This window comes from Quercus robur, chromosome 4, assembly GCF_932294415.1.
Source record: "Quercus robur chromosome 4, dhQueRobu3.1, whole genome shotgun sequence".
Taxonomy (NCBI): Eukaryota; Viridiplantae; Streptophyta; class Magnoliopsida; order Fagales; family Fagaceae; genus Quercus; species Quercus robur.
Window position 1 is genome coordinate 76,837,047 of NC_065537.1, and position 72,089 is coordinate 76,909,135.

The 72,089-nt window shown below is 37.5% G+C and overlaps 2 protein-coding genes, 1 long non-coding RNA gene and 1 other non-coding gene across 4 annotated transcripts; 1 reads left to right on the forward strand and 3 right to left on the reverse strand.

The window, feature by feature from the left end:
- Positions 1-19,089: 19,089 nt before the first annotated feature.
- LOC126723776 (uncharacterized) lies at positions 19,090-20,320 on the reverse strand. Its single transcript, XR_007654463.1, has 2 exons — positions 19,805-20,320; positions 19,090-19,665 (listed from the first exon to the last, which is right to left on the reverse strand). It is a non-coding gene; the product is annotated as an uncharacterized LOC126723776 (long non-coding RNA).
- Positions 20,321-20,371: 51 nt separating this feature from the next.
- Positions 20,372-25,301, reverse strand: LOC126722635 (putative disease resistance protein At3g14460). The gene is made up of 7 exons (XM_050425776.1): positions 25,212-25,301; positions 24,778-25,130; positions 22,708-23,623; positions 22,515-22,566; positions 21,765-22,389; positions 20,449-21,591; positions 20,372-20,384 (listed from the first exon to the last, which is right to left on the reverse strand). The coding sequence occupies exons 1-7, from the start codon at positions 25,299-25,301 to the stop codon at positions 20,372-20,374; spliced, it is 3,192 nt and encodes a 1,063-aa protein (XP_050281733.1).
- A 17,246-nt stretch (positions 25,302-42,547) lies between these two features.
- Positions 42,548-45,413, forward strand: LOC126722636 (uncharacterized). The gene is made up of 2 exons (XM_050425777.1): positions 42,548-45,188; positions 45,403-45,413. Exons 1-2 carry the CDS (start codon positions 42,548-42,550, stop codon positions 45,411-45,413), a joined length of 2,652 nt encoding a protein of 883 aa, XP_050281734.1.
- LOC126724633 (small nucleolar RNA R71) lies at positions 42,927-43,035 on the reverse strand. Its single transcript, XR_007655071.1, has one exon. It is a non-coding gene; the product is annotated as a small nucleolar RNA R71 (small nucleolar RNA).
- Positions 45,414-72,089: the final 26,676 nt, after the last annotated feature.

Here is a 72,089-nt window from a genome sequence, read left to right on the forward strand (position 1 = left end):
TTAAAAAGAGTGTGCATCAAGCTCAACTTTCTATTCTCACTCTCTTTCTCTGACTCTTTGTATTTCTCTTCGCTTTCTCATGCACCAATTAATCCACGCAGATAGGCAGAAATAGAAGTTGATCGCATATGGAAGAAGGTGTGAGATTATTTTAGTGTGTGTAATTATTCATAACGGCATTTTACAGGATTTTTCAAGAAGTACAGGCAAGAATTTGGATATTTTTTTCTCTCAAAACTTTTAATTTAACAATGAAAATTGATCTGACGTATGTAATTTACCAGTCAATCAAGATTGCTTATTTTATAAAATATATATATATATAGAGAGAGAGAGAGAGACAGAGAGAGAGAGCTCATCTTAGAAAATGTAAGAAGATAACTCATGCCATAGTGTGGAAGGAAAAAGACAAATAACTCTTAAAAAATAAATAAAATATTAAAAATTAGGTGGCTCACTTCCGGCTTCATTTCCTTGACTTTAGCAAGGTCGGTTTGATACTTTATGTATTTCTTGTCTCGACATCAAACTTCAATTAAAAAAACCTTCAATAAATATTAAAAATAGTTATTTGGAATAATTTTATATTAGCATAGTTGGTCGAGCAACTAGAATCAAAATCTTGGAATCTTTTTATTTTGGATTATCCCTTTCCAGGTTTTCACTAAAATAAGAGATCATTGACGATGACTTTTGCATGATTGGTTTGATATTATCTATATTTCTTGTCATCACATCAAGCTTCATTAAAAAATTAGCTTGAGCTGGCGAAGAAATTAGAATGAATATCAAATTCATATGATCGTGGATTTCTAAGTATGCCTTACAAGTTTGTTGGTAGCACTGTCCATTTCCCAATATTATATGTGGAATTGTGGAGAATGAAGAAATGAATAAAATGAGAGGAACAAACTATGAATGACATACCCATCGTGAGAGAGGGAGATGGTATATATTGGGCCATATGCTTGGGCCTAATGGCCTCCATGTGGGTAGCTTGGGCCATATACCATCTATCATCTACCTCTAGAGTAAAAAAGTATATGTATTTTGAGTTTATTACTTTGATTTATTTTGTGTTTTAGAAAATTTCAAAATTGTTAGTGGTTTTTTTATTTATTTTTTAATTTTTATTTATTTTAATTTTGGTATTTTGAGCTTTAATTTTAATGAAATTGGAATATCAATCCCAATTGTGGATATTGTAACCATATAACGAAAATGTACTTAAATAGTTGAATAGAAGCCCAATTTTATTATTAAGCCTTACAAAATAGCGTATTTAGTAGTGTGCGGGACGGAATATAAACATATGTAAAATGTATATGCTTGATTTGGTTCAAGATTTTTTTTAAAAAAAATGTAAAATATGGGTTAAGAAATGGAAATGGTAACGGAAAATACATAAATAAATGTATGTATGGATATATTATGAATTTGAATGAAATATTTGAGACTAAAAGAATAGTTATTACCGCATACCTTTGGTGCGATGGTCACTCCATAAGTATAAGTGCTTGTGGGGTGTGAGGGGAAAGGGCCGGGGTACAAGTCTCCAGGAGGGAGTTTCACACACATATACACTTAAATTAGGCTAGAATAGAAATTCTATCTTGTATAAAAAAAAAAAAAAAAAAGTTATTTTATTAGGAATGGCAACGGGTCGGGTTCGGGCCGGGTTTTTCATACCCGGACCCGGCCCGTTTATTAAACGGATTTTTTTTCGGGGCCTAGACTCGCCCCGCGGGCCCTGTTTAGGCCAACCAGATTTAGACCAATCCGTGGCCCAAATTGTGGCCCCACTGAAGAAAAAAGAAAAAAAAAAAAAAAAAAAACCCTAAACAGAGCCCTAACGAAAATCTAATCACAGTTTAGTAACCAAACTTATTCAAAAACCTCAAAATCAAACTAAAAACCAAAACAATACATGAGAATTGAACCAAAGCAACGAATAATTAAAACTCTAATGATTCCTCTTTTTTTCTCACACTTTCTTGGTAACCAAACAGAGCCAGAAAATCACGATTCACAAACCCAAAATCACAAACACAGAAATCCCAAAATCACAAACACAGAAATCGTTGAATATACATGTTTAAATAAAAATAATTACAACAAATATTCTTCAACGACAAGTTGTTTGGCGGTTTGGTGGCTTTGAATTCGCTGAGTACGAAATGTTGAGTACGAAATGTCCATCGGATGATGCTGCCCTCTCATCGCTTGTGTACGGGTTTTTTGGGCTTGGTTAGGGCTGTCATGGTGAGAAGAGAGGAGAGTGAGTGAGGCTCGGTTGTGGCTGTGGTGGTCAAAGGAGAGGAGAGTGAGTGAGTGAGTGAGAGTGGGAGAGGACTGAGGGAGGCGTGAGCTAAAATGAGGGAGTGAGGGTGAGGAAGGACTGAGGGAGGCGTGAGCTGCTGTTGAAAAAATAAGGGACTTAGGGTTAGTTATAGCTATATATATAGGGGATTTTTTTGTAATTTCAGGGTAACCGGGTTATATCCGAGCTGGGTTTCAGATTTTTTTATAAAACTAGGACCCGACTCGGACCCGCTTCGGGTTTTTTTTAAAAAAACCCATATTCGACCCTATTCTTAATCGGACTGAGTAAAACCCGGCCCATTAGAGTCGGGCTGGACCGGGTACCCGCAGGTTAGGCAAAAATTGCCATCCCTATATTTTATGTTAAGTTATTATTGTTTTTTTATTATATTCCAACTAGTCGCTAACCCGTGCGATGCACGGAAAAAACTATTGAAAGTATTTTGAAGAAAATAATATTATCTTTGAACTTAAATGGTTAGCATGCGTGCATAAATGCTTGTAAATATAGGAGTTAACAAATAATAAACTAACAAAATCATCTTTCCATTTAATAAAACATTTGAAAGATTCCCTCTAAATGTAGAATTTGTAAAATTGCCAATACATTTTTGTATCTTCTTTGTGTCAAAACATTTTTGTATATTTATTGTACTATAATTTTCCCACTAAATTTCAGTTTCTCTATTTATCAAAACAAAAATAAAATGCAATAAACATCTAATACTCATAAAAATTTTCAATTAATAATGATCTATTTGTCATGTACAGAATAAATTTTTACTAATGTCTAGTTGTAGTTTCTACATTATGGATTCATGACTTGGTATTCACTTTCTAATGATTTTGCGCCATAAGCTATTTACTATGATTATAATTCTACAAAATTTTTTAAGTAACTTTTATAAACTAATGTGACAATGAATATATTTACTTGTTTAATTGAAGATTAATTTATTTTTTTAGTGATAAATAATATAAAAGCAATGTAGTAAAAATTGTAAGTCATAATATTACTCTTTATACTAAATTATATTAAATGTTCAACTTCATAACCAACTACTAAAGAATCAATGACCAACTAATGAAATGTGAAATGTTGCTGTGAAAAAATAACTAGTAAAATTACAAAACAAAAGCATGTGTAGTTAAATAGGCTAACGTGTTGCTTAAAGGTGAGTTAAGCAGGGAATAGACTTTGACAAATAGACTCACATGGGGCTGTTGGGAGAAAGCAAGTAATAAGTAGTGATATGAAAATATCTTACAAAGATATTTAAAAGATGAGTAGTTCTGGGGCTTAGAAGAAAGAGAGAGAGAGATTGGGGCTTAGAAGTTCGGCCTAATCCACTCCATCAACCACTTTCAGACTGCCGGACTTAGAAAGTACTGTTTAGTTATTAATTTTTTTTTTTTTTTTTTTTTTTTTTTTTGATATTATTGAGACAAATTTGGAGTGGTTATTTTGAATGTGTTCTTCACTTCTTCACTTTGGTGAATTTTGTGGTTTGAAAAGGAAATTGGGGTAGCATTAGAAATTTGCGGGATGTGAAAGAGTACGGGAAAAAATCTAAATAACTTCTTAATATGTTAGTAAACTAATAATATTAATTATCAACTTCAATTCAAACGTAGTGCTTGTTTTGGGAAAAAAGTTCAGATACTTTAGGATTAGTTTTGTTTATGTGTTAATCATATGCATTAATCAAGCAATAGCAAATGAAGAAGACATTTGATTAAAAAATAAAAGGTAAACTACATATTTGATCTCTATTCTTTACACCATATTTCAATTTGGCCCCTAATTTTTCAATTGTGTCAATTTGGTCCCTAACTTTTCAATCTCGTGTTAATTTAGTCCCTATTGTTATATCTTGGATGAAAATTGATGATATGGAAAACGGTCAAAATAAAATTTTAATTAGTTTATTCTCACATCAACGGAAGCTAATTTTTTATTTTGGCCATTAGACATGTCATCAATTTTCATTCAAAAGATAACAACAAAGACTAAATTGACACGGTACTAAAAGGTTAAGGACCAAATTGACACAATTGAAAGGTTAGGGATCAAATTGAAATATGGTATATAAGATAGGGACCAAAAATGTAGTTTACCCCAAACAAAAATAAAACATGAGAGAAGGGAAACATTCGGGGTAACTGACCTTTGAACTTCTTTGGTGACTTCTCTTTTAGTAATCATAATATTTGCTTCTTGAATAATTCTTATTCCAAATAAGCCAAAACTTGTTTCTACAATTTTTTTTTGGAGTTTTTGCAGAAAGTAAGTTACGTAAAGAGTTTGATTAAAAAATAAAACATGAGAGAAGGGAAACATTCGGGGTAACTGACCTTTGAACTTCTTTGGTGACTTCTCTTGTAGTAATCGTAATATTTGCTTCTTGAATAATTCTTATTCCAAATAAACCAAAACTTGTTTCTACAATTTTTTTTGGAGTTTTTGTAGAAAGTAAGTTACAGAAAGAGGATTCCCTTTTATTAAAAAAAGGTTACAGAAAGAGGTAAAAGAATGAGAAGAAACGACAGTTTTTGTAACTGCCCATGTAAACACGAAAGGATGCAACTCAAGTTTGGCAAAATTTGTAGACTACCAGAAGGAAATGTTTGATTGATATTTCGTGACTACTATCCTAGAGACAGAATATTGTGTCTCTAATTTTCTACAGGAGACTGAACACAACAGTTCTGAAAAGTGAAACTATCAGTGAAATGTTTATCTTATTCCTCCAAACAAAAAGATATATAATGTTTTGGTGTTTTTAAATGTAAATGTGGCATTAATTTATGTAGTCACATGACGTAATGAGAAAATATCAACAAAAAGCCAAATGTTTCGGCTATTAGTTATTATATAGATTTGCTTGCATATTTATATTATCTTAAATAATTTTATAAGATAATTTAATTTAGTATATATATATATATATATATATATATTCAAATTTTAGTTGTGTTTTATAGGAAAATATATAACTAAGTGAATGAAGGAGATGATGACACAATGTTTAATATATTCTTAACATACACTTACTTAGGCCAAAAATTATTTTGTTTATTTTAATTCCAGTATATAGATTATATATGACAATAAGATCTAAAAATTCAAATTATAGAAAATATAATAAATGAAAAATTTTCAAGATTATAATAAAAGCATGAAAATGTTGATGTTTAATATAAAAAATAAAAATGGAAATAAAAATATTAATTTTGTTAATTTAATTTTTTTCATGTAATGAAATGTCTTAACAAAATAAACAATTATACTCGGTACAAGTATTATTGAAATTCAGTTAAGTTGATACTCCTATATTTTTGTACAACTATTGTGGGGTCAAAGAATTTGGCAACCCCGGCCCACTTTATACTAAGCCCAAGACCCACGCCAAGGAGAAAGAAATGCCCGAGGACGAACGAAGAAAGTCCAAATTGCCAAGAAACATCGCTGAGGACAATCTTGTTCTCGGCCAACCGAGATCATAGAAGGAAAGAGCGGCACGACATCAAAGGCAGCCTCCCAAGAAAAAGGACAAGTACAGTGGGTCAGCCATGGGAGCATGGTGGAGGAGCAATTCAAGGAGAAACTGTCACCTCCGCATTAAATGCCCACAACTAACGTTCTGGCCGCATTAATGAGGAAATGACCCCTGAACAGTGCTGTCTTGGTTGTTGCAACTCACAGAAGGCTTGGGAAGACGGCTGATGGGACAAGCACTCGAGTAGTGACCTGCATGATCAACAAATGGAAGGCGAAGATCAACTGAAAGGGGATATATAATGTAAGAAATCCTCCAGAAAAAGGGGGATGGGGAGTTAGAAATAGAGAATACTGTAGCAATTTGTATGATCTTTGAAACCTTTGTAACCAAGCATTGAAGAAATAATAAGAACAACAAGCTCCTTAGATGAGGGTTGAGGACAGAATTTCATACTTTAGTCCACGTCCTTATTATTCAATCCACTCATAACCATGCCTAGTTGTTGTAACCCTCACTAAAGCCTAATTCTTAAACCCATTCTCTATAAATTTATTGTATTGGGCTAGTTGGGCCTGCATCCACTTATCTAATAGAAGAAGTGCTCAAACCCAGTGCCTACAAGTATAATACATAAAACATTTGAATACATTTCATTATAGAGAACATGTATTTTTTGTAGTATTTTTTTCTTGTATAATAAACAAGACTTTTATTAAATAAATATTTACATATGTGTTATATATGGAATAATATGCATACTTCACTAATTATGCAAAATAGTTTCATCATGAGGATCCAACCAAACCCAACCCAATTCCTACATATTAGGTTGGGTTGGTTTTTATGGTTGCCATAGGTTCAATTGGGTTGAAGATTTATCAATTTGAGGAAGTTGAAATGAGTTCAAAACTATCCCAAACCTAACCCAATGCACCCATACACACTCCTACTTTCCCCATCTCTTTCTTCCTCTGTCACTCCACTAATTTCTATCTCCCTATCTCTCTCTCCACTCCTATTTATTTTTTCCAAGCACAATTACTAAAATCTCAAATACAATTTTGAAAACCCATGACATGGCTAGGCTTTCCGCTTCAGAATTTTTTAAGGACTAAAACGCATTTTCGTAAATCTTTTGATTACTTAATACTCATACACAACTTTCCAGCCATACAACTCTTTAGTGATAAAAAATAAAAAATGTAATTACATCCCCTATTACATCTCAAATTAAAAACAAAGCCTGGATAAATTTTTTTTTCCCCCAAACCATTTTTGATTCCCTCATCAAACCGGTACACCAGAATTCATCAAGATGTGCATAAAAAAAACCATCAACAAAAACAAAAAGTACTTTTGAGCCTTCACACTTTTTTAGCATAGGCAATAGATAGTTTCATAGAAATAAAATAGAAGAACCTGAGCTCGGCTAGATCTCACCTAGGCCAGACTTGGATCGTGCTTCTGGGCTGGCTAGATCTACGGCTTATGGGCCTATGTCTGGCTTTCTCCTATAACTTTGTGTGCACTAACTTTCGACCGGGCCAGATGGGTTTCAAATTTGTACATAAACTCTACATGTTCTTTCTTCTTTAATTGGGCTTGTGCACTGTCAATTTTTTAAACAAAATGCTTGTTTTGAGCTCACAGCCCAATTATACATTTAGCACCCTTAAACAGAATAATCGAGGCCCACTTAAAAAGCCCTTACTTAAACCCAGTAGGTGTGAATGGGGTCGAGCCCAGTTGAGTATCATCACAGCCCAGGCAACGTTGATGAGGCAAGTCTTAATTGTCAATTTCATGAGTTATGAATGGCAGCTGCTCCACGTTATACTCCACCAATAAAAACTTATCACGTGTTCACTTAATTAATTAAATACTATCATTATTGACTTATTAATACTACCGTTATTAATTAATAGTAGTATTTAATTATTTAGGTGAACATGTGGCAAGTTTTTATTGGTGGAGTATAAAGTGAAGCAGGAAAGTGGGACAAAAGATTTGGACTCGCTATAGAACTACAGAAATCTCAACCACATTTATCACTAAGTTCAACAAGGTTATTATCTATAAAAATGATTTTAATTAGGGTCTCAAATGTCAACTGTATTGCTAAGAAGCATGTTTGGGTTATTTTGAGTTTACCTTATAATTCTGAGTGTTCTAATATATGTTCTTTAATTGGTATTGTGATTATTCGTTGTTGTTGTATTTTATATGTTGGAAGTTGGATGAAATTTATATAAGAAGTGATATATGACATTTTGATTCGATCTTTTCCCCCCTCATTATATTGCGTAGGCAATAACCAACGTAGAAGAATCAGACTATTTTATCATAGAAATTACAGCGAGGTAGAGTAAATATATATGGTGCCAAAGGTAACAATGTAAATTGTTTCAAATAGACAATAATTTATTTTGATTTCTTTGCTGTTGTAAAAGGAGAAATTCTTGAAGAGAGTAGAAAATCTTATTGATTACCAAGACCTTCTGATATTGAAAAACAGTTACAAAATAATTAGCACCTATACTATATATACATTGAGAACAGAGGCCAAGTTTCCCGCCTAAATAACTAACAAACTTTCAACAATACAAACAATCAATGCTTGACACTTGTTTCCTTCAGTCAATGCTAGACAGCTGTCACTGATTTCTTCTTTCTTCTTTCTTCTTTCACTGGCATGTTCAATGCCTTTGCCACTTTCTGTTATTTTCTTCTTCACTTTACACGTGCTACTATTGTCCACTTCTTCAACTTTAAGACTCCCCCTCAAGTCCTAAGCTAAGCTGTGAGATCAGTGACTTGAAGTGAAGCATTTCCCTTCAATTGTCTTGGCACAAATATATCTTTCAATCCCAGCTTTCTTGATAGTCTTATGAAAGAACTAAAACCCAAAGCTTTAGTAAAAATGTTAGCTACTTGAGCATTTGTGGCCACATGAAAAGTCTTAATCATCCATTCCAAAATCTTGTCTCAAACCAGGTGGCAATCTACTTCAATATGTTTGGTCCTCTCATGGAAGACTGGATTAGCAGCTATATACAATGCTACTTGATTGTCATAGAATAACATAGCTGGTTTGGGATGTTCAATCTTCAAGTCTTTGAGCAATTGAAGCACCCAAGTTATCTCACATGCTACACTAGCCATTGCTCTATACTCACCTTCTGTTGAGGACCTTGAGATCACCACTTGCTTCTTTGATCTCCATGATATCAAGGATTCTCCCAAATAGACTACATAACTTGTTAATGATTTTCTTGTGGCAGGGCATCCAGCCCAATCTACATCACAAAATGATTTAATGTGCAAATCAGAGTTACTTGAGAAGAAAATTCCCTTTCCTGGTGACCCTTTTAATTACTAAAGCACTCTATGAGTTGCAAGCAAGTGAGGTTCTCTTGGCTGTGAAACAAACTGGCTTAACCTATGCACAGCATAGGTAATGTCAGGTCTTGTTAAAGTTAGGTATAGCAGCCTTCTAATTAACCTTTCGAACTGACTAGGGTCTACAAGTGGCTTCCCTTCATATATTTGAAAGCCTTAAATTCTGCTCCATAGGAAACTTTACTGGTTTAGAACCAATGAAACCAGTGTCCTTCAAAATTTCAAGGGCATACTTTCTCTGATTCAAGCTTATGCCTTCATCAGTTCTAGCTACCTCAAGACCTAAGAAATACCTTAATGAACCAAGATCTTTCAACCTAGACTTGTCATCAAGTAACTTCTTTAAACTGTCAACACATGCAAGGTTATTTCTAGTGAGCAATATGTCATCCATATACTTTAGTAGCATTGTAAAAGAAGACCCTTGAGTGTGAGTGGACAAAGAATAATCAGATTTAAATTGAACAAATCCCATATGTAGAATGGTGTTTGAAAATTTCTCAAACCATTGCCTTGAAGCCTACTTAAGACCATAAAGGCTCTTGTTCAATTTGCAAACCATGCTCTCCCCTTTGTTGTGAAAGCCAGGTGGTAAGCACATGTAGACATCCTCAACCAAATCACCATGTAAGAATGCGTTATTGACATCCATTTGGTGAAGAAACCACCCTTTCAAAGCAGCTAAAGAAAGCACAATTCTAACAGACACAGATTTAGCTACTGGGGAAAATGTCTTAGAATAATTTAAACCATGCTTTTGTGTGAAGCCCTTAGCAACTAAATGAGCCTTATACCTTTCAATGGTGCCATTAGGAAGGTATTTGATTTTGTATACCCATTTACAGCCAATTGGGGACTTACCAGGTGGTAATTGGGTTAAGTCCAAGTGTCATTAACTTCCAAGGCCTCAATTTCTTTGTTCATGGCAGCCTTTTATTCAGGATATTGAACTGCCTGATGAAAAGAGACAGGTTTTGATGGAGTAGTAGTGACTGCCATGACAAAGGAATGGAAGGTAGGACCAAAGTGAGAGTAATCTAAACAATCTGAAATGTCATAAGGCAAACTAGAAACAGGCTTGGTATTGACAGACTTGCAAGAATAGTAAAAAAGATAAGGTGGAGGATTATGTGGTCTAGTAGACCTTCTTAAGATGGGTAAAGGTGTAATAGGTGAGGAAGAATTAGATGGAATAGGATCAGAATTTGAAATGGAGGGAATTGAATCAGTGGAAGCAGTGGGTTCTGCAGAAAGTGCAGGGGAGGTACCTAGAAGGTCTGTACTAGGTTCAGTAGGTAAATGAGGTGAGGAAGGAGCAACCAAAGGAGGAATTGATGGTAAAGAGGATTATGAGGTAGGAACAGAAGTGGTGTTTGAGGTACAATGAGGAAAGACCAAATCATCTAGATAGAAAGCTGAAGGTTGGGATGAAAGAACATATGGAAAAATATGCTCATAGAAAATGATATTTCTTGACACATGAACAGAATTTGATTCAAGATCCAAAACTTTATAACCTTTTATGCCATAGGGATAGCCTAAGAACACACTTTCTAGCCCTAGGTGCAAATCTATTCCTATTATGAGGTAAGGTAGAAATGAAACACAAGCAACCAAAACATCTACGATGAGTATAAGAAGGTGGAGAATGAAAAAGAAGCTCATAAGGACTTTTATTTCCCAGAAGCTCATAAGGACTTTTGGAGGGAATTCTGTTGATTAAATGCACTAATGTTAAGATACAATCACCCCAAAAACATAAAGGAACTTTGGATTGAAACCTTAAAGCTCTTGCAATATTAGGAATGTGTTGATGCTTTCTCTCAACAACAGCATTTTGTTGAGGAGTATCAACACATGATAATTGATGCAAGATGCTATAAGAGTGAAAGAAATCTTATAAGTAAAATTCAGTATCATTATCACTTCTAATGGTTTTAATTTTTCTATTAAATTGAGTATTCACCATAGAAGCAAATTGAGGAAGAAAATATTGAGTTTCAGACTTGTGCTTAAAAAGGTAAACCCAAGTACATCTAGTAAAATCATCCACAGTTGTCGAGAAGTACTTAAAACCATCAACAGTACTAGTAGCAAAAGGACCCTAGAGGTCACAATGAATCAAATCAAAAGGTTTAGTTGATACATGAGTACTAGAAGCAAAAGGAAGCCACTTTTGCTTTGAAAAATGACAAACTTCACAACAAGGTGTTTTATTTGGAACATCAGAAGGTACAATTTGCTTCAACAAAAGAAGTTTTGAATAAGAGGGATGTCCTAATCTATTGTGCCATAAGTATGAAGGAGGCATGTGATTAACAGCAGTAGCAAGAGCAGATGCAGTGGTTCTAGGATCTAAATCTTGCAGCAGAAACAATCCATTCTTTTCTTTACCCAGACCAATCGTGCTCCATTGAGTAAGGTCTTGAATGAAACAGCAATCACCAAGAAAAATGAGGCAACAAGAAAGGCTCTTGGTGAGTTTGCTAACTGAGAAATTGCTCACATTGGGCTTGAGACAATGGAACTTGTGGAATAGCTTACAAATGAGAACCCCCAAAAGTATGACCAACAAAGTTCTGTGAGATAGGAACAATGTCTGGTTGAACACCAACATTGGGCAAAACACTAGTAGGCAAAGCAACAGTAGTCATTAAGCCAAGATTCACTGGTGAAGGAAAAACATCCACTCCAAAATTTCTTGAGGGCAACACTGCAGCAACTTGATTTGCCATAGCCTTGTTACCTCCTTTTGGTTTATAGCCTGGAGGACAACCATGAAGCCTATAGCATTTATCTGCTATATGACCAGTGAGACCACAGTAAGTACATACAAGCCTTTCTTTCTTAGAATTACCCCCTTTTCCACCATGATTATGATCTTGATTACCATGAAAACCTTTGCTATTATTCACATACATAGCAACAACATCTCCAGATTGAATCACATTGAAACCATGACCAATACTCCTTCTTTTCTCTTCTTGCAAAATCAAAGAACACACTTTGCTAAGAGGGCAAAGGCTCATGTAACAAAATCTAACCAACAATATTCCCATAACTATCATTCAATCCCATCGAAAAACGAAATACATGCTCCTTGTGCTAAGCATCTAGTTGAGAAGACTTAGATCCACAAGTACAGGCATAAGTAAAAACTGTGAAAGGTTGATAATTGGCAAATTCATCCCACAAGGTCTTAAATTTTGTGAAATAAGAACTCATCGAGAGTGATCCTTGTGAAAGATGAGAGATCTCCTTTTGAAGCTCAAAAAGCCTTAGAGTATTGCCTTGAGAAAGCCTGTCCTTGAGGTCAATCCATAAATCCTTCGCAGTATTGATGTACATAACACTTGCTTTCAAATCCATGCTAAGTGAATTTTTTAACCATGAAAGCACTGTAGTATTACACCTACTTCAAGAATTGAACAATGGAGAAGAGGGATCAAGCTCAGGAATTGATCCATTCACGAATCCAAACTTGTTTCTAGCACTCAAAACCAAGAACACAGATCTTGCCCAACTCATATAATTCTCAGGGCCAGTTAGAGGCTGTGATGTGAGAATAAGGCCAAGATTCTCATTTGCTAGAAGAAAGAAAGGATTATTCACAGATTCATTTGCCATTACTGCACTTGAAGAAGGCACTGAATGTGTAGTTTGGGATTGAGTGTTGTTTGTGGAATCAGAAGCCATGAACGAGAAAGAAAACGCAACAAGCTTTGTTTGGAAACTAAGAAAACGAAAGAAAATTCTCTGAAACAGAGAGAAAATGCTCTGATACCATGTAAAAGGAGAAATTCTTGAAGAGAGTAGAAAATCTTATTGATTACCAAGAGCTTCTGATATTGAAAAAAAGTTACAAAATAAGTAGCACCTATACTATATATACATTGAGAATAGAGGCCAAGTTTCCCGCCTAAATAACTAACTAACAAACTTTCAACAATACAACCAATCAATGCTTGACACTTGTTTCCTTCAGTCAATGCTAGATAGCTGTCACTGATTTCTACTTTCTTCTTTCACTGGCATGTGTAATGCCTTTGCCTATTTCTGTTATTTTCTTCTTCACTTTACATGTGCTGCTATTGTCCACTTTTTCAACTTTAACAGCTGTAATGTATATAGTTTGATTAAGAGGTTAATAGATTTTTAAAAAGGAAAGAAAGAAGAGGTTCATTTATTTGAAGTAAATTGCTCTCTACTCAAAAAGAAAAAAAAAAGGTTGCTCTCTTCTCCATTCCCACTTTTTAACTAAACTTTTTCACAACCTTCTCTCCATTTCCCTATCTTAAGTAGATTTATCGAACGAGTTAAGTTAGGTAAGGTCAGGTTAATTGGGTTTAGGTCTAAAAAAAATTATCCTAAACGTGTTACAAGGGGTTGGGTCAATTAATTTATGGATCTGATTAATTGAATTACAGTGGATTAGTATAAAAATCATATTATTATTATTATTATTATATTGTCTTTATCTTCCTTGCAATACAAATTAATAACAAAATTACTCAAAAATAATATTTAAATAATATAGGGTCAATATTATTCAACTGTTTGGTAGAGAAATTATGCCCAAACGACAACAGAATCAACCAATCAAGTTAAGTCTTAAAGCCTATGTTAGTTCCTTTTTAAGTTTCTTTAATTTCCTTAGGGCTATGTGCGTTGGTTGTATGTGTATGCAGGGTGAGCAGCTGCATGCATAAGTATGGTTCGACCGGAAAACCCGGCATAAGTATGTGTATGTGTATCAACCGTGTTTTGAAACCTGGACCGAACCGTACGGTCTGACCGGGAAAACCTCGAACCGCTCATTTTTGTGGTTCTTTTAACCTCAAGAACCGTTCTATGGGAAAAAAGCAAGGACCCATGTGAACCGTAGTCAGACATCACGGTTCTAAGAACCGTGACCAGACCGCTTCTCATGATTCCTTACTTCCCTTTGACTCTGAACCTAAAAAAAAAAAAAAAAAAAGGAATCGAAATGGACATTATAGACCATGCACGGGTTTTCCGGTCAGACCCGGACTTTTTGTTTGAAAATATTCACTGAAAACTTGCCGGAAGTTTTGAATCTTTCATCGTCGAAAGGGTCATCTTGTTCACTAGAAGCCGAAAGTAGCAAATCTTGTTCGCTAAATTGATGTTTTGTGGGAGATTTTGTTCGGATCTATTTTGAAGAAAGGGAGAGGAGTTTGCTCAGATCAGTTCTGGAAGAGAGAGGGGCGAGAGAGAAAGAAATCAAAAAGCATGTGAGGGAAAGAAAGAAAAGACTAGCGTAGTGTTAGTGTACTAGTGGGCAGGGGTATGATGGTTTTATGAGGATGGGGAATCCTGACGCATGGGGAAGAGAGTTTTTTTGGGGAAAGGGTAAATTAAATGCATGAGTGGACATTTTCTTTAATGCAATTATTTTTATATTTAATTTTAAATGTTAAACTTTTTAAACGTTAAACTTTTTAATTTAATATATTAAGATAAACTTTAAAGTAATATATTAAATTTGAAAGTGCTACATCTCTATATTTATTTGTACAATTTTAATAAAATATTCTATTTGTAATAATTTTATACATTTATTTATATTTAAATTAATTATGATGTCATCATGGTTCGATCCCGATTCGATCTCGGTTCGACCTCAAAAACCTTGAACCTCTCATTTTTACGGTTCAATGAATGGTCCGGGTCTAAAAACCTTGTGCATAACCACCTCTCATTTTGAATTTTTTCTATAAAATTATTATTAAAAAAAAAAACCCAAGTTTTTTAATATTTATAATTGCAATCCAGGTTAATAAAAAACAAATAAATAATGATTGTAGTAGAAATATGTTTCCTTTCTTTTTCATTTATAGTCTTGTATTACTTTCCTCGAAATAAATATTGCAAACCCTATAATTGCATCCATCTCCTGCTTTGTAACTTGTGTAGCTCATATGCATAATTTAAATTCAATTTCTTTCTTGTATGCATTTAGAAGGATTCAACTTAGTTAGATCCTTAGTTGAACGTGGCCTTAGTGATATACGTGAAGGTTGATCCTTGGATCAGGTGAGTTTGAGCATCTAACACATTCTCAAGCCTGCAACCTAACTTTGGACTCATTTATGGTTAAATTGGACCTCTATATAAGGATTAAAATTGGTTCTTGGACCTATAACCAAGTGCAGGCTACTTTTTTTCACCTTAAATATGAGTCAATTATGTATTGGCAAACTCTATTTTAGGATGAGCCTACACCAAGCAGCCTTAAGAGAGGCATTTAGTTGGCGGGTAGTAGGATTCATAATAAAGCCTTGAGTTGTTCACAAAAAACATAATACATGATTTATTTTTTATTGTTTGAGAGGGAGAGAGCATGTGCCCAAATATGCTTCATTTGAGTTTTTATATCTTTCCCAAAAAAATATAAAAAATAAAAGTTTATGTAAATTCCTAATCCTGCCTTTAAGATGTATATTTGCATAATATTATTTTTAGAATATCTTCCCATCAATTTATATAATACTTTTGATAATGTACTAAATTTAGAAAGTAAAGATTACTTATGAACGAAAATTTTCCCCAACTTTACATTTTGAATTCTTGAAAGAATAATTTAATTATTTTAAAATTTATATATATATATATATATATATATATGTTTTTGAGTGATGCATTTAGATGCTGAATTATAAGGCTATGCTAATATTGTTTGTTAATCTATTAACCATTTTGGCCGAACAAATTTGTCAGTAGTTTTTTTTTTGTTTTTTTTTTTTTTTTTTTTTTTTTTCACAAAATAGAAATTGTATTCTAACCTAATCTAAGTATGTATGCGTCTTTTTCAAAAAAAAAAAAAAAGTGTGTATGTGTATGAAGCTCCCTCTTGGAGACTTGAACTCTGACCCTTACTCCTCACACTCTACAAGCACTTATACTTGTGAAGTAATTATCGCGTCAAGGGTTCACAGTGGTACGAATTGTCAGTTTTGAAATCCCTTTGTAGTTGGGAATTTTGTTTTGTAACCAGGACCATTAATGACTTTGCTCATAATTTAGCTTGTTGGACTTCTTTTTGTAAATGAGATAGGCCTATAGTCATCTCTTCTCTTTCTAATTGGGTTCCTTACGCAGAATTTAGGCCCTCACCCTCTCTTTTCTCTTAATATAATCTTTATTTATCAGAAAAAAAATGTACTCTTAATAGTTTATCAAAAGTAAGTTGTTTTTTGAATTGTTCCCTATGAATGCTTTCTTAAGGCACTACCACACTAGAGGTATATAAGATTATATACTTTTCATTATTATTATAGAGTTTTAACATATGACGTCCGTTTCTTGATTTTTGCTCCTTATCATCAAACCAAGACACCAATTAATTTTTTGTGTAAGTGAGAATTGAACCTTGGATATTTTATTCAACTATCAAAGATTTTATAAGTAAAGTTTACTAGAACTCGGCCAAAACGGCCAAATACCACAAAATTTTGAAATATTTTGTAAAAAAACACCGTTTCGGAACTATATAGGGAAGTACCACTTTTTATGGAACTCGAGTTTCTTAAACTCGAGTTCCTAGGAGTTTTGCCACCGTGGCACTGCTGAGGTGGAAATTGGGCCATTAAAAAAAATTATGTGGTACTCGAGCATGGTAAACTCGAGTACCATGCAACACAATACTCGAGTATACCAGGCTCGAGTACCATTTTATAATAAAATGCTGTTTTTTTTTTTTTTTTTCTCAGGTACTCGAGCTCACCAAGCTCGAGTACTTTGTAAAATATAGAGATTATTCAAGTCGAGTCGGGTCGGGTCGTCAACATGAATCAAATGATACCCTTAAAAGTGTGGATGAAATGTTTTATAATGCTTAAATTTATCAAAGATACTAGTGAAAGTTCCATGCATTGCATGGCTTTAATCCTGAATTTTCTTTTTATATTTTTTTGAGAAATTATAACTAAATGAGTTATTATTACATAATTTTAGAATTATTTTCTAACTATATATAAGACAACTGATAATTATGTACATTCAACTTTTACAAATCTAAAGATTAACTGTTCATTAGTTTTGGCTAAGTTTATATGAAATCATTGTGTCATTTTTTTCCTGTTGTTCTTTGTTGCTACATATGATTCTTGTGCTTTGGTTGGACAGATTTTATCAATGCAGACATTGTTCTTTGTTGCTACATATGAAATCATTATTAATGTAGAAACAGATTTTATCAATGCAGAAAAATATATTCGATTATTGTGAAATTCAAACATGAAAAAGCATTCAGATTTGGCGTTTAAATTTAGAAAACACGATTTCACTTGGTGTTTTATGAGAAAACAGTGAACAATTTTTTAAATAGTGAACATAAAATAATTTATGCAAAAAAGAGAGTGAACAATTTCATAAATAATGCTGAACAGAAAATAATTTTATGCAAAATCGTAGAAATTGTTTATACGGAAAATAGTGAACAATTTTTATGAGAAAACAATGAACAATTTTAGTTAATGTAAAAATTAAATTCATATTTCAAAATTAAAATCTCTATATTTTACAATGCTTCTATTTAAATAAATAAAAAAATAAAAAAATGCTTATTTTTATCTTTAGGTTTATTTGTTGTTTATCCCTAAACAAAAAAACAAAACAAAACAAAAAAAAAAAAAAAAATTTATACTGTACTCGAGTTTACCAAACTCGTGTACTGTGTAATTTTTTTTTTTTTTTTTTGCATTTTATTTATAAAATGTACTCCAGCTTGGTATACTCGAGTTTACCAAGCTCGAGTACCTCATAATTTTTTTTAATCATACAAATCCAACTCAATAGTGCCATGGTGGCAGAACTAATGAGGAACTCGAGTTTCTGAAACTCGAGTTCTGGAAAAAGTGGTACTTTGCCATTTATTTCCAAAACAGTGTTTTGTTGCTAAAAATTTCCAAAAAAGGTGGTATATGGCCATTTTGGCCCTAGAACCCACATAAGATTATATACTTTAATTTATCCTTTGAATGCACAATTTGGATCTCCCTTGGATATTAAATTTGTTTTCTTACTCTTTGTATTTCACCTTTTCAATTCCCTTACAATTTTTATTATGGTTTAGATTTAGTTTTCTTTTCAAAAATTTACCTTGGGGCCAACTTTCTCTGCGTACAAGTATTTATGGCATTTGTGTAGAATACTCAAATACATTCGAAACCTTATGCAACAAATCTTTTTTTTAATTTTTTTTTTTTTAACTGAATATCAAATTTCTAAACAGGTCACTATCTATTTACCAAAGGGGATTTGAGTGTATGCGTTACAATTTGCAGAAAATACTTCGTTGTTGTTATTTAGGTAAATGGGTATCATGAATGAAATAATGGAATTAATGGGAAATATGAAAGTTGTAATGCAAATAGATATACAAAAACCCAATAAACAATTATACTTAATCCTATAATGTTTGGCAATTGAATGATCAAAGCATAAATTTTATAGGGACTATAATCAAATATAGAATTTTAGTCTTAAACATCAAGTTAAGGAATTCAAATTTCCCTAGATCATTTGTTCCTCATTTGTAAGACACACTTTCGAAATTTTCACCGTCTCTTTAAAAGTTCCTTATTCAGATGATCTAATTATTTGCAGAAGAGCAACTAAATAAGTAACTAAGCATTCAATTTTATAGAGCTAAAATAAGAGGAATATATCACCTACAATACTTTTTTCCATACAATTGTAACCAAGATCTAGACCACTCATACAAGTAAACACAACGATATCAAATGCATTTTTATGAGAAAATGATTGTCAATTTCTCCTTGCATCAATAAGACAACAAATTTTAACATGGTTCAACTAACTATACGCCTACATCCATGAATATTGCCAATCAAAATCCATTACCAACAATATGAATTACAAACATTCGACCAACTCCTATTAAACACACTAGCAAACCCTCACAAATTTAAATCAAGTTTTATCTTGTTTACACCCAACTCAGACTTCTTTCTAGCTGTTTCTTAAATCAATGTCAACTTACAATCCCAAGACTTCGAAACATATAATGACACACTTCACTTAAAAACATAAACAAACACTTTAACAACATCCAACTTAAATAACACGCATCTTTATACCCCATAATATACCAAACTAGTTCGGTGAAGAAATCTGCTCCACTTATTTTAGTGCCTTCTTCTAATGCTATAACTCCCCCATATAAGAAGACGCCTTTGAGCCACATAATGCTTCGAGCAATGGGAAATTCCTCAAACTTTTGCAGAGAGCTGGAGTTGGAAGCCCGAAAAAAGATTCACATGACACTTTTCTTTGATCACGAAACAGAGGCAGAAAAATACACAACAAAAACATGAAGTAGGAGACCCAATGTGAATAACTGCAGAAGAACCCATGTAGGAAATTAGCAATTACTGGTGATCCAATACGAAGAAGTCTTCAAAGTAGCCCCAGTTTAAGCGCAAGTTTGAAATAAAAGATTATTAGAAAGTGCGATAATTGTTTCACAATGTAAAGTAAATTGACTTGACAATAAGCAGGCCAAATTTTAATTCATCTACTTGTAGAAAAAGTACCTTGCTGAAATTTCATTTTCATTGCTTCAAACTAGGGCTCTTCCAGGAGATTTACATCCTCATCAGTTTCCTTGCAAGAGACATTAGCTACCTCGGACCAGTCTTTTATTACTTCCTCATCTATTTCTACGCAAGAGATATGAGCCAACTTGAACCATTCTTTTCCTTTATTATTTAAAAGTTTGATTTCAGCAAAGAGCACTCCGATGCAGAGAAGAGATAGGGAAGATGGAAGACACTCTTCAGGCAAGGACTGGAGTTCATCACAGCAGCTAATCTCAAGTGAATTCAGAGCAGTAAGGTGTTGAAGCCCCTTGTAGTCCAGATATTTGAGATTCGAAAGCCTGCGGATGCATAGAGAGTTGAGATTGCTGGGAAGCAACTTCTCCTCTGGAAATGACTCCACGTTTTTACATCCACCTTCAATCTCCAACTGACTAAGACGGTCAAGCCTATGCAAGCCCCACTCCATCCCGAGCATGATTTTATCACAGAAAGTGATACAGAGTAGACATAGGTTGGAAGGCAAATCCCCTTCTGAAAGTGATACAAGTTCTGCGCAATTATTTAAAAACATTGACTGGAGAGAAATCAGGGTGTAAAACTGATTAGGCAGTTCCTTGAGACTCTTGCAATTAGAGAACCAAATGGACGTCAAGTTGGGGGTTGGCAATCCTCCTTTTGGAAAAGATACTAGCTTCGGGCAATCTCTGATCTCCAAGGCCTCAAGAGATGTGAGATCTTTCTGAATTCCCTCTGGCATTGTAAAGGATTCCAGATTTGCACAATCCCAAATAGAAAGACTTCTAAGCTTTGGGAAGAAGCCCAATGGGAGGGATCTCAGAGGGTCGCAGCTACTCCCTATGCACAAATGTTCAAGAAGAGCATACTGGTTTGTCTTTGATGAAGGTGGGAGAAAATCTAATCTCTTGCAGTTCTGGATATAAAGAAGCTTTAAGGCAATGTTTGGATTTTTTTCAGGAAAGGACTTGAGAGAATAACAATCAAAGATATACAAATGTTGGAGAAAAGGCTTGTTGTCCATCATTCCTTCAGGTATGTCCTCCAGAGCATCACATCCTTCAATTTTGAGGCCATGTAGCCCCGTTGGCAATTCCATCAGTTGTGATATTTCTGAAACTTCCATGATTTCAAGAGAGGAGAGGTCTTCAAGTCCATCTTGGTCGGTCAGAACATGAGCATCATCAGTGTTTGGAGTCTGACTGGGCAATGAGGATTCTGCAGCTTCTTCATCACTTCTCAACAACATATTACCGTGATAATATAAATTGGTGTCCCTCACTCCTTCAGGTATGTCCTCCAGAGCATAACTTCCTTCAAGTTTGTGCCTATGTGGCCTTATTGGCAAGTCCGTCTCTTCTGAAATTTCCACGATTTCAGAAGAGGAGAGGTCGTGCCGTCCATATTGGTTGGACCAGGTGTTGGGCAATGAGGATTTTGTGACACCTTGAGTTATGGTCATTGAGGATTCTGCAGCACCTTCATGTGTAAAGACAGTCCTTTCCTTGATGAATGACACAGCTTTATCGTCACTTCTGAACAAAATCTTATCATGATAATGTAAACGCCATTTGAGTGACGATACCAGTGTCAAAAGTGTACTCACAAGCTCTTGAGAGTCAAAAATTTCAACTTTTTTTATAGAAGGAAATTGCTTGGGTAAGTTCCCCTTCAGCTTGGGGCATCTCCGTATGCAAAGCTCTTGCAGGCAAGGGAATTCTCCACCAGGACGTTCAAGTGAAATCCATTCTTCCCATTCCAACATCCTATCAAATGTTAAAGACTTCAAAGAGCGAAATTGCATATTTGGCCCACAGAAGTGAGGACCCACCTTCTTCATTTTATCCATCCCTTCAATAATGAGCACTTCAAGGGATGGCAGCCGCCAAAATGGTGGCATGGATAAGCATTTCTTGCAATTGCTAAGACATAGGAATACCATGTTGGGGAATTCTTTATTCCCCCGGACCCCAACCAACCTCGAAAGCTTGTACCTTGGTCAAATTTAACGCTGAGCTTCTTCAAATTTCTATGAGGCTCCAGCATTGTAAGCATCTCTCTATCATGTTCTCGGTCAGCAGTGTCATCACCCCATTCCAGCACTAGCTCATCAAATAGTTCCTTCTCTTTCAATATGGCCTCAGACGTATCTTCCGGAGAGACCATGTTCTGCAACTTTGAAATGCGTAGCGTTCCATGAAGATACAGAAGCCCCCCCAACTCTTTAATTGTTGAGCCGCTTTCTTTGCCGACAACAAAGTCAGAGAGTGTTTGAAGATTTTTAAATCTGCTCATTTCTTTTGGCATCTCATTTAAGTCAGTTCCACTGATATCAAGATGGCGTAAGTCAAAAAGCTTCCACATGTTTTCAGGCAATTCAGTAAGAGTACGACAATGTGACAATATCAATGTTTGTAATTTGCGAAGTGCACAAACTGATTCAGGTAATCTCCTAATTGCAGTGTGAGAGAGATCCATGTACCGTAAATGTTCCAAATCACCAATTGAATCATGTAGCTCAGTGATATCATAATGAGAAAAGAAAGCACTCGCAAGAATTTCAGCTTGGGCAACAGATCCCGCAGTTTGTTACTAGTTAATTGGCATGATTCATGACCGAGTGGCAAAAAGGTCCTTAAAAACTTGGCTTTATCAATGGCCTCAAATATCATTGAGGGATCGTATTTACCTGAGAGTAACAAGTACCGGGCCCTTTCGGAGATATGGGAAGAGGAATTATCCTCCAATTTGAAGCAAAATTCCCCAGAAACAGCAATAGCCAGGACGTTCATAAGATTATGGATCACAAAATGTGATTCATTGCCACTTGATCGTCAAATAAAAGATCTGTGAAATAATTCATGAAAGTAATAATCACCAACCTCTTCTGGTGTGAGATTGCCTTCAATCTGTGGCAGAAGACCCTCAGCCATCCATAAGAGGACTAACTTCTCCTTCTCAAATTCATAACCCTCGGGAAAAATTGAACAATATGCAAAGCATCGCTTTAGCCGTGGAGGAAGATTATCATAGCACAGTCTTAATACATACCAAAGGTCGGGAGAACGATAATCCCTTATAAACTGGTCTAGTTTAGTGCGCCACCCCTCAACTAGCTGGCCAAGTTTCTTATTTGCTTCCAGCCTATTAAACAAGAGGGCACCTAGTGTTCTTACAGCTAAAGGCACGCCGGAACACTTGCGCACAAATTGTCTGCAAATATATTCTAGTTCTGGATTTGAATTAAGGCGTTCGTCTCCAAAAGCATATTTTACAAATATCGACCAACATTCTTCATCTGATAATGGCTTCAAATAAGAAGCAGTGATACGAAAAGAATTGTAACCCTTGGTGCGCATGGTTGACTCATCCGCTTGATAGGGTGTAGTTACAATAATACGACTTCCCTTTGCAGCAGCATCTATAAAAGGATTTAGCAACTGACTCCACGAGTCATAATTCTCAACCAACACATCATCTAAAACAATTAGAAATTTCTTGTTCTTGAGAATCTCACACAGTCTATGTTGGAGTGAAGTTAGTTCCCCGAGATTACAAGACTGTGAAGTGAACGACTCAACGATTGCTTTTGTTGCCTGTAACAAGTCACCTTTTCCTGGAAACCAAGCCCAGGCCTTGAGGTCAAAATGTTCACTCACCCTGTGATTGTCATAAACACGGCGAGCAAGAGTGGTCTTTCCCATGCCACCCTCGGCCACTATAGGAATCACAGACAACCGTTTACCGCTTCCATCATCTGACAGCAATAGTTCAATAATTGCTTCTTCATCACGATCCCTATGGAATACTTCAGAGTCAGCTACAAAAAACGTGGAAAACCTTCTCGTAAGGTTGAGTTTTATCAACTATCTTGTTGGCTTTATTCCGTGCCAAATTTGCTTGTATTTTAGCAATTAGTAACCTTGTATCTAGGTGGGAATCATGTAAGAGTAGTGTGTGAGAGAGTGTGAAGAAATGCTCAAGATTGTGCAAAGAAGCAGGGACTCGCGACTGAATCTCGCGGGTGGCTCGCGGCTTGCAAGCCGCCAGAAGTTGCACACGTACCAAGCATGCTAGAAGCTGAAGAGTCACGCCAGCTGTTGCACTACAGGACAAAATTCCCAGGCTGGCCAGGCCGTTAGCTCGCGGCTTGAACTCGTGACTCAACTCAGTTGCGAGGCCAAGTCGCCAGAACACCCTGTTTGGGAAAAACTGACTTTTCACATTCCTTCTCACCCTACTATATATATACCCTTATACCCACGATATTTAGAGAGTTTCCAGAGAGAATTTTGAGAGAGAAACCCTAGAGAAAAACAAGATTGATTCATCCACAATCTTCACATAGAAACTCTTCAAATTCCTCTACTCTCTTCCTCTCTGTTGTCAAATCCTTGAGAGGTACATTACCAAAACCTTTTCTCACCATACCCATATCTGTGAGAAGACCATTTGGTGTTCGAGAAGCAGTTAAGAAGGGACCAATTTCATATTGGTTGATGCTATGGTCAAGTAGCGGATTCCGATAAGTTAAAGAAGAAATAGGTTCGGCGTAACCTCGTTGGAGTAGGAGTTTGGAGGGCTTAGGTACATTGGGTAGATTAGGCTTGGAGGGTCTTCTGTTGTTCATGTATCCTAACTATATTCTTTAGTGGATTGTTTACCGCTTGGAGGGCGGTGGAGAGGTTTTACGCCGAGAGCTTCGGTTTCCTCTTCGATAACATATCGAGTGTTGTCCTTGTGTTTGCATCTCTCTTTCCTTAATTTTTTCCATTTAATTTCTACTGTGTATGTGATTTTATTTGGTTTAGATTGTTTATCAATTTTGTATTAAGCTTATGATCATTTTCCACACATTAATTGTTTGATATTAAGCTTGAATTGGTAATTTGTAAATTGGGGTCTAAACGTTCAAGGTGTTTTATACACTTATTGAACTTTTACTTTTATACCGATCTATGTCATTCTGCAAATCCCCTTGATACAAGCCGTTGCACAAATTGCGTTGGTGTTCGGAATAACTGAGTTCCCGATAATATACATCAAACTGCAAATGGAGTGCACGTCCTTCCATCTCAAGGGATTTGAACTCGTCAACGATCTTCTTTGCCTCTCTTCGGATCCCCTTTTTGACTTCCAGTGTCTGCTTGGGCCAAAATGGGAGGTTCCTCATCCACATAGGCCTAAAATGGATCTTGTGCAACGTACTTTTCTTGGTCGGAGATGTAGCATCCAACCTGTCATTCAAAGCTTCACTGCGGATCTTATCCACGAAATCCTCTGTACAATAAATAGCATCTTGGACCTTGTTCAACCACTCTTAGACAACATCATCGAGAATCAACTTTTCTTTACTTTGAGAATAAATGATCATCGAGGTTAAAACCTTGAACTCTTCTAAAAAGTAGTCTTCGATTTCATTGGAACGAATATTGAAAAACAAGTCCCAAATTGCCACTGTTAGCGGAGAGTGCATTGTGGAAATAGGGGAGTTGAATAATGGAGAAACAAACAGGTGGGCTTTAGATTTTGTAGACTCTCATCCGATGCTTGAAAGTTTCAGACAAAGAAGGAAAAAAGCTTTCTTCAGGGAAATCTGAAGGGTTCTTTTTTTATTTTTTCATAGGATATCAAAAATTAGACTAGAAAGTAGAAAGGGAAAGGCTAATAAGGGGACAAGAAAGAGTTCAGTAACCGCTTTCGAACATCTTCAACAGGTTCTCTAAAGCCATTTTCCTCTCCATTTTGAAAAGCAAACCAACAAATATGAAATATAAGCTCCAACAGTCTATCCAAAATGCAAACAAAATTGCTAGAGTTAAAACAAGCAAGCACAGTTCACTCTCCACGCCATTTTTTTTTTCTCCTTGAAAAATTCCATGAATAAATTGGAATAAAAAATTTGGCAACCATTTCTCAATAGCTGCAAATTACAAACTCAGGCCTCATCCTTTCTCTCTCTCAAACGTCTCAAGAAGGGGACACAATTGAAACTCAAAATGCAATCTTTCTCATTAAACTAATGAAATCAGAACAAAAAAAAAATAAACAGAAGCTGATCAAACCCGCCTGGGACACATGTTGGCGATGGGGAGGAGGACTAGTGGCAGTGGTGGTGGAGGCAAACGAAGCGGCTTTGAACGTTGAACGTTGATTTCCGCTGGCCCTCACCCTTCAAGCGACTCTCTTCGCCGGCCTTAGTTCTCTCTCTCAGAACTAGAGATAGCTATATTGGGTCAGACAAAGAGGTAGAAAATAACAAAGAAAAAGAAGATAAAGATGATCTAGAAAGTGAAACGTATGAAAAAGAAAATAAACATTAAGGAAAAAAAAAAAAGGTTTGGGCTAAATTCAATCCAAATAAAAAAGAATTGATAAATTTCAAATATATATATATATATATATATATATATTAATAGGCAATTTAGAGAAAGTCCAATTATATTCTACAATTAAAATCCAATTTTCCATCATTAGTGTCAATGAAGGGATTTAACTTTTCCCGTCTGTCTTCTCTTATCTTACCAAAGCAGTAGGAATAAGCATTGTTCTAGAGGCTACATGTATTGGAATTATGCCAAAGTGATGATTTTGCTAAGTTCATCACGCAGAATAGCAGCTGAACTCTGCCACTTCCGCCTCTAATCTGGGGAAATCGGGGTTTGGGTTTAATATAAAAGGGCAAGAGACAAGTACAGTTTGTTAGTGGAAATTATCAGGAATAAAATTAAGAGTTTAATTGACTTATAATTTTTTCATAGATCTGATTTAATATAATCTTTAGATTGATGAAAGAGAGAAAGATTAAAGCTGCAAGTCAGAGTAATAGTCAGAGTAATAGAGAGATGGTAAGGAAATCATATGATACCCTGAGCAGTCAATTCTCAATAATCTATCTACCACATACAGTCAGTTACCTTGGAGGTTCATTGGATCAAATAGTCTTATTGAATTGAGTAGGGGCCAAAAGACTAGTTTTGGGGTACAATTGTGCATAATTCTTCTCTGACCAGCCCATTGCTACAGCATCAGTTAAGCTGAACTATTCATCTTTTTATAAGTATAGAATTTACCCAACCAACTCCAATTTCTTATTGTTATACCACTCAAATAAAAAATGTGGTTGGAATTATGATGATGCAAGGATCCAAAAGTTAATGGTCATTTTGTGGTCATTGTTTTGATTGTATGATGCAACCTGGATGCTAGCCTGAAACTTACACATTTTTGCCTAAATCAATGAATATATATATATATATATATTCATTGAAAGGTTAATTAATGATATGCTTAATATAATTGTGTGCTTGTCTCCTTGTTTTGATCAATTGCTTATTGTCCAATTATAAATATAAAAAAATTAAAATGGACAATTTACATTTTCTACTCAATAATATTCTTATAGGACTTTTTAAAGAGTTAAAAAAATATAAAAATGCCTATTAATATTTAAATTATGTATATAAGAAGTATATTATGCATCTTAATACATATCTTTTAAGTATATCCATGCATATAAATGAGGTTATAAGCTAGTTATAATAAAGGCTAACATAAAAAAATAAAAAATAAATAAAAAAATAAAAAAATAAAAAGCATAACAATTAAAATTAGATGTTTTTACAATTTACTATATTGTTGCCACAAATTCTCTACGAGATTTGTGAAAAGAAAATCCATTAAAAATTTTAAAAATTCTAAGGTTAAGAGATTTAAAAATGTCACAATCGATAAATGTTATAAGCTGCTTCAGATGCTTTAGGTTACGACTTTCAAGCACAAATGGAATAAGTCTTCCTTTTTTTTCCTTTTTTTTTTTCTTTTTGATGGGAAACTGCCAAACTTTATTAAGAACTCAAACCAACATTAACATTATGGAGAAGAGCTTGTTCAAGAAAACAAAGAGTCTCTTCAATCCAAACAGAGAAATCTTCCTTTATCTTAGCATTGAGTCACCTAACCTCTTGCCCCAAAATTTCAAAAGTTTCTCTACTAAAAATCTGAAATTTTGTTAAGGCAAAGTGTTTTTTTTTTTTTTTTAATCAACAGTGCAACCTATTGGTTCTTTTGAAAAAAGAAAAGGAAAAGAAGAAGAACTGCGCCCTATTGATTCTTAAAAAAAAGATTAAGAAAAAAACCTAGTACATCCTATTATAAATTAAAATAGCTTTTAAATTATCATTCTTACATTATTATAAACAAAGTTATGAATACTTTTTCTTGGTGCCCATTGTGATTTGTCAATTAAAACAGAATATTTCAATATCAATTTATTTCGACATACAATTTTGAGATTGTAGCATTAATATATAAAAACCTCGAAAAAAAATTTCATTATATGCTCTCTCAAAAAAAAAAAAAAAATCATTATATGGTGTTCTTATTGTCTAGGAAACCTAACATAATAATAGGTTTATAAAAATAAAAGGACTTTTCTAAGTTAGGCTGAAAATGAGTGCATGATACAGATTACAGAGGCTACATATAAATGACGCTGACAATCGGGAAAGCTAGTAGCTGTTAGATATACTGATACTGTAACGGGTATATTTGCAAAAGTACTATAGCAAAAATACATTTTCCACAATGAATGCATAAACTAACATGGGTGATTTTTTGGTTTGATTGGGAAAGCTTTGGCAATTATGCTATTTTCATTTACTGATGTGAATGCTCTAATGGTAAAATGAAAGGAAATAACAATATGAATAAATGAAAGAAAACTAAGAAAAAATATATTTGCAACACTCTGGATGCAAAAGGATTCCCATTTTGAGGTAAGGAAGAACCCACAATCTCCCCCACATTAAAAGGTTGCTTATTTTTGTTTAAAAGCAACACTTGTTTCTTTTCTTGTTTGCTTGGTGACATGTCATGATGTGTGTATGTATTACTAGAGTGATGTATGTGTGAGTAAGTCTCTTTATTTATTTAATAGGGTAATTACAGTAAACTCACCTGTGGTTTGGCCCGAAATCACTTTACCTACCCGTGGTTTAAAAAATGTCACTTTATCCATTTAAGGTAAGCTCTGTTTGTCTCCCGTAACCCATCTCTGTTAAAAACAAGGGTAAATAGGTATTTTTGCTCACCTTTTATATCTCTCTCCTCCAAAACAAAAAAACACATACAAAACCAAGAGAAAACAAGATAAAAAAGGGAAGGTTTTGTAAAATTTAGAAACTTGGCTCAAGAACTCCAATAAATCACAAAATGCCACATACTTATAAGAAAATAACATAAAAGGAAAAATTTACTCACCACACCCATTAACTTACTTCCTTTCCTATAGATTAATTTATTTCTCATGCTCTTTCTCTCTCCTCTTCTTCTTTCTCTTTCTACCTCCCTGTTCTATCCATATATGTCTCTCTCATATCTCACACTCTAGGTTAGATCGATGATAGCTTTGGGTCACGATGGCTTCGTTGGTGATAGTGGAGGAGCATGGGGTGGCTGTATGGGTTTGAGTTTTGATTGTGGAGGAGCACAACTATTTTGGTCTGGGTTTTGAGGAGGACAAGTTGGCTGTATGGGTTTGGGTTTTGATTTGTGGAGAAGCATGGCTACATTGGGTTTGGGTATTGAGGAGGAGCACTTCTACATTGTGATTTTTTTTGGCTTACCTTAGGTGGGTAAAGTGAGATCTTTTAAACTATGGGTAGATAAAGTGATTTTGGGCCAAACCACAGGTGAGGTTACTGCAATTACCCCTTATTTAATTTTATGGAGTCACCACCAACTGTTGGTTTATTCTAAATGTGAGTGGTCATTTATTGTCTAATTCATTTTAATTATCTAATTAACTAAAAGTCATTCCTAAGAGCTAATTAAGGTATTATATGTCTCGAACCACATATTCTTGAACTTAGAAGCTTGGTAGGAAAGGTAAGCTCCCACACTGTCTATCCAAATGATAGTACCTTATTTTAATTTAATCTCAACGATTCACATTTTGAAATATAACTTAAATACTTGGCATTTTCTTAAGAAACTTTTGTACAACAATACATATGCATAACATGTGTGTGAGGGATTTCACAATTCGCTCTAATACCAATGGGCTTGGTTTGCAATCGAATGCTATAAAAGATTTGTGCCCCCTCATCCTTCACCAATTAGTCGTTGGATGGATCGGTAAGGCACACAGTCCGACAAGTGGTATCAAAGCTAAGGTCATAGGTTCGAGTCATTGGAGCCGCATTGTGAGGGAGGGATTGTGAGGGATTTCACAATTCGCTCCAATACTAATGGGCTTGGTCTGCGATCGAATGCTATAAAAGATTTGTGCCCCCTCATCCTTTACCAATTGGTCGTTGGATGGATCGGTAAGGCACACGGTCCGACAATGTGAATAAAATCTTTACGTATGAATAACATGTGCTATTATTTACAAAAAGAAATATATGTACAAACAAACATTTGAAAATAATTATAAATATCATGTGAGAAAATACGTTGTAAGAAATATTATGCATATTTATCATGTGAATATTTAATAAATATTTAGCATATGAATATTACTCTACAACGTAATATAAAGGAATGAGATTCTGATTTTAAGGTATTGGATCTCTTGGTTTTCTAAGCTTTTGAATATTAAAATAAATAAATAAAACTCAAAATATGATTTGTCAATTAATAAATGATGTGAAATCATTATTTTAAGATTGCTAGTGAATTAATGACACAGTACAATCAACAATCTAACCATTTATTTTATGGAAAATGCTAAAACCAGATACTATTTTATAATTTTTTTTTACAAACTGCTGATGTGATGAGTAATTATTGGGGTAAAAAATTGATGTCAATAATGAACCTAGATAAGACATTATAAGAAATTGCCATGTCAATAAGTTTTAAGAATGTTGTAAAATAGTTTGTAACTGTATTATTAAAAGAACATCACGCGATAGAGTTTCCTAAAAACATTAGAAGAATACTTTTTTCTATTTGTTTTATGAAGGACTTTCTAAGATCTTGATCCTTTACTGTATATATTTGAGATTTTTGAAAAATTTTGGAGGTTATGGCCCCTCAGCCCTAGCGTGACTCCACCAACTAATGTAAGAGTAATCTCTATATATTAAAAGGATTCAGAAAGTTAGTTATTGCATTTTTGAATTCTAAAAATACCCTTAATTTAATTAACTTATCCTTGTTCCTAAAATGTAAGAAATGTTAAAACTCTAAATCGATAAAAATTAAAAACAAAAAACCTACCCAACATTTAAAAAAAAATAATAATAAACCTTCCCACTACCCTACATTCTATATTAATAAAAAAAAAAAAAAAAAAAAAAAAAAAACCCACGGTATCCATCAAAAAAGAAAAACTTTCTTAAAAAATAAAAAATAGTATCCTATTTGAACATTCCCACAATTTATCAAAAAAAAAAAAAAAAAAAAAAGACCCATGCAGAAACTTGTGGGGAGTAGGACAGTCTCCACTTAAGCCAAAAACCCAAAAAGTAGTTGGGCCACGGGGAACGACTTGGGCTTGGCCTGTGTATTGAAAGGAATGTTCCAAAGGTTGTAAACCATGAAAGAAGTGAAAGTTGGATCATCCCAAGTATTGCGGGCAAAGATGAGTACCACGGTAAATCAGTTTCCGCGGAAAAGGGAAAGCACTAACTTACCAGAGGCATGGCACACGGATAATCAATATCACCTCTAGAGGACACTAGTAATCACGGGAAACTTCTAGAATGCACAAGAAGAGTGAAGATTTTTACCTCTGCATTAATGAGGGGATTCTTACCTAACCTCTGCCACATTGAATGCCCATAAGACAGCCTGAACAGTACACGCAACCCCCAACAATCAGAATTCCAAGATAAGGTAGGGAGGAAATTGATAAAGTAGGAAAAATATCCATGAGACTTTGGATGTCCCTGAGACTCTGGATCGGTGCAAGATAGCTGTGGTGATAAGAACAAGAATTGAAGCTATAAAAAAAAGGGAGGAGGCAAATGGTAAGGGGATCCAAAAAAAGAAAAGAAAGAGAGAGAGAAAAAAGACAGGTAGAAAAATCTATCTATGAAGAGAAATAGAAAGAGAGAGAGAGAGAAAAACTAAGAGTAATACCATGGGAACAAGAGAGTTTCCTATTGTAGCATTTGTAATTGTAATTGTAACACTTGTGGCCAAAGAAATCAATTGCTTGTGTTTCCTACTGTGGAGTGTTTATCCATTTTTGTTTATTTATATTTAGATTATGTGAATTATTGTAGCAGTATTCTGAGGAGCTTTCCTCAGGGGATAGTTTTTGTGTCCCTACAATTGGCGCCATCTGTGGGAATCACTCTACCAAGAAAATGACTCTAGAGTTGGATTGTCTAAAACCAAGGCCAACCGATCACGGAGCAATGCCACTCATCTAGAGCACCTTAGTATTTCGGAAGAATCTGTCTATGTGGATCGACATGTGAGGTCTGAAGTTCATAAGGAGACTCAGCAACAGCCTAGCCCACCTCCACAAGGAGAAGGGCTAGCTACCAATACAGAGAGCCCGTTCTACGCAAATAGGGATGTGGAGGTGGAAAGGTTGAGGGAGCAAGTGGCTTTGTTGCAAAGGAATGCTGAGAAGGATAAAGAGTTGCTTCGCCGTAAAGACAAGGAGCTACATCATCAGAGAAGACCAATTCCAGAACCCAGTCACTCCCGAGGGGATGAGCGAGGAGTGGGTGATATGAATAAGAAGAGGGATAGGAGATCACCCTATTATTATGGGGAACGAGAGAAGACTCCCCCTAGGGAGAGAATAGTTTCTCCACCTTCTCGCAAAAGCAGAAGGGAGGAGCAAGATGGGGATAGGCTTAAAGGACCAGTCCCTCATTCTCAAGTCCATACGACATTGCATGTTTCTAGTGAGGATGCCATAAGTAAGGCTCTGCATCAAATATCTCAATCCCCATTCTCGGAAGAGATAGAGAAAACAAACCTACCAAAGAGGTTTACTAGGCCAACTTTCACAATTTATGATGGTAAGACAGATCCCGCGAAGCATGTCAGTCATTACAATCAAAGCATGGCCATATACTCTAAAAACGAGGCCTTGATGTGTAAAATTTTTCCTTTAGTTTAGCGCCAGTAGCTATGAGATGGTTTGATGGATTAGAAAAAGGGGCTATTCGAGGATATAACGAGCTTGGTAGGTCATTTAGGGCTAGATTTGTGACATATAGTAGGACCCCAAAGCCATTCGCCTCACTCCTCTCATTTGCAATGAAGGAAGGCGAGACCCTTAGAGCTTATTCAGATCGTTACTGGGAATTGTACAATGAGATTAGGGGAGAAAATGGGAGAATTGCTACAAGTACCTTCAAGATGGACCTTTCCATTGATTTTGACTTGAGGGCTTCACTGGCCTTAAAGCCAGTCACAGGTATGAACAAGTTGATGGAATGGGTAGATGAGTATAAGAGATTAGAAGATGATTAGTTGCAAGATAAGACTAAAGCAAAAGTACTTGTAGTAGAAAAGAAAGAGGTAAAGGCAGATCAGGCCCCTTGACCTTAGAGGGATTTTTTCCCCTAGGCTCAAGAGCAAAGGTCAGAAATGGTTAGCTCATTGTATAAAGGGCTTGTTTACTGAATTGTGGAAAAGATTAAGAATGAGTCATACTTTCATTGGCCGAACAAGATGAATGGGGATGTTACCAAAAGGAATCAAAGCCTTTACTATTCGTACCATCAAGACTGTTGGCATACAATCGAGGATTGTTGAACCTTGAGGGACCACTTATGTTAGCTCGAGAAGGCAGGTTATTTGGCAAAATTCCTAGTACGGGAAGACACACACCTACATGACCTAAAGGGGGGAACCACCGTAGGAACTTCGACACCATCTCGGGGGCTCATAGGGGTAATACATGCAACTAGGAAACGGGTGGAGACTATGAAAACACCACCTAGGGTGTTGGCTATGAATTCGGCTTCTGTCACAGAATTGGAAGGACTCATGCATAGAAATAGTCGTTAGGAGGACGAAAGCATTGATTTCATGGGGAAAGACCTCAGGGATACTATTTAGCCCCATGAGGCTACCCTAGTAGTTACACTACGGATTGGGGGCTTCGATGTCAAAAAAGTCATGATAGATCAGGGAAGTGAGGCAAAGATAATGTATCCAGACCTATACGAGGGATTGGGACTTACTCGTGAGAACCTGACGAACTATGATAGTCCCTTGTTGGCCTTTGATGGGAGCATTGTTATGCTAGTGGGGCAGCTGACCCTTCCGATGAAGGTGGAGGGAAGAAAGGAGATGGTCCACTTTATAGTGGTGCATTCATACTCCCTTTATACCGCAATCCTTGGACATCCCTAGATCCATTCCATGGGTGCAGTACCCTCATCATTGCATCAGAAGGTGAAATTCCCAATTGAGCAGCGCGTTGTTGAAATATGGGAGACCAATGCATGGCTCAGAAATGCCAGATAGCTGCTGTGGGGCATAAGCAAGAGACCGAGTTTGAGTTAACAAATCCCTTATAGCAGTTACAGTCCCTACCCGAGGATACCTGTGACCAACTGGAGAAAATACATATTAGCCTTGGGGATAAATATTTCCAGGTAGGAGCTAACCTTTTTATTTTGGAAAAAATAAAGTTAATCTTGTTTTTAGTAAACAATTTAGATGTGTTTGCATGGAGTCCATATGAAGCACCTGAGGTGGATCCAGACTTTATTTGTCATCGATTTAAAGTCGACCCTCGGTGTCCACCAAAGAAACAAAAGCCTCGTAGATCCTCGGATATACATACTAAGGCGGTGAGGGAAGAAGTGGACAAACTTAAAGAAGCTGGGGCAATTAGGGAGGTTTATTATCCCAAATGGCTAGCTAATTCAGTGGTAATGAAGAAAAAGAATGGGAAGTGGAGAGTGTGGGTAGACTTCACGGATCTAAAAAAGACATGTCCTAAAGATCCTTTTCCAGTGCCTAAGATAGACCAACTTGTTGATGTGACGTATAGGAATCCCAGGATGAGTTTTCTTGATACTTTCCAAGGATACCACCAGATAGCTCTGGCCCTTGAGGACCAGGAAAAACTTCTTTCATTACCCCTACTAGTAATTTTCATTACAAGGTCATGCCATTTGGGTTGAAGAATGCGGGATCCACCTATCAAAAAATGGTAACCAAAATGTTCAAAGATTAGTTGGGCAGGAATATGGAGGCATACATTGATGACATGGTAGTGAAGAGTAAGGCCATGGGGGATCACCTCACTGATCTCACCGAAACCATTAAGACATTACGGAAGCACCGTTTGAAGTTGAATGCCTCAAAATGTGCCTTTGGGGTTAGCTCGGGAAAGTTTTGGGGCTACCTGGTGACCCACCGTGGTATAGAAGTTAATCCATATCAAATTGTAGCTCTGCAAAGTCTAAAGTCTCATCAGAGCCCTAAAGAGGTCCAGCACCTTACTAGGATGACTGCAGCTCTTAATCGGTTCATTTTGCGGTTCGCGGATTGATGTCGACCCTTTTTCCAATTACTGAAGAAATGAAAAGGCTTTCAATGGACGAATGAGTGCCAGCAGGCATTTGATGAGCTAAAGTTGTACCTGTCTCAGGCACCCATTTTGTCAAGGCTAGTTCCTGGAGAAACACTGTATATGTATTTGGCTGTGACTGATCATGCGGTGAGTACTTTCCTGTTAAGGTTGGATCAAGGAGTTCAAAAGCCAATCTTTTATGTCAGCAAGACTCTTGTGGAAGCAGAAACACGATATCTCCCATTGGAAAAAGCTGCGCTAGCAACAATTCATGCTGTATAGAGATTGCCCCATTATTTTCAAGCTTATATGGTAGTTGTGCTAACCAAGCATCCCTTGCAAACGTTACTTAGAAGGTTAGATTTCACGAGAAGGATAGCCAAGTGGGGGGGCTCTTTGGGAGCTTTTGATATTCAGTATAGGCCCCGAACCTCTATCAAAGGGTAAGTCTTAGCAGACTTTGTTACAGAATTCACACCCAGGCTACCCGAAGTTTTGCAAACAGAGGGAAGAAGAACAATGGAACTCCGGGAAGACATATGGTAGGTGTATGTGGATGGAGCGTCAAACTGCTGAGGAGCAGGGGTCGAAATTGTTGGGTTAAAGAATTGACCCCTTGCAATTAATTATTAATTCCTAAGTTAATTAATTAGATCAAATTTCATGCAATAGAGTGGTAGCACAAATAAATCACCAAATTATCTAAATGCAGCAGAAAATAAATTTGACACAGGTGATTTGTTTACGAATGGGAAAAACCACCGAGGCAAAACCCCACCGGGTGATTTTAAGGTCATCACTCCTAAGAATCCACTATTATCAATCACAAGCGGTTACAAGTATAAGGAATCTTACCAAACCCTTTGGCCTATCTTGAAATACCAACCTACAGTTGAACCCTTACCCCAATACCCAATTGGACTTGTATTGTAATGGCAATCTTTCCCTTGATGCACGAATCCCAGTACGTGATTAACCAATGTGCACGGATCCCAATACGTGACTAACTCTAGCAACTTGAAGAGGTTGTTAGCTGCAAAGTTCTTCAGTTCATCAACAATGAGGATTAGGAAGCTCCTTGGTCACCAAACCCTTGGTGTAAAGATGCAGTAGCTTCTTCAGAGAGAATAATGAACTAGGGTACTTTCTGCATGCACGACGACCTTTTTAAAATAAGCCTTACATATGTCTAGGGTTGTGAGAAAAGAAACCCTATACAAATATACAAGCATGGGCCAAAAATCAGATCTAGAAATTCTGATTTCGTAAGTCTTGACAGAAACAGCTTGTGTCGAGCTTTTGTCGAGCTTCGACTTTAAATCTCGATAGAAATCCTTTCTGTCAAGATTGCTATCGAGCATTAATGAACAAATTTTCTTTACTTGTTTCTTGGTCCAATCTTCATGGCTTTAATACTTGACTTGAACCCTTGTTTCTAGAAGTACTAAACTCATCCTAGATCTACCTAATTACAAGTAAAGTGCATTTTGTCAAATGATTTGCCAATTACATAAAATATATCCCTAATAGAAATTATACTTATCTCTTCGGAAGGAATTAGAGTGGAAAAATCATTCAGATGGGGTTTTCCTACGTCCAACAATGAGGTAGAGTATGAAGCTCTCCTTGCGAGGTTCAAAATGTCTAGACAAGTGGGGGCAGACAGAGTACAATTGCATTATGATTCATAGCTGGTTGTTAGTCAAATCATGGGCGAGTTCGAAGCTAAGGACCAGAGAATGATAAGCTACTTGAAGGACGTCGGGATACTAAAGTATTAGTTTAAGAAGGTAGAGATCTCACATATCTCCAGGGGTAGCAATAGTCATGCCGACTCCCTAGCTACTCTAGATTCTTCAGTGGCTGATCCCCTTCCAATGGTTGTGTTAGTTGAACTTTTACCTTTTTCCAGTTTAACTCCTTCTGACATTGGTTTAGTCCTGAGCATACATCCGTCCACAAGCTGGATGGATCCCATTGTGGCCTATCTTCGAAATGGGATTTTGCCCGAGGATAAGAAAGAATCCAACTAGATCAAATGTAGGTCTCCGCAGTACTGGGTCTCCTAAGATGGGAAGTTATATAAGAGGTCATATTCAGGACCCGATCTACTGTGCGTAGGTAGCTGAAGTACTTTTGGAATAGTTGCACGAAGGGATATGTGGAAGTCACACGAGAGGTAGGTCGTTGGCACACCGAGCCCTCACTCAGGGGTATTGGTGGCCAAGCATGCACAAGCAAGCACTGGAATTCTCTAAAAAGTGTGATCAATGCCAAATATTTACTCCTAGCATCCATGAACCCGAGGGACTTCTCAACCCCATATCCAGCCCATGGCCTTTTGCATAGTGGGTGCTAGATATAGTGGAACCTTTTCCTAAGGCCATGGGTAATAGGAGGTGGCTTTTGGCGGGAACAGATTATTCTACTAAGTGAGTAGAAGCTGAGCCCTTCACAAATATCCAAGATACGAATGTCAAGAGATTTGTATGGAAGAATATTGTGACACGGTTTAGTGTGCCGAAAGTTCTCATATCAGATAATGGTTTACAATTCGATAGGAAGGAATTTCGGTGGTATTGCTCGGAATTAGGAATTACTAATAGGTACTTAACTCCATCTTATCCCCAATGTTGGGAAATTTAGACCCCAGTTGATAGAATTAACAAGTTTTAAATTCAAGTTGTTAATAAGATTTATTATGAATAAAACTTGTTAAAACAAACAAACATCAATATCATGTTAATATCATGCAGCAGAAAAATAAATAAGACAAGATATGATAACCCAGGAAAACCAATGAAACAAACTAGTTTCACAGTAAAAAACCTGGGGGGAAACCTTCCTGAAAAGCAATTCACTTTAGTAAAGAGAAGTTTCAGATTTAGTACAAAACCTTTGTCCCTAGACTCTACAATCCCTGTAAATGAACTTACAACAGAAACCTTCTATCGCTTCAGAACCTCTGAACTCTTCAATATATGAACGCCACCCTTTTGATGCACGGATCCTAGTACGTGACTAACTGATTTGCACGAATCCCAGTACGTGGCTCACTTACCAACTTGAGGAAGAAGAATGTTGGCTGCAAAGTTCTTCATTTCATCAACGATGAAGATCAAGAAGTGCTTGGTTACAAAACCCTAAGGCGCAAATACGCAGTAGCTTCCTTTCAAAGAGAATAAGGCTTCGGTCACCTTTTGCCTATGTTCTCCTTGTATTCTCTTATGTGACGGCCCCTAAAATAAGCCTTATATATGTTTAGGGTTGTGAGAAAAGAAAGCCCAAACATACAATCACGAATTAGAGTCAAAACAGAACTGAAATTCTGTTTTTCATAAACCTCGACAGATAGCCATCTGTCGAGCAACTGTAAAGTAGCTGTTGAGCCACGGGGTTGGAAAAGTTCTTCAAGCTCGATAGATACTAGCTGTCGAGCTATAATGAACTTGCACTTTTCAGCTTGAATCTTAGACAGACTTGCATGACTTCAACACTTGATCTTGAAACAAAGTTTCTTGAAGTATTAAACACATCCTAGATCTACCCAAATACAAGTAAAGTGCGTTTTGTCAAAGGATTAGCCAATTACATAAAATAGTGACATATGTTCCTAACAAGTTAATCACATATGTCCTAACACCCAAGGCAATGGTCAAGCTGAAGCAACCAACAAGTCTATTGTGAATGGCTTGGAAAGGAGACTAGACGATTCGAAGGGACGGTGGACAGAAGAGCTTCCGAGTATGTTATGGGCATACAGGACCACTCCACGATGTTATGCTAGAGAAACTCCTTTCTCAATGACATACGGTGTGGAAGCCGTGATACCTATGGAGACAAGGCTGCCGACCTCTCAGACTAACGTGTTTAAAGTCAAGAAGAATGATCAGCTACTCTGCAAGCATTTGGACTTGATAGAAGAAAACCGTGACATTTCTTTGGTAAGATTGGAAAACTATTAGCAGAAAATCAGCCGAGGATATAATAAGGGTATCAAGAGTAGGGAGTTTATTCCGAGAGATTTGGTACTGAGGAAGGTTTTGGGGAATACCTGAGATCCTGTTATGGGAAAGCTTGGTCCGACCTAGGAAAGGCCCTATAGGGTAACATCCATTGGTGGGATTGGTGCTTATCGGCTGGAGGATCTGGATGAAAGACCTATAGCAAGGCCATGAAATGTATTTAATTTAAAGAAGTATTACTTTTGATTGTTATATAGAAAATATACACTATTTGATCTTCTGTTTTGTTTTAGTTTTGTAAACAGTAGTAAGTCCTATGAAGGCTTAACTTGGGATGCCAAAATAACAAAAGGAAATAAACCCTGAGGTACTTGACCTTGTCTTTGCCTCAGGTAAATTTTAAATTGAGTTTCCTGTCTTAGTCCAACTCCAGAGTCACTAACAGGAAAAAAAAAATTAAAACTTTGCAAAAATAAACTCTGTGGTACTAGACCTTGTCTTTGCCACGGGTGGGTTTTAAGGTAAGTTTCCTGTCTTAGTCTGACTCCAGAGTCATTAACGGGAAACAAAATTAGAACTTCGCAAAAATAAATCTTGTGGTACAAGACCTTGTCTTTGCCTTGGGTAAATTTTAAACTATGTTTCCTATCTTATTCTGACTTTAGGGTTGTTAAGCGGGAAACAAGATTAAAATTTCAAGGAGAGAGCACTAGTGGAAAGTAAAACTAAAGCTTGAAAAGACAAGGAAGATAAATTCCGTGGTAGAAAATCTACACCAACATCTTGGGTAAGAAGCTAGTTTCACTCCTACTTATGTTAAACATTTCTGAGAATTAACAACTAGATTGTTGAAATCCTGAAAAGAGAACAATGCATACCCTATAGGAAAAGCTATGTAAATAAATTGTTAAAACGTCCGTATAACCCGGGCCACATAGGTAAGAAGCATAGATGGATATGAAGACTTAGAAATATTCTTTTGCATAAAAGTCTAAAGTACTTGAGAAATTTAGATACAAAGTTAGGGCCCCCGAAAACCGGGCAAACTAAAGAAATGTTTAAAAAAAAAAAAAAAAAAAAAACACAACAGTCTAAAACAAAACAAATATATATTTAAATAAAAGAAATAGGAGATTAAGCACGGGGTGGCTCCTTAGTAATGGACACAGCTGCCAAGCTAGTCACCTCTCCACCTGACCCCATAATATGACCAGCACCTCTGACTTCGTGGACAAGAGATGCGTCATTGATGATAGCCTAGATTTCCAAGTTCGGGATGATGACAAGCTCCTGAGGGATTGGAATGTTACTCTCCTGCCTTAGAGAAAATGAGGGTTCTACTTGCATCTTATCTAGAGCTACAAACCATCCTTTAAAGAAGTAGACTTGCAAGTTCTGCTACACTTCAGGCTTCACGGAGGCGATACAGTCGTACTGACCTTAGTAGTAAGACTCTTGAATTCTAGCATCATCAACTGCCACATAGCCTTTAACTTGGCATCCTTCTCCGCGAGAGTCTTCTTTACCTCCTGAAGTTCCTTCTCTAGAGCCTCCTTCCTCTCAGTAATGGCCTTGGTGTTCTGATGTGCATGAAATATATACAATAAAGTACTCACATATCTATATATTTAGCCTTACTTTTATGTTATTTTGTGACTGATTATATAATATCTTTGTGTTGTAGGTAACAAGGGCTTTACATGCAAAGTGGGGCTAAGCCAATTGAATCAAGCCAACTTACATCCAGCCAGGCATGAATTCAAGAAAAGACCAATCCAATTAAATTTAAGTCCAATTGGAGCAAGGAATCAAAGGAAATATGCACCAAATCCAAGTCCAATTCGGATTAGGATTCCAGACTACACATCAGTTAGTATTTTTGGCATAACTTTCGGCTCAGATGTCCAATCGAGATGATTTAAGTTGGGCTGGAACGATAACTTAAAGGGCTACAACTTTGTAGTTACCAAAAGTCCAAATTCTGACGTTAAATGGGCCAAAATAGTCGGTTAAATGAAGCCTAAAAATCAGGGATTTTCTCCAAACGAGAATTCAACTTGTAATAGGATTCTTTGAACTATTTAAGGGCTTTTTAGGGCAAAATTCAGAGAGGCGGAGGCTGAGGCTAGTGCTAGGGCTGGGGGCTGTACAGAGAGTGCAGCTACTTCTTTGGCTTTCTTCCATGACAGTTAGTTTTATTTTATTTGTCTAGTTTAATGTTTAGTATTTTATTTTTGTGTTTTCTTTCAATTACTATGAGTAGCTAAATTTATAATTAAGGTTGAGGATGAAACCTTGTTAAGGATTATCAGTAATATTTATGTGATTTGATTTTTCCCACAATAATTATTCTTTAATGATTCAAATTGTTCTTACTTTATATCAATTAACTAAGATGAGATTCTAGATATGAGTTCAATCATGTTTTTCTCATGATTTAGGATATATCTTAATTAATTGAATGCTTGGTTTATTAATTCTTGATTATAAAATTGGATATCACTTGTGATTTGTTTGTCAATGGATACAATTTATGATTTGATTTTTAGAATTGGATATATCTTGTGATTTGTTTGGCTACTGATACAATTGATGATTTGATTTTATACTTAAGAAGTGAAGAAGAACATGCTTTTGATTTTTAAAATAAGGATTTTAATGATGATATTTTCCATGATAGCAAGATTGATTTCTAGATTATCATGCAGTGGTTGGGAAAAATTAATGATCATAAATATATGCTGATATGACTTACAAGGCGGATTCCAAAACCTTAATTCCTTTCTCTTGATTGTTTTCATCTTTTTATTGCTTTATATATTTTGCTTAGTTTAACTATTTGCTTAATTTTATTATTTGCTTAGTTTATTTTATTGCAACCAACCAATTTTTATTTAAACTAGATTAGGATTAATTTGGTCAAGGTTTAATTAATTTTCCTACGTTCATACAAGTCCCTGTGGGTTCGACCTCGTTCTTGTCCAACTATACTTCGGTACGGTTCGTACACTTGCGAGTATTTTAAAATTTCACAACAAGTTTTTGGCGCCGTTGCCGAGGACTTGGTTAGGAAAATAAATTAGGTCTTAACTGAATTTTTCCTTCTACTAGTTGTAGTTAAAATTTATTTATTTTTTAAATTAAAAAAAAAAAACAAAAAAAAATTTATTTTTTTTTCTTTGTGCTTGGTGTATGAGAACTTGGATACGTGATAAAGAAAATCGTCTTATTAGTTTTGATTATTCATCCACAATGGGAGAAACTAGAGATGATTCAAAAACTCTTAGGGAGTTGTTCTCACCCATAACCACCAACCCTCCATCTTGCATAGTATTGCCTGCAACCACTGCTGCACATTTTGAGTTAAAGCCACAGATAATCCACCTTCTTCCTACTTTTCATGGATTGGATAGAGAAGATCCTTATATGCATGTGAAGGATTTTCTTGAGATTTGTGCTACTTGTAAGTTTCAAAATTTCACTGATGACTCTGTTCGCTTGCGTTTATTCCCTTTTTCCTTGAAGGATAAGGCAAAAGCATGGCTTAATTCTTTGTCACCTAGATCTATCACTTCATGGGAACTGTTGGTCACAAAATTCCTCTCTAAATTTTTCCCAATGGCCAAGACCAATGCTTTGAGGAGAGAAATTGCAGATTTTTATCAGGATGAACAAGAGAAATTTTATGAGAGTTGGGAGAGATTTAAGGACTTGATCTTAAAGTGTCCCCATCATGGTTTTGAAACATGGAGACTAGTACAATATTTTTATAATGGTTTGACTCAAACAAATCGTAACATGATTGAGTCCATGAATGGTGGTGGATTTTTGAGTCTTAGGGATGATGAGGCATACAAATTTCTTGAGAATCTATCAGAAAGCTCACAACAATGGGATTTTTCCAATCGTAGAGAGAGATCTGCCCCTACAATTAAGAAAGGAGGATTGTATGAAGTCAGTGAAGATTTAGACATAAAAGCTAGGTTGGACAATCTCACTCGTAAGGTTGAAGCTTTAGCTTTAGTTAGAGGGATGAATTCTGTCAATCAAGTTCAAAGTGAAACATGCTCTATTTGTGCAAGTCCTATGCATACAACACAAATGTGTCCCTCCATAGCTGGTTACCCTAATTTTTATACTGAGCAAGCAAATGCACTAAATAATTATGGAAAACCACTTGTTAGTCCATTTTCAGAGACATACAATCCAAATTGGCAAAATCATCCTAATCTCTCTTGGAGGCAGAACCATTCCCCCACAAATATAGGTGGACAACAAGTGCATCAACAAAGTCAATTTCGTCCACCTACTCAAGCATTTCCTCCCATTCCTCAATCAACTCCTCAGTTTATGGCACCACCAAGACCACAATCATCTTTGGAGGAGTCTCTCAAAACTTTCATGCAATCAACTAGCCAAGCCATTCAAGAGATAAAAAGTTCCACCCATTTGAATACTCAAGCTATTTCGAAGTTGGAAAATCAAGTTGGCCAGTTAGCAACCCAAGTTGGAGAGAGGGAAAAAGGAAAGTTTCCTAGTCAACCTATACCTAACCTTAAAGGGCAGTATGCAATTAATGGTTCTTCTAGTTCTACTCATGGACAAGAACATGTTCAGTCTATTACTACCCTTAGGTCTGGTAAGCAAGTTGATAATCAAGTGAAAATGCCAGAAGTGAAGGATGATGAAAATATTGTGTTAAAGGAAAAAGGAACTCATAGTTCACATGATGATCATAGAGAAAAGAAGGACAACCCACCTGCCACTCCAATTCAGGATCTTAATTCCCCCCTTGATAAGAGGTTTGTTCCTAAAGCTCCATTTCCTCAAAGGTTAATCAGTCCTCAGAAAAGTGCACAATTTGGAGACATTTTAGAGGTTTTTAAGCAAGTGCAAATAAACATTCCATTTCTTGATGCAATTCAGCAAGTTCCTGCTTATACCAAATTTCTAAAAGATCTTGTGACAATGAAGAGAAAGACAAATGTCCCTAAAAAGGCATTTTTGACAGAGCAAGTTAGTTCAATCATTCAGAATAAATATCCAGTGAAATGTAAAGACCCTGGATCTCCTACAATTTCATGCAGGATTGGGGATCATCTCATTGATCGAGCTTTGCTAGATTTGGGGGCAAGTGTGAACCTAATGCCATATTCAGTATACTTACAGCTAGGTTTGGGGGAGTTGAAACCCACAACCATGACACTTCAATTAGCTGATAGGTCTGTGAAAATCCCTAGAGGTATTGTTGAGGATGTGCTGATTAAGGTGGATGCGTTCTATTTTCCTATTGATTTTGTTGTGTTAGACACTGAGCCTGCTCTAAATGCCAGTACACAAATCCATGTCATTTTGGGTCGCCCTTTCTTAGCCACATCCAATGCTTTGATCAATTTTCGGAGTGGTGTGATGAAGATTTCTTTTGGGAATATGACTGTTGAGCTTAATATTTTTGACATAAGTAAGCAAGTACTAGACAACGAGGATATATGTGAGGTTAACATGATTGGGAGCCTAGTCCATGATACTTTCCTACAATCAAGTTGTGAGGATCCCCCAAACGCTTGCTTAACCCGTTTTGATTGCAATTTGGATACTGAAAAATCAATTGAGGAGGTCAATGCATTGTTGGATTCTGTTCCTCTCTTAAGTATTGATAGCTGGCAGCCAAAAGTGGTCCGTTTCCCACTTTCTTCATCCCCATTCCCATCTATTGTAGAACCACCAAAGTTGGATGACTTTTGGGAACACCAATTGATAAGTATACTTCAAGAGCATAAGGAAGCTATAGGTTGGAGAATTGCTGATATTAAGGGTATTAGTGCTTCTGTGGTTATGCAAAGAATTCACTTGGAAGACACTACAAAAGCTTCTCAACATGTTTTTGACCCAGGTAAGTTACAATATCATTGGACTAGTCCATTCATAATATGCATTGTTTATCTCCATGGTGTTGTTGAGGTTTGGATGGTCCTGTTTATCAGGATTGATCTCCAGTTGTGTTAAATCTTTTTGCAAAAAAAAAAAAAAAAATCTTGTTTATTTTCTGGTTTTAGATTAATCTTTGTGTTTATTTTCTTGTTTCATTTTATTTTCTTTTGTTCTAGCTGATATTTGACAGAAATTAAAATTTATAACAATCAGTTTGATCAAGGTACGTCTCCTCTTTCTCCTTACCTTACTTTTCCTACTTGATTTTCTCATGTTGCATATTCATATTTTGCTCTCTTTTCATTCAAGACATATATTTGAGAGTATCATTTTTAACATTGAGGACAATGTTTGGTTTAGGTTTGGGGGGGATGCATAGAGATTTCTATCTTTTTGTTTTGTTTTGTTTTGTTTATTTGTGTTATGCATATTGATTTCTATCTTTTTGTTTTGTTTTGTTTAGTTGTGTTAAAAAAAAAAAAAAAAAAAAAAAAAAACTTATTGAGGTTTATGTTTTGAGTTCATTATACTACTCTTGCTTAAAGAATTTCATTGCTTTCATGCTCAATTCATTGCACATGCACATAGTCACTCAGACACAACTTATTGTTGAAGGATAAAAATGATTAGAAAATCTTGATGATAACAATGTGGAGACTGTAACCCCTGTGAGTTTTGAGCCAATCATTATTTTTGGAGGGTTATTTATTGTTTCTAATCTTAAAGTTCATTTGGAAGTGCGTAACATGTTTCCCTTGTTGTAGTCTCATTGTTCTTTCTTTTGGCCAAGAAAAAAAAAATGATTTTATGCCACACTTGAATCTTTTGAAGTCATTGATGTTGAAAGAACTATACTAGTCTTTGAGAGATGAGATTAGGCCATTTTTGTCTACTTTGAGCCATATATGTATTTTTCTTTTTTTTGATACATTATCGCTAGTCACCCCGTTGAGCCTTTTAATTAGCCTTTCTTTCTTAAAGCCCTTATCCATAGTGTTTCAAGATGGAATTTGATCAGTTTGTTTCAATGTGGTGGCTTGTGCGAGAAAACAAAAGAAGAAAGAAAAAAAAGAAAAAAAAAATTCAAAGAGAAGAAAAAAGAAGAAGGGAAAAGTGTCAAAAAGAAGAAAATAAAAAGGGTTCTCATCAAATTTTGAGAAGTGAAATGGAAGGAAGGAATACTACTTTGAAGAAGAAGAGTTGAAAAAAAAAATTTGTTGAATGGAAATTCCAAAAAGAGTTGACATACAAATCTTGAAAACACTTCTTATTATTTACCTTCACCCATTTTTATTTCATTCCCTTTGCTTTTACCTTACATTACGTCCTAATAAAGTCCTTATTTGATCTTGAAGATTGTGTAGTTTAGATATTGATATGACTGAGAAGAAAAAGGTGTGGTATGAATATTTTTGGCATCCTTTCATGAGACTACTTGTTCTTTCTTGATTAAGCGTTTTTTCATGTGATTTATATGTGAGGTGTTTGATTTTGCTTACAGTATTCCCCTCACATATATTGTTGAGAGTGTTACACCCCATTTCAGAGTGATTTCATTTGTTGAGTGATAACACTAGAAAGATTTGAGTTGAAGCATACTTTCAAATAGAGATTCAAGTCATGTTTATTTTAAAACTAAGAGTATGTTTGGGTTGGCTACCACTTTTCACTCACATTGAGTTTTGATGGCATGAGAAATTTCTTTAGCATTTGTAGTGTTTTTGAACTTGAACTAATCCTCTTTGCAAAAGGCAATTGAAAAAAAAAATTGATTTTCTTTGTTTTGTTTTTTTTTTAGTATTCATTCTCAGAATTTTGTGGGTAAATTCCCTGCAAACCCTCATGAGACTACAACTCATCCACTAGTGTAAGCTAGGGGTTTAAAGGCGTGTTGCATACGCTAAATGCAATCGAAAATTCCAGCGAAAGTGGATTAGTTAGGATTTCCTTTTTCTTTGTTTTGTTTTACTCTTTATCTGTTTTGCTCGAGGACTAGCAAAATGTAGGTTTGGGGGTATTTGATGTGCATGAAATATATACAATAAAGTACTCACATATCTATATATTTAGCCTTACTTTTATGTTATTTTGTGACTGATTATATAATATCCTTGTGTTGTAGGTAACAAGGGCTTTACATGCAAAGTGGGGCTAAGCCAATTGAATCAAGCCAACTTACATCCAGCCAGGCATGAATTCAAGAAAAGACCAATCCAATTAAATTTAAGTCCAATTGGAGCAAGGAATCAAAGGAAATATGCACCAAATCCAAGTCCAATTCGGATTAGGATTTCAGACTGCACATCAGTTAGTATTTTTAGCATAACTTTCGGCTCAGATGTCCAATCGAGATGATTTAAGTTGGGCTGGAACGATAACTTAAAGGGCTACGACTTTGTAGTTTACCAAAAGTCCAAATTCTGACGTTAAATGGGCCAAAATAGTCGGTTAAATGAAGCCTAAAAATCAGGGATTTTCTCCAAACGAGAATTCAACTTGTAATAGGATTCTTTGAACTATTTAAGGGCTTTTTATGGCAAAATTCAGAGAGGCGGAGGCTGAGGCTAGTGCTAGGGCCGGGGGCTGTACATAGAGAGTGTGGCTACTTCTTTGGTTTTCTTCCATGACAATTAGTTTTATTTTATTTGTCTAGTTTAATGTTTAGTATTTTATTTTTGTGTTTTCTTTCAATTACTATGAGTAGCTAAATTTATAATTAAGGTTGGGGATGAAACCTTGTTAAGGATTATCAGTAATATTTATGTGATTTGATTTTTCCCACAATAATTATTCTTTAATGATTTAAATTGTTCTTACTTTATATCAATTAACTAAGATGAGATTCTAGATATGAGTTCAATCATGTTTTTCTCATGATTTAGGATTTATCTTAATTAATTGAATGCTTGGATTATTAATTCTTGATTATAAAATTGGATATCACTTGTGATTTGTTTGTCAATGGATACAATTTATGATTTGATTTTTAGAATTGGATATATCTTGTGATTTGTTTGGCTACTGATACAATTGATGATTTGATTTTATACTTAAGAAGTGAAGAAGAACATGCTTTTGATTTTTAAAATAAGGATTTTAATGATGATATTTTCCATGATAGCAAGATTGATTTCTAGATTATCATGCAGTGGTTGGGAAAAATTAATGATCATAAATATATGCTGATATGACTTACAAGGCGGATTCCAAAACCTTAATTTCTTTCTCTTGATTGTTTTCATCTTTTTATTGCTTTATATATTTTGCTTAGTTTAACTATTTGCTTAATTTTATTATTTGCTTAGTTTATTTTATTGCAACCAACCAATTTTTATTTAAACTAGATTAGGATTAATTTGGTTAAGGTTTAATTAATTTTCCTACGTTCATACAAGTCCCTGTGGGTTCGACCTCGTTCTTGTCCAACTATACTTCGGTACGGTTCGTACACTTGCGAGTATTTTAAAATTTCACAACATGTTCTCCTCGGCCTCAGCTCTAAGCTTCTCGGATTCAGAAACCTTGTTCATCACGTCCAAGATCTTCTTCAGGAGGTCCTCATTGTCATTGTGTAGCTCTTCAACCTTAGCCTTAGCAATCAGGAACCTTTCCTCAATTACCACAAAACATTGGTAGCCCTGCCAAAAGTTACGAAAAAAAGATTGGTTAAACTTGAAAGTTCTTTAAAAGAAAAAGAGAAGGTAATGAGATTGATGATTACCATGATGGCCTTCCTTTTCAGGTTCAGCAGCAGGGTTTCATCAGTAACTTTTCCTCCACCGCCATTCCTCCAGGGCCTGATTCTGTTCGTGGCAGGAAGAGTTTCCCCATCCACCATAAATGCCTTTATATAGGCTAGAGCACCTGTGGCATCAATATGGGTGTCACCCAAGTCGGGAGGGGAGTTCTCGAAATCAAGGATTGTTAAGGGCTGCTCGGAGCTTGATCCCCTTGGTCACTTACGCCAGCTCTAGTTTTACAGGTTGGGCTGGTAGTTATTGCAATAACTGGAGGGGTAGGAGAAGGTGTAGAAGTAGTTGCAGTATAGGGAGGTGCTTGGCCTTGAGGCACAATAGGAGTAGCCAAAATCTAGGCAAGGGTGACCCGACCTCTTTGAAGTGTCATTTCGGCAGGAAAGTCTTCCAAAGGGATAGCTGCTGGGATGTTTGGCTCTTCTCAAGGCAATGAAGGGCTATGAACTTCGACGTTGCTCGTTTTCTTCTTTCTTTTGCGCCGAGGACGGTCAGCCTGTAAAGTTGTAATTTACAACTATATGTTTTGTTGGCTTTTATTCCATGCCAAATTTGATTGTAATTATGTTCAATCTTTTGTACCCTATATTTGCTGTGCGATTTAATTGTAAGGGTTGTGTGTGAGAAAGAGAAAATGTGAAGACTCAAGCAAATTGAAGACTGAAGAGTTTTTGCGGGTATCTCGCGACTAAGCATCCCGCGAAGTGATGCATGTAACCTGCACATGCTGGAATGCGAAGAGTCAGGACAGGATGGAGACAGCTGTGTTTCGCGAGTAGCTCACGGGTAAGGCCTTCCCGCGAGACACCCGAGAAACATTCTGTTTTGCCAGATTGTCCTATCTGATACACACTTTCTGTACCCACATTATATATACCCACATTACTCACAGATGTTGAGGAGTGCTTCAAAGAGAAAACCCTAGCCACAAACCTTGAGAGTTAGAGATTGTTATACCTACATTTCTTTACACAATTGCTTATGGATTTCCCTCAACTCCTACCTCTCCATTTCCATACCATTGAGAGGTTGATAGCCCAAATACTTACCACACCCTTTTATAGTGTTAAGTGAGGTTTTGGTGCTACTGGGAAGCATTGGAAGAAGCCAGGCTTTGGCGGATGCAATCGGGCGTATTGTGGGATCTGGAGAGCTAGACAAGACACGGTTCCGAGAACCCTTGTTGGAGTAGGAGCTTGGAGGGCTTAGGTACATCGGGTAGATTAGGCTTAGAGGGTCTCTTGCTAACCCATGTATCCCAACTAATTGTCTAGTGTATAGATTACCGCTTGGAGGGCGGTGGAGAGGTTTTTCGCCGAGTTCTTCGGTTTCCTCTTCGATAACACATCGGCGTGTTATCTTGTGTTTGCATTCGTCTTCCCTACTCTTTTACCTTTCATTTTACTACTGTGCTTTAATAATTATGGGTTAGAGTAGCTTGTTTGTTTATCCGCTCGCATTTACTCTATTCCGCACTTAGTATTAAGTTAGAGTAAAATCAATCGAGCCGTAACTTTTATTTGGGGGTCTAAATAGATCTTGTGTATTCACACATTTTAGAGCATTCACAGCTGAGGTAGGAACAACAATAGTGACTCCTAAGTCCTCAAGAGTAGAAGGAGGAGGGGAATTGCTTCGATACTGCCCTTCTTCTCGGCACGCACGTTCAGAAGGTGACAGAATATATCCCTTACAACGAACGTCTATGTAGGGGAGTAGACGATGCTTTATGGCGATAGCCTTTCCTGCAACTTGAAAGGTTTGATACATGGGAGAATATCCAAGAATAAGATAAGCTGCACAAAGCTGACCGTCGGGATGAGGATAGATTGGAGATCTCAACAATCTATTCAAATCCGTGGAGTTGATCAGTTGCCTCTTCTTCTTGAATGCTTGATCCTCTAGAAAATGAACAATCAAAGGTTAATCACCTAAAATGCCTATAATAGCTCGGAAATGGAACAAATTAGAAGTAATAAGTTAGTGAAAAAAAAAATCGTATAAGATCTACCCACCTGCTTTGCCCGCACTCGTGGGGCAATGGATTCCACGGGGGTCCCTGTTCCTTGAGACGATTAAGTAATCTCCTTCTATTTCCTTGTCGGAATCCGAAAGGCCAAAAATGAGCCTCACCTCCCCGTGCCAGATCTTAAAGTAAAACCCAGAGATTTTACTATCTTGAAAACTATATATGTAGTTGATGTCATGCTCGGTAAGGTTTAATCCAAGCCTCTTGTTAAGAGTATCTACACTACTAACAATCCTAAAAACGTTAGGGGTACATTGGTCGGGGTAGACCTTAAAATGGCGTAGGAAGTTAGTAAGGAGGCCGCTCATAGGGATCCTAACTCCCCCCTCTACAATGGCAACGAGTGGGATTACCACTCTGCCTTCCCCTCTAGAGAGTATTACCTCGGATTCCAGGCAATAACTCACCTCTACATCGTTAGGAAAGTTATATTTCCTCCTAAACTCAGCTAATCTCTCATGGGTATCCACCATAGATTTAAATTTCCCCATTATAAGCAAAGAATGAACTAAGAAGAAGAGTGTGAAGATAAAACTAAAGTCTAAAGGAAGTAAGGGAGATGAACTTACAACAGAAAGGAATGGCAGAGAGAAGGGGAGTCGCTAGAGGCCGCCTGAAGATTGTCAGAAAAGGAAGTGGTGGAGAGAAAGAAGAAATTTTTTCAGAGTTTTGGTAGAATGATAGTGGAGAAGGAGCCTCAAAACGGGTCTGGGTTCTCTCTTATATAGGGAAAGTGGGGGAGAGGAAAGGACAAGTGAGACCTTTCCTTTCCCGTCGTTTTTCCGTTTTCCAAAGGGTCCATTTGATCGTCCATTTAGTAACACACATTGATAATCGTGAGGTGAGAAGCTTGGGCGTGTCTATGGCATTTATTGGCTGACACCGCCACTGTTCATAAATACCAGTTAATAATTGACACGCTCTTCTCAAACCATGATCCCCACGTTAGTTATGATGACTTGGAGATCGTGGGGGACTATTGTGGGGAGTGGGATAGTCTCCACTCAGGCCAAAAGCCCAAAAAGTAGTTGGGCCATGGGGAATGACTTGGGCCTGGCCTGTGTATTGAAAGGAATGCTCTGAAGGTCGTAAACCATGAAAGAAGTGAAAGCTGGATCATCCCAAGTATTGCAGGCAAAGATGTGTACCACGGTAAATCAGTTCCCTCAGAAAAGGAAAAGCACTAACTTACCCAAGGCATGGCGCACAGATAATCAACATATGACCTCCAGAGGACGCTGGTAATCGCGGAAACTTCTAGAATGCACAAGAAGAGTGAAGATTTTTATCTCCACATTAATGAGGGGATTCTTACCCAACCTCTACCACATTGAATGCCCATAAGACAGCCTGAACAGTGCACATAACCCCCCAACATTCAAAATTCCAGGATAAGGTGGGGGAGGAAACCGATAAAGTAGGGAAAAATCCTTGAGACTCTGAATGGGTGCAAGACAACTGTGGTGATAAGAACAAAGTCTGAAGCTATAAAAAAGAGGAGGGGAGGCAAAAGGTAAGGAGATCCAAAAAAAGAAAAGAAAGAGAGAGAGAAAAAAGACAGGTAGAAAAATCTGTCTAAGAGAAATAGAAAGAGAGCAAGAAAAACTAATGGTAACACCACAGGAACAAGCTTGAGTTTCCTATTGTAGCATCTATAATTGTAATTGTAATTGTAACACTTATGACCAAAGAAATTGTTGAGGTCCAAAAAAATCACAGCACCCAAGCTCAAAGAAATAAACACAAGGGGCCATAGAAAATGAAAAGAGGTGGTAAGCCCAAAAGGCTTGAAGCCCAAAAAACCATTAAAAAAAAAAAAAAAAAAGACAAGCCCGAGAGCCTATGAGAAAAGAAAGAAGAAAAAGAAAAGAAGCCCAGATCAGAAGATTGGAGAAGAACCAACGTAAAAAAGAAAGCTAAGTTGGGATCCCTAGAGACTGCCAAAAGCTCGGGATCCCCGAGGCGTGTAGCACAGCCAAGAGAGGATTAAGACAGCTCAAAGGAAAAGCCAAAAGAACACAAGAAACAGAGGGTAGATACGTCCTTCTCAACTACCAGAGACCCAGCAAGAAAAAGAAGAAAGCTTGGAGTGACCTTTCACAGCGCAAGTGGATAGTACCTCGGGGAACCAAAATAAAGGGCTATAAAAGCGGGAGTAGCAACAAAGAACTTTCGAACCAGCAGTGTGGGATTCCGCCCATTTGAGAAAAAGATAAAGAGGAAGAATGGCCAAAAGCTGAACCATAAGGAACGTGACATTAGTGCGCTCCGAAATAGATAGTCAGCCATGGGCTTTCGAGGAAACAGCACCAAAAGGAAGAAAAAAATGAGAAGCAGGGAAAACTCAACCTTCTGGGCGATGGGCACAAAACGGGCTCTGGTACCTAGGGGGCAAAACAGGGGAATCAATAGTTCCCCAAGACCCTAAAATGACACTATAAAAAGGGGGGAAGGATCATGAAGAAAAGGGGGGAAAATTACAACAGAATCATTGAGAAAGTTCTGTCGCGAAAAACTCAGAAAAATTAGTAAACTATCTCCCAGTATCCTAGAAACAGCCACTATAGCACATACTCGGATTCAAAAAGATTTAAACTTTACAAGTCTTAGAGGCTTGAATAGCCATCTAAGTTTGTAATTTTTGAGCTTACTTGAAACTTGTATCACGTCTTAGTGAGCACACTGTAATCATAATAAAGAAAATTTAATGAAGTATTTCTTATTAATTTGAGGATCCCTAACCATTACTTTGTGTATTTTCTTATTGCTTTATATTCCTTTTGCTGTTTTTGATTGTTGTTCAATACAAATATCCTCTTTTGCTAGTTTATGTGTATTGTAGGAAGCATGCCCTGGCCCAGGATCCTTGGGCTTGTGTGCTAAAAAAAAGCACTCTCACATTTTGGCGACTCCACTGGGGACTGGGTAAAGAAGAGGGAAGAAGCAATCCCTTCGTAGAGCATGCCTCCAAGACAAAGGAACAGCAAAGGTACTAATATGCCACTTGCGGCCTTTGAGCCCGTAGGAGAAAACGAGGTAGCTTCCAGACAGAGGGGCAAGGTACCCCTGGTGGAGCAGGAGGTCGTGTCAGAACAAAGGCACGCAAGGTAGGAACTAGACCCCATGGCTCGGATGACAGCGATGTTGAAGGATTTGGAGCAAGAAGTTCGCCTTCTCAAAGAAGGCAGGACACAGGAAATCAGAGACAATGTTCCCCCTATTGGTAACCAAGACAGAACTCAACCAGAAGGAGGGTCAGCAATGGGAGGGAGAACCCACCCCCAGTACCTAACATTGGCAGATGTCAGTGCCCTCCTAGAGCAAGAAAGGGAAAAACTTTTGGGGATCCCCAAGCAATTCTCTCGAGATCCCCCATTTCCTCCAAAACTTCTTGGCAAGCCATACCTCAAAGGGTATGAACCCCCAAAGTTCCATCATTTTGACGGAAGAAATGGAAGCGCTGTGGAACACGTGAGTAGGTTCATTCACACTATGGGCCTCTACGCAGGAGACAGAGAACTATGTCTAAGAGAATTTGCTAAATCCTTAGTGGATAGAGCATATACTTGGTACACCACGCTGAGACCTAGGTCTATTAAAACCTGGGATGAAATAATGGAGAGATTTTGTGCTAAGTATTACCCCGGTGAGGACAAGATCACTTTCCAAAACCTTCAGATGGTAAGGCAGAGGCCTAGGGAGGATCCCGTCCAGTTCATTAAAAGGTTTGAAGATGTGTCCCTAGATTGTTATGGGGACCATGAAGAAAAGAACTCGTAGAAACCTATATATCTAACATGTTTTTCGATTACAGACTCAACCTCGTAAATCTATGCATCACACAGTTTACTAACCTGTTACAGAGAACTAGAAGGATAGCACAAACTATGAGGACAAAAAGGATGCCAGTATCCCAAGCTATGACAACATCAGTGGGAGAGAAAAGAAAGAGGCCTGACGGGAAGATGTTCAAGGAACCACCGGTGATCCCATATACAGCTGAGGAGTTAAACCATGTCCTGGACAAATGGATCGGAGATGGAGTTATTAGGCCATTTACTGTGTCCAGGCCATCAACTGAGGAAGAAAGGAAGAACCCTTTGTTTTGCAGGATCCATAATTATGTCAAGCATTCCACCAAGGATTACTGGACCCTCCATAGACTCTTCCAAAAAAAGCTAAGAGAAGGAACCCTAGAACTCACTCAGAAGGAACCAAAAGTGCAGAGGAACCCCTTGCCTAACCACAAAGGGAAAGGAATAGTAGCTGTAGTAATCCATGGGAACTTGGTAGAAGTGGAAGAATCTGAAGGATCCTTCCACCCAAGCACAGTCAAGACCCTTCAGAAAAATCCCAAGTTCAGGTCACTATTCAACCAACTGGGATTTGGACTAGAAGCAAAAAGGGTGGCCACAGAGTCTCTCATGAGTATAGCAACAGATTCGGGAATGGAATGTTTCACAGCAAAGTCACATGCTAGTCGAGCTTTCTTGGAGACAACCAATGCAATAACTTTCACCGATGAGGACATGGAGGTTGAGCATCTAGACCACCGTAGACCCCTTTATCTAATGGTCACCATAAATGGTGTCCAAGTCAGAAGAGCATTGGTGGACATTGGGGCATCACTCAACCTCATAGCTTTGAGTACCCTAGAAGCCGTGGGCCTGGTTGACAGGAGGATCCTAAGGGCTCCCATGGAGATAACAGGATTTGGAGGGTCGGTGGAATCAACTGAAGGGTACGTGCAGTTGGCCTTAAGACCAATAGTGGCCCTGACAAGGTTTCATGTAATTAATGCAGAGGTATCCTACCATGTACTGTTGGGACGCCCGTGGCTCTATAAACACCGCCTTATTCTGTCTACATACCATCAATGTATTAAAGGGAGATTGAACGGGGGGCCCGTGAGGATCCCTACCAACCGCAACCCTTTCAGCCAGGGAGAAGTAAACTTCGCAGAAACAATGTTTTACGATGAGCTAGAGCCAGATGATGAGAGCCCCACGCCAGGTACTCCAGGAGCACCTATCCTAGAAGAGGAAGAAGAAGGAAAGGGCACCCATGACCTGAGAAACCTTCTGGAAAGAAAAAGGCAAAAGAGGGGGCTCAGCTCTTCAGGATCCTGAGAATGTGTGGTGGTGCGAGAATCCGGGGGAAGGTTGATTTATTACTTGTGAAGGTGCGCGCGAGACCTGAATGCGTCACGCAGAATGGTCCCAGACCACCAGATTGCATGATGGCCCAAGAAGAAATCCCAGAGGAACCAATCAAGGAAGCCCAGATTCAACCTAAGGAAGAATTAACGGAAATAAATTTGGGAGCCGAGCTGGGATCCCAAAAGCCTGTCTTTATTAGCAGTCAGCTGATGGCACAAGAAAGGGTGCAATTGGTGGCCTTACTCCAAAAGTATAGGGACGTGTTCGCATGGACCTATGATGAAATGCCTAGTCTAGATCCGAGGTTGGTAGTTCATTCTCTTAATGTGGACCTAGGAATTAGACTAGTAGTTCAGCTGGCTAGGGTCTTTCACACCGAGATAGAAGCTCAGATAATTCAAGAAGTCAAAATGCTGCTAACAGCTGGTTTTATCAAACCCATCCAGCACCCCAAATGGCTTTCTAACATTGTACCTGTGAAAAAGAAAAATGGTCAGATCCGTTGTTGTGTGGACTTTCGCAATCTGAATAAGGCATGCCCAAAAGATGAGTTCACTTTGCCCAATATCGACCTCCTTGTAAATTCAGCTGTAGGAAGCTCTATGTTCTCATTTATGGATGGGTACAGTGGGTTCAACCAAATTCGCATGGCTGCCAAGGATGCAGAGAAAACAGCATTTAGAACTCCAATCGGGAATTTTTATTACACTGTAATGCCTTTTGGCCTCAAAAATGCAGGGGCTACGTACCAGCGAACCATGACAGCTATCTTTCATGACATGATGCATGAGGAGATGGAAGATTACGTAGATGATATTGTGGTCAAATCAAAAACTAGGACAGGACACCGTCGGGTACTTGAGCAAGTTTTTGAAAGATGTAGGAAATACAAACTACACATGAACCCCATGAAATGTACCTTCGGGGTGTCTGCTGGAAAGTTCCTTGGGTTTCTAGTACATCACAAAGGCATAAGTGTAGATCCAGCCAAAGCCACAGCCATTGCCATAATGAAAAAACCGACAACGGTAAGGGAGCTCAAAAGCTTCCTAGGAAAGGTCTCCTATATTAGGAGATTTGTGCCTAGGCTAGCTTCAGTTACGATGGGTTTATCCAAACTGTTGAAAAAGGGAACTAAGTTCACCTGGGGAACGGAACAATAGGAGGCCTTCCAAAGGATTCAGCAGATCATGAATCATTTGCCCACTCGCACTGGGCGACCTCTGTTGCTGTAATTAGCATCAAACTCCCAGGCAATAGAAGCCTTGCTAGCACAGGAAGATGACTATGGGAACGAGCAACCTATTTACTACATAAGCAGAACACTCAAAGACGCCGAGACCAGGTACCCTAGAATAGAGAAAGCCTGCCTAGTGATCATCTACGCGTCCTAGAGGTTGAAAAGGTATTTCTCAGCTCACCAGATCCTTTTGGTGACTAAGTCCCACCCCATAAAGGCACTCCTACACCAACCCTTTCTCACGGGAAGGATAGTAAAATGGCTAGTCCTGCTCTCTCAATATGACATAGGCATTAGGACCCCCAAGGCTGTCAAAAGCCAAGCCATAGCAGATCTGCTAGCTCAGTTCTCAGGAAAGGAAGAAAGCTCACTGAGTGAAGAAATCCCAGGTGAGGTGGCAGTGGCAGAGATCCCAAGAAAGAAAAGGACAATGAGATTCGATGGGTCAGCTACAACAACTTCAAATGGGGTAGGAGTCGTACTAAACTGTGAGAATGGGGATACCATACCCTTATCTTTCAAACTTGGGTTCTCCTGCTCTAATAATGCAGCTGAATATGAGGCGTACTTGACCAGGTTAACTATAGCACTCAATATAGGAGTAAAGCATATGAGAGTATTGGGAGACTCCAATCTTGTAGTTCCCCAGGTGAAAGGTGACTTTGCGCTAAGAGAACAAAGTTTGGTAGCCCACAAGACTTGGGTGCAAAGGCTGGAGTTGGTATTCCAGACCTTTAGCATCGAGCACACTCAAAGAAGTGAGAACAGGTTTGCTAATACGCTCGCCACCCTGGGATCCCAAATACCATTCAAAGGAAGGGACACATTGGTCAGGATAAGAAAACAGGAACATTCTATCATAGGGATCCTCCAAAAGATGTACCCCGAAGAGTCCAAGCAGTGGGATTGGAGGAGCAAAGTCAAAGAAAAAATGAATGTGGCAGGACTCGGAGGGAATATCAAAGAGCTGAAGGATTACACTCTGATAGAAGGGGAATTGTACAGGAGGCTACCTGGAGGAATCCTATCCAGGTGTATCAACGAGAAGGAAGGAAAATTGAGGCTAGAAGAATTACATACCTAAGCCTACGGGATTGCAGCAAAGATCAGCCTATATAGAAGAATGCAACGCATGGGATACTACTGGCCGAATATGAACAAAGAGGCAGCAACTATACAGGAAAAATGTCAAGAGTGTCAGCTTGTGATAGACAAAGAAGAAAGCTATGCTGTGTTTGTTACTGAAGATTGGAGAATTTCCTTCATAGAATACTTGGCTCAAGGGATCCTACCAACTGACAGGACACTAGCCCACCAGCTTAAGAAACTTGCAGACAAGTACTTCTTACAGAACGGGATCCTATTCAAAAAGGGATACAGTTGGGATCCCCTGAGATGCCTGGGGCCAAGGGAAGCTAGAGAAGTAGTCAGGGAAGTCCATTCCGGTGATTGTGAGAGTCACCTAGGAAAAAGAAGGCTCTATAAACAGTTACTGCTGTTGGGGTACTACTGGCCAACAATGAAGGGACTCCGAGGAACTAGTCAAAACCTGCCACGCCTGTCAAGTCCTTAGAGATGCGATCTATACTCACCTAAATGTGTTGCAAGATATGACGACACCATGGCCTTTTCACACTTGGGGGCTCGATCTCATAGGGCCTATAAACCCCTCATCCAATGGTTACATATGGATCTTAGCGACCACAGAGTACTTTACAAAATGGGTAGAGGTCATCCCTTTGAAAAAAGCCACTAAAGCAACTGTAGCAAACTTCATTCGAGAACATATCATTACAAGGTTCGGGATCCCCAGGAGATTGATCAGTGACAACGGGACCCCATTCATAAACAAAGACATGAAGGGGTTGACTGAGGCATATTACATCAAGCTTGGAAGGTCTACCCCATACTACCCACAAGGAAACGGCCAAGCTGAGGCCACTAATAGGGTGATGTTGAAGATCCTTAAAAAGATGAACCATGAGTATGGAGGGAAATGGAGTAACCATTTGGCAGATGCACTTTAGGCATGCAGGAGCTCTGTAAAAACAGCCACGAGCTTTTCGCCATTTTCCCTAGTCTATGGAATAGAAGCTATCAGCCCTGTGGAATTAGTTGTTCCTACACCAAGAGTGGTCCTTGAAGAAAGCCAAGAAGAAACCGAGGACACGAACAATGAAAGGAGATTGGCAGATCTGGAAGGGGTAAAAGAAGAGAAGCTAGAGGTACCAGCAAAGAATGACTAAAGCATATGCACAAGCAGTACACCCAAGAACTTTCACTGAAGGGCAGCTGGTACTAAGAATGGCAGAACACGTAAGGAGGAACCTTCCAGGGCCTTCCAAATTCGCCCCAAAATGGGAAGGACCCTACATCATCAGGATAGCTCATGAAAGTGGGTATTACTACCTTACAAAGGAAGATGGGACAGTCCTAGCAAAACCCATAAATGGAAAATGGCTAAAACAGTACTACGCATAAGAAAGAAGGGGTCTCAGCACACCAGGATCCTTTTGCCAACTCCCCAACTCACTAAGTGTTTTTTTTTATCATTTCTTTGCTTTTGTTATGAATTCTTGTCTAAGTAATTTTGTTCAGGAACCTATGATAGAAAGACACTCTGTGGTCCTTACTATCTTTAATGACTTTTCCTATGTTCCTTAAATGATGATCGTATTTTAATTCAATAAAGTTTTCTTTTTCCTTCAGCCTTTAAGTCCTAAATATTGCAAAGTCTAAGTTTGGACAGAATTGAGGAAGGATATTTAGGCCAAGACAAAAAAAAAAAAAAAAATAAATAAATACCTTTTGACACATAACCCAAGATCCACCTCACAGATAGTTTCAAATACCTTATAAATAGTTTCAAATGCATGGTCTAGGATCACGGGCAAAAGTAAGTGCCCAAGATACCTAGCCTAGCACTTGACAAAAAGGGGACCTGTCAAGTTCATGAACTGAGACTATATATATATATATATATATATAAAGAGGAGGGGATACCCAATGTATCTAGTTCAGTACTTGCGTAACAAAAATAACCACTGGGGTACCTGATCCAAGACCTACAGTAAGACTTGTAGGAACCATGGCCCAGGACTCAGCAAGAAAAAGAGAAAAGAGGGGAAAGCAAAGCAATGTATCATAAGGAAACAAGAAAATCCACATGCTATTAAGAAAAATTAGAAGCAGTCTTGAAACACAAACACTTAGGAGCAACCTTGAAACACAAATACAGATCTATGCAAAAAAAAAGGAGTAGTGTTCAAGCAGAAGAAATAATAGAAACTTATACAACCCTAAATTGTTTATACACATCTAAAACAGCTGGAAAGGGGGGGGGGGAGCTACGAAATAAGGCCGGCCAACAAAGAACCATCTGGGGAAATAGCAGGCACGGTTGAAGAAGAAAGAACTCTCTACCTTTTGACCTTCAAATCTTGCAAGACCTTGTGAGCACAAGCCAGAGCTTCCTCAGCAGCAACAATCTCAGCATCTATACTCCTGGAAGCATGCCTCTGGAATAGCACGTGGGCCAGTAGATGCAAATGTTCCAACAAGAAGGACAAATTGAACTTGGCCTCTAAAAGGTCCTGTACCACTCCCCTCCACTCCAAAAGCCTCTCTTCAGATAAGGAGTCTACAGAGGAATCTCTCAAAGAAATCAGCAAAGCACACAGTAGCTCCATCAGGATGTTGCCCAGAAAAGTACCTCCCCTAAAACCACTGGTAAAGTCTCCATGACTCTTAAGCAAACCTTCTAGCAACGGCAGACCCTCCACAGGCACGGAGAAACGCAAGAAACTGCCATAAGAAGACCTAAAGGAATGGAAATGGCTAGCAGGAAGGCTGTTGAACTCCATAAGATCAAAACGAGCCAAGAAGATGGAAAGCCTCGAATCAAGATCTAAAGCAACCACTCTCGGAACGTCCCCCATCACTGTATCCCCACCTGCAGGAGCTGGAGAACCTTCAGCCTTTTGGGTTGTTTGAAGATCAGCAACCTGAACGGATCCCACAACTCCCTCAGGAACCACAAACTCAGAATCCCTAACACCTGTATCAACACTCACAAAAAAGGGGAGAAACAGACCTAGTTCAAAAAAAAAAAGAGGCGGCAAAAAAAAAAAAAAAAAAAAAAAAAAAAAAAAAAAAAGAGAAGGAAAAAGGGGAAACCAGTATCAGCCTCTTGAGGCGGAACCTCCTCCTCTTGCTCATCTGGCTTCTTGGAAGATTCTGGGAAAGGACACAGAGCAAGTTGAAGAAAGGGTGAGGAAACTGTAGCAAAACGGCTAACAGAAGGTAGAGATGCAGGGGGCTTCGCCATAGAAGAAGAAGACGGGGGAAAGGTATAAAAAGAAAGAAAGAAAAGGAAAGACAGTAAGAATGATCTACACCCACCTTCAGAATCCTTTGATTCCAAAGAAGAGGCAACGCTGGGAACAGACCTCACACTGGCTTGACCTAAAAAGAGAAAGGAAAGAAGGAACTCAAAAAGGGGAAGGAGAGAAAAAGGGGACAAGAGAGAAAAAGGGGACAAAAGAGAAATAGAGTTAAACACTATTATAAAGGAAAATAAGGCTCACCTATTTGTTTGGACAGAGACGTGCCTCCCAAAGTTTCTTTACTTAACACCGTCTGAGGAAACACAATTCTGATAAGACTGGGAATCTGCTTAAGCTGAGGACTTTAGGACGCAGGAAGTTGGGAAGCTTTGGGATCCTGGGTAGCTTGGACACCCTACATTGGCTGCCTAGCCTCCTCAGCCATGCCACCACTAGGGGGCTCCTCTTCCATACCAGGAAACGCAACAGAGAGGGCTGCAACCGTTTCTTCCTCCAGAGCCCTACCAGCCATAGGAGGAGACACTTCCACCTAAAAAAAAGGGGGAGACAAACAATAATAAGTGTAGGTAACAAGGTGTCACAAACACACAGTACCGGAGAAGGGAATAAAAGCAAACAGAGAGGCGTGAATGAGGAAAGGCCATACCATATCATCACCAGATGACTGACTTCTACCTTTCTTGGAGTCCGATTTGCATTTGGACTACAAAGGAAACAACCACTCATTATTTAAAAGGGGGAAGTGACTGCAACAACAATGACAAATATAAAAGAAAGAAGAAGGAAAGAGGTCTTGCCCTTCTCTCTCTCTCTACAGATTCTTTGATGGTATTTTGTTTACTACGAGTACGCCCAGAAGGTCCTAAGGGGGGTTGAGATACAAAATCAGAGGATCCCAAAGGACCATGGACTGAAGAAGTCACAGGAACCTAGAAAAAAGAAGACTCTACCTTAGACTTCTTCCTGGTCCTTGTAGCCAAAGGTTGCCCAACTTCCTTTTCCTCCGGAGTCACCAATTGTTTTTGGGATTTCCCAGTCTTTCTCTTTTTTGCCTCAGGACCAGCCTCCGTGCCCTCTGCACTTTCTTCAACGTTAGCTTCTTTCAACTTTTCCTACCTAATCCCTTTTTCCTTGCCTTTACCTGCAGGAGTGGCAGCACCTATTGTCTCTATTGCACCCCTCTTAATGGGTACCCCGGAAGAAGTACCAATGATAAGGCCACAACCCAACCAAGTTATTGGAAAATCCTGTGCATAAGTTACCCAGCCTCCCCTGGAAGCATGCCATTCCACGAACCCTGTCTTACTACTCACAGCAGTAGAAACAATTCCAGCAGTAGGCAGGGATAGGCATTTATTGGATGTGGGAGCAGAACAAATACTAGGATTGGGGGTTTCCCTAATTGTGCTAGAACCAACATAATCAACAAAAGATTTTTGTACTCTCCTCTAGTAGCCAGTATAACCATTGGATGCAAAAACTCCTCTCTGGGAATTGGGCACTACAAACTGAGGGCTCCTCCGCGACCAGTAGGAGAAGGCCTGGAGTCTCAAAAAAGGATCCAAAGAAGGAAGAGACGGTATTATGTCTTTAAACACTAGGGGAATATCCTGATCAAAACCGAATTGCCAAAGTACCCAGTGTGCCGAGTAATGAGTATACTTTGGGTCGCTTGAAGAAGGCACAGGAAGCCAAGAGGGACTAATACAAGCCAGGTAGGCTAAACTACCCTCATCACCATGGCGCAAATCAAAAGTGTTTCTTGTAGAAGTAAGAAAAGAAGACAACACAGAATCACAAGCAAAGCCAGGACCAAACTCCCGCGGAGACCTCCAGTGTAAATGTCCTGCCTGATCAAACAACTCAACCAGGTTGAGACTGCCACCTTTCATACTAATCCAGCGAAAGATGATGAGAAAAATATCAGTTGAATTACCACAAAGACCCTTAATTATATTGGGAGATCCCTGGAATTTGTCTTTCACAAACTTCAAATTCCTGCACTTAGCTAAAGTGGTTGAAGAATGATCCCATATAAATATCTAGAGGATGGCACAGTGAAGAGATGAAGTGATTACATAACAAGAGTCGCCTTCGGCTTCATCTCCGTGAAGCTGATCTAGTTGGGAATAGACATGGCCCAAGAACAAGGGGGCTAAAGGATATTGAGCACCTCAGGCTAACTTAATTGCCAACGGGAAGAAAGTAGACTTAACCCCATACCCCGGGAACTCACTAAACAGGAACTTACTAAGCTAGAATGCCAGGAAACCAACTCGCCTAACTTCCTTATCTTTCTCACGAGAAAGGGTCATAACCCATCTCCCCATCCTAGCCGGCTTACCACCAGGAGAAGCAGTGTGACCACCAAAATGGCTAAATAACTTGTTTTCTACCTCGAGATCCTCTTCAGAAAGACTAATATCAAAAGGATTCTCATCCCCAAACACTGGGAGAAGGAAGTTGTTGACCACATCCTCCAGGGTAATTGTCAACTCACCAACAGAAAAGAAAAAGGTGTGAAGAGAAGGGCACCAACGGCGTACTAGATGCCTGAGACCCTTAGCGTCTCCAAAACCCTCAAGATTCCTGGAAATCGCCACTGCTTTCAGGATCCCAGCACGTTCCAGGCGACCCACGAACTCCTCATCAGATAGTTCCCTATCCACCCAAATGGGCCAACCTTGGATTTTCCCAGGAACGAAATCAAAGAAGATAGGCACCGCCTCTCGAAGTCCCTGCCTGATCTGAAGATCAAAATTTTCTCTAGGGTCTGGAACCTGAGCGGAACCAGTGAAACCAGCCTAACTAGAATATACTCAAGCATGAGGGGATGGAGGGGCCTCACCATGAGACACCTGAGGGAAAGATAGACTAGGGGAATACCAGGGGTCCCGTAGGGGAAAAGCTGGGCACTCAGTGACCTCATGAGACTCGCCCTGAGCAGAACCAGAAGAGCCTTCACCCTCAGAAGGGCTGGGAGTATGCTCTCTTTTTTTTCGAGAAGAAGAAGAAGCCATTAAAATAATGGGTATGATGAGATAGTCTCGGGTCACCCTACCCATAGGAAATGTCATTCCTCCTTCTACAAAAATGATCATAGGAATGAGAACCTCCCCTTCCTTTCTATCTGTGACTATTTGGTCAGGAGCATAATACCGTAGGGATGCCCCCTACGGAATGTAATACTTAGCTCTAAAACCCTCCATACCGGCAGGAGAGTCTACGAGGTGCTTGAACCTACCCATTTGGTTAAGCTAAAGGGAAAAGGGTGAAATATCTAAGGAAAGACAACAAAGAATAAAAGGCCGAGGAGATTGGCCTAGGAGAAAAAAGTTTAAGGAGGTAGAAACTTACAAGAATAGACACGTATATTGATCCTTGAACCTTTGAAAGATTCAAAAATTTTGTAAGAAAAGGACTCGGGAAATTTGGAAACTTAGAAAGCCTTGAGGTCTGAGTGTTTAAGATCTCTGGAGGGCTTGAAGACTTGTGAAAATGAAGAAAAATGATTTCCCCGGGTGCCTTATATAGGGGGTGGAATTAAGTGGGAGTTATCTCGCTCGAAATTCAAGGAGAAATATCAACCGTAGGATCTGTGTCTCATCGTTGGATGCGGGGAACAAAGCGCCACCTAGAGCAATTAATGATGCATCGCAGGCTCCGAAGTGTCAGTGACGGTTATAGGGTGCGCAAAACGGTACTCTCACACGTGTAAACCAAGGAAATGAATGGTCTTGACTCTTAAAAATCAAAACCCCACTTTTTCTCCTCAGATAAGAGGGAAAAACCGGAGTTTTGAGGGGCTATTGTAGGGATAAGAGCCCAAAATCATATATTGGGCCTTGGGCCTTGGCTGAGGACATTGATTGGTCTGAGGACGAATAAACAGTAGTAAGGGTGTTAAGCTCAGAGTCCCATAAATAACATGCAGACAGAAAGGTTGGGAAAGGTGGTCCGAGGAGGAGTGTCTCCTCAGATAAACGAAGCACAGATCGAATGCATATCCTATCACTCAAAGTGACTTTTCAGGAAACTCCACTGATAGGGGCGTGCATTACGAACGTAGTGGAAGAATGGGAGCCAGGAAATATCTAAGAGAAAGTTGTTGCCACCGCATTGAATGCTCTGCAGCTAACTTTCTAGGCACATTTATGTGGAGAAGACCCCTGAACAGTGCTGCATTGGCTATCCCAACTCACAGAGGGCCAGAGAGGATGTCCGATGCGACAAGCACTCAAGTAGTGGCCTAGATAATCAACAAATGGAGGGCCAAGATCATTGGAAGGGAGATATATAATGTAAGGGACCCCTGACAAGGGGGGGGGGGATGGGAAAAAAGAGGGAAAAACACTGTAGCAATCCAGAACAAAACTCGTAACCCAACTTGAGTATTAATATAAAAGAATCAATCTCCTCGGACTTGGCCGAGGACGATTTTCTCAAGTCTAAACTTGTCTATTTTCATTCTCTTGTCATCAAGATCTACCTTATTGGTTGACTAATTCACTAAAGCCCAGTTCTTCAACCCATTCTCTATAAATTCATTATTTTGGGCTTTTTGGGCCTAAGTCCATCCATCTTTTAGGCTAAGGATTCGAATTAGGTCCTTACACATATTATCAAATTTTTTTTTTTTAAATCTTTAAATGAGAATTTTTTTAAAAATATATTTTTAAAAAATTAAAAATAATTTTATAAAGAGATTTACTCATATATTTCTAAGAACATATATCTTTAGTATGATATATAGTATAAGAGTAAAACGAAAAGAAAATATAAACATATATTTTTAGGTAAATAGACATTGAAATGATTGAATAAATTTTAATTTATCGAGTTAAATAAGGTATAAAAGTAATAATAGAAAGAAAAAAAAAGTGATGCGTTGATCACTAACACAAATGTAATACTATTATTATTATTTTTATTTTTTTAAAAAAATTCTATGGGAAGCTATTGCTTAAATTTTATATTAAATTCATTTAAAAATAATAATAATAAGAGAAGTGTAGGATTTGGAAAAGGTAGGGGCCCTGGCTCCCTCGCCTCCCTTCCCTCGGGCCTCCGCCACCATCCACATTGTTCACACCATGCCTAAGTCAAATTTCCTACGTGTTATCAGTAGGTATTATAACCTTCACTACAACAAGCTTGCCCTATAAGGCTGGCAGCAAAAATTTCCTATCTCACCTTACTGTGTCCCATGAGGATTTTCTTTGACTTGGAATGTGTATATTTATGTTTTAATTAAGGGTCTGGTTAATGTATGCCTTTAGAGCACACATTAATTATCCATTTTTAAAAATATTTTATGAAAAACTGAAAAAACTGTCCAAAAAATTAGTAACTTATTCATTTTTCCATAAAAAATTTCCTAAAATGATTTACTAATGTATGCCCTAATGGCACACGTTAGTAATACTCTTTAATTTAATATATAGGACTACAACACGTTCTTACACATTGTTAGGGTACTTTTTTTTTTTTTTTTACACCTAATTTTTATTTGAGTATCACCTAGTTATTTTCAAACACTACTAATAAGTTATTGAGTTTTCCCAAATATTTTTTGCTCTATTATTATGTTAATCACAAACGTTTCCTATCTCATTATCTAAATTGGGTTATGATATAAAATATCACAAAAAAGCCCAAAAGCTCATATTTTATCCAATTTTATTATCATTATTTAGCTAAGCCCAAAACCGGCCCTAAGAACCCAATAAACACATCCTATTCTATTTAAAGCCCAAGAATACTTATGCTTGGCAATATTTGAAAAGTCCATGGTTCCATGGCAAAACAATTTTATCAATGGAATTCAAATCCATAATCAAAGCCCATGGTTTAAACCCATGGCAATTTATTTATTCAAAGCCCAATTCTCATTGGCAATATCAAAGCCCAGTTCTCGCTGGCAATATTTAAAGCCCAATTTTCATTGGCAATATCAAAACCCAATTCTTATTGGCAACATCAAAACTCAATTCTCATTGGCAATATCAAAAGTCCAACTTACGTTAGCACTATTTTATCGAAAGCCCAAGGATATCAATACTTGGCAAAATACTATATCATAATTATTTCACTTAAAAGTCCAATAATGAACAATACTTTAGATTCTTAAACCTATTACTATAATATTACAAGCCCATGGAAAGTTATGATTATTAGACCCATGACATTTATTTATTTCATATTATAAACTCATGTTCACTATCCATCTTACATCACAACATTCATAATATTTATTACCAAAACTCATGGTAATTATTCATCCTACATGTCCATTATGATTATCTATAGATAAACTCATGAGAAACATCACATTATTCCATTATAGTGGTTGTTACCATATTTATTTAAAACCAATGGTAAATATTATTCTCAAGAACAATATTGGAGGTCATTATTTAAAAAAACCCCAAAGAAAATATCATTTACAAAGTAATCCATAGTAAAAATTATGAGAAACTATACAAGTTGTTATTTAAGGCTCATGGGAATTAATACCCAAAATCTATCATAAATATTTATTAAAGCTCATGGATTCATTTTATTTCTACTAACAACTAAAGCCCATGAGGAGTAAAAAACCCATGGCAAAGCATGTCTTTAATGCCCATTTTGTAGGCCCAAGAATCTCATGAAGTAGGGAACAAGCCCAAGCATAGAAAGGGTCATGTGGCCCAACTAAAAGTGCTGAAATGGAGCAAAGTTCCAGCCCAAAAAGGTCCCCAGCAAGAGGCTTGAAAGTGGGCAACCAGCCCTTGTTCATCCCTAACCAAAAAACAACTAGAGACCCTTACAAGAGAACCAAGCCTTTGAGGATGAACTAGGGGCTGTCCTATCAGTTTTCTGCCACCCTCTGCCTGACGTGAACAGTGCCCAAGGGCTGTCATATCAGCTGAAGTCTAAAGAATGATGGAACTCCATCATCTTCCTCAAGACTGCACCTCCAGCGGAAGGGGAGCTGAAACCAAATTATTCAAACTCCAACAAATTAATGCTAAAAATGTTAAAAACGTTCAAAACGTGATTCATGTGCCAAGCCCATGAATCCTAAAGGGGAAAATTTGGGAACATGTGGTTTGGAGGGCATAAAGGGATCTCCAGCGGAACCCCTTGAAGTGGACTAAAAACTTGACACCTGGCTTGGGGTATTCAATCTTACTTCTTGGGGGTCCAAATCTTAGTTGCAACATTAGGATTTGTTCTTGATAACACGCCGTAGTCACATTGATTAAGCTCAGCCCCAGAAATCCTGGCATTAAATGCAAAGCACTCTAGAATCTCATCATTACCCAAAGAAGCAAGGCAGCCCCTAAAGTAAATCTCCTACTTCTGGCCAAAAATCCCAGGAAGATTAGTCTTGATCCATCACCTCTGATTAGTCTTGCGATTTTTGGATTCTTGTCAATTAATGCTTCTCTAAAACTCCATTATAAAAACATGAGCAACTAACCAAAAAACAGACAGCTACCCTCTCTGAAACTCTTGGTTTGTTTACTACTTTGCTCGTGATTTAGCTTTCCTCAAGCTCACCACTCATCATCTTTAGCCCACACTCATCTAATCTCAAATACTCTTTTCCCCCTTTCACACAATCACAGCACATAATTGTCTCTCAACTAGTCATAAACAGACCACCACTCACAAAGAGCCTTGATCTTAGTATTAATCCCATCTCACTCAAAAAAAAGCTCACATTCATCTCACTCATGCCTTATAAATACACACTCACCAAAAGCTTAGCTTAATACTTGCTGCACTGAGCTGGGGATCTTTCTCTCCCTTCATTTCATCCTATTTTTCCTCTTTTATTTGTAACTATATATGGAGCCTTTAATCCTTGTTTATTATTATTATGATGAAGGCCATAATGTTTTGGATACTATGGAAGTTTTCCCTTATGTTGACTTAATAATAATAAGGAAAACATATGATTTTTACCATGTAAACACACTTACTAACCTGGAATTACCCTATCGCTGGAGATAATACCGTACCACTAGAAGACTGGTTTGAACTATGATGCTGTAAAAGGATTAATAATATAACAAACTAACAATGGTAACGTGTTTATTGTGCTTTATTGTTGTTTTCTTGTTAAGGTGCAGCCTCCATCTCTTGCTTGGGCGGACTTACACAATACCGAAAGCCTTTGGGCTTTATTTTAAGGGCCCATTGTCGAGTTTCGGTTTGGCTACCCCATATTCTATTTGGGAACATCAAAATTTTCCCCTCAACACACATTGACACAACTTATGGCGTGCACGGTGCTACCAGTGAGTTGGACATTTCTCTACTACCATTTGTAATACCACATGTACTTGAAGAGAATAAGTTACAAAAGGCTAATCCAATGAAGAAGAGAGAAGCCTGAATTTCAAAACTTTTCAATCTTTCAATCAATAGTTAATGTAGGATTACACGATGTTCCTACATCAGTGCACCCCTTAATGACATGTATGACTCATGACTTGAAACTCAGGTATCTACAATACAGATTTAGATCATCTCTATTTTAAGGGAAATGGAGACGGTCCATATAATAGCCAGGATTCAAAATGGAATAATCTAAAGTGTAAGTTTTGTCAAGTCATTAGCTCTAGTTTTCATTAACTATAGTTAACTTTTAAATGAATTGATAAAATCTAGACCTTAAATTTATTTGACTTTGGATCCGAAACCTGCATACTACCATGGTTTACTAGAATTGATAAGAAAGTCATTTATTGAATTACAAAATTACCATCCTAATTAACTAATAATTCCAAAAATAAAATCCAAATGATCAATAAACCTACATTTCAAAATAAAATGTTGAACTTTTTATAGGTCATCAGTCATGACTTTACACATTCTCTTCCGCGGTTCTAACTTCTAACTATCGTTTGATGTTGTTTTCTTATGCATTTTGATCACTAGCATTGATATTGCCTTAACCCTTTTAGTTTGTAACCGAAAAAACACGCCCCAAACTATTTTAGTTTTTGACATATTTTCCCTTGAAATACTATTGCACTACGGTAGGACAAAATGGCCTTATGCCCCCCTTCCCAAACTAATTAGGGAAATGCCCCTCTTTTGTAACTTAATTTTCTGAAAATCGAGTTTTAAAATAAATAAAAAAAATTCTAGAGCCCTATAGTGATGTTTTTAAGGACTTATAGTGACGTTTTTAAGAACCTATAATGACGTTTTGTAACTCGAGCTCCATGAAATCGAGTTATAGGCAATAAAATTGCCTATAACTCGATTTCATGGAGCTCGAGTTACAAAACGCCACTATAGGTCCTTAAAAACGTCACTATAGGGCTTAACTCGATTTAAAAAAAGTCGAGTTTCAAAAGAGGGGCATTTCCCTAATTAGTTTGAAAATTGGGATATAAGACTATATAATTTGGGTAAAAAGGGCATAAGGCAATTTTGTACCACTACGGTACTACCACTTAAGAAAAATTATTGTCTTATAAAAATAACATTAATAATTATTCAATTCTCTCCATAACTTCTTAATCAGTAGCCACTTTTGCTCTCTTCTTTTTTCTGTAACCTTCGACTTTTCGAATTCATTCTCTTTGTTTTTTTATCCTCAATTTTTTTTTTTTTTTTTTTGAAACAAACACACACACAAATGGTTCCATTACCCGAAAGTGCGTAATTGGAATAATTCTGCAAAAAGATTCTAATAACTCTATTGCTCTCCTTGCTGTAGTGACATGTTATGGATAACTTTCCATCTTGCCATATGAGCCAACCCATGTTCAAGAAAATCTCCATTGTCATGTTCCTTTCTTGTACTACAACCTCAGATGTCATATCGTTCTTTTAAAATTTTTAACATTATTCAATCCAACTCCCAGCTTTTTAGTCAGTCTGCATGGCCAAATTATTGTAGGGGCAATGGTTTCAACTTTCTACTCTTTGGCCGCGTTCAATGGCAAAGTCAGAACTTTTTTTTTCATTGGGGTCAAGTGTTAAATATACCAAAAAAAAAAATTAATCAAAATTATAATATAACCTATTAATTATATAGGTACACAAAAATATCTGTACGTACTATGATTTATAGAAAGCTATTTTATCATATTTAACAAGATATATAGTCACATAAAGCAAGTCTTTACCTAACTCAAAAAAAAAAAAAAAAAAAATCAACTGGTTTGTTTTAAGCTATCAATTATCTTTTAAATCATATGGATCATAATTAATACTCTTTGAAACATTTTATATCCAGATTTTTTGTTAAATAATTTTAGAGGTTATACAGTTAGAGTATAATAAAAATTATGAAACTTATAAAATTTGATCAATTTTAAAAAATAAAC

Excerpts from the sequence above, each read along its gene's own strand:
- LOC126722635 (XM_050425776.1), bottom strand. The coding sequence starts at position 25,301 with ATGCACTCTCCGCTAACAGTGGCAATTTGGGACTTGTTTTTCAATATT. Across the intron at positions 25,131-25,211 it reads ACTTTTTAGAAGAGTTCAAG|GTCCAAGATGCTATTTATTG; the intron begins GTTTTAACCTCG and ends TGGTTGAACAAG. Across the intron at positions 21,592-21,764 it reads ATAAAGAATTCCCCAACATG|GATGTTGGAATGGGAAGAAT; the intron begins GTATTCCTATGT and ends AACATTTGATAG.
- LOC126722636 (XM_050425777.1), top strand. The coding sequence starts at position 42,548 with ATGGGAGAAACTAGAGATGATTCAAAAACTCTTAGGGAGTTGTTCTCA.